Source organism: Papilio xuthus, unplaced genomic scaffold (genome assembly GCF_000836235.2).
Source record: "Papilio xuthus unplaced genomic scaffold, Pxut_1.1 DF826933.1, whole genome shotgun sequence".
Taxonomy (NCBI): domain Eukaryota; kingdom Metazoa; phylum Arthropoda; class Insecta; order Lepidoptera; family Papilionidae; genus Papilio; species Papilio xuthus.
In genome coordinates, this window is record NW_013531716.1 from 7,369,681 (window position 1) to 7,441,769 (window position 72,089).

At 32.9% G+C, this 72,089-nt stretch overlaps 3 protein-coding genes across 5 annotated transcripts; 2 read left to right on the forward strand and 1 right to left on the reverse strand.

Moving 5' to 3' along the window:
- Positions 1 to 7,199: 7,199 nt before the first annotated feature.
- js (jiangshi) lies at positions 7,200 to 28,386 on the forward strand. Of its 3 annotated transcripts, none has more exons than XM_013318112.1 (6): positions 7,200 to 7,287; positions 7,679 to 7,851; positions 16,111 to 16,203; positions 24,783 to 24,933; positions 26,651 to 26,772; positions 26,861 to 28,386. In XM_013318112.1, the coding sequence occupies exons 2-6, from the start codon at positions 7,786 to 7,788 to the stop codon at positions 27,959 to 27,961; spliced, it is 1,533 nt and encodes a 510-aa protein (XP_013173566.1). In that variant the 5' UTR covers positions 7,200 to 7,287; positions 7,679 to 7,785; the 3' UTR covers positions 27,962 to 28,386. The 3 variants fall into 3 exon arrangements, with proteins under 3 accessions (XP_013173566.1, XP_013173567.1, XP_013173568.1); XM_013318113.1 differs by having other exon boundaries at positions 7,215 to 7,239; XM_013318114.1 differs by having other exon boundaries at positions 7,282 to 7,306.
- A 365-nt stretch (positions 28,387 to 28,751) lies between these two features.
- LOC106121878 (uncharacterized) lies at positions 28,752 to 35,105 on the reverse strand. Its single transcript, XM_013317707.1, has 10 exons — positions 34,772 to 35,105; positions 34,403 to 34,537; positions 33,894 to 34,098; positions 32,985 to 33,282; positions 31,720 to 32,574; positions 31,304 to 31,622; positions 30,087 to 30,268; positions 29,733 to 29,918; positions 29,391 to 29,579; positions 28,752 to 29,113 (listed from the first exon to the last, which is right to left on the reverse strand). Exons 1-10 carry the CDS (start codon positions 34,956 to 34,958, stop codon positions 29,018 to 29,020), a joined length of 2,652 nt encoding a protein of 883 aa, XP_013173161.1. The 5' UTR covers positions 34,959 to 35,105; the 3' UTR covers positions 28,752 to 29,017.
- A 15,702-nt stretch (positions 35,106 to 50,807) lies between these two features.
- On the forward strand, positions 50,808 to 53,334 carry LOC106121879 (uncharacterized). The gene is made up of 7 exons (XM_013317708.1): positions 50,808 to 50,841; positions 50,972 to 51,872; positions 51,953 to 52,065; positions 52,141 to 52,327; positions 52,398 to 52,457; positions 53,082 to 53,271; positions 53,331 to 53,334. Exons 2-7 carry the CDS (start codon positions 51,032 to 51,034, stop codon positions 53,332 to 53,334), a joined length of 1,395 nt encoding a protein of 464 aa, XP_013173162.1. The 5' UTR covers positions 50,808 to 50,841; positions 50,972 to 51,031.
- The last annotated feature ends 18,755 nt before the right edge of the window (positions 53,335 to 72,089 follow it).

The following is a 72,089-nucleotide window of genomic DNA, read 5'->3' on the forward strand; positions in this document are numbered from 1 at the left end:
CCTTGACCGGGAACTGAACCCGGGCTTTGTTGCTACAACCATTGTTAAAACAGATGAAATAACCTTGAAGGGAGATTTTGTTAGTAAAGTTGAAGTTTGCAGTTGCAAAAATTTATAACAATCACTGGATAACCTATAGGATTTGATAAAATTCATAGATTTAAATGCTCATTAAATAGCTCACAAAATAAAGTTTAGATGTATAGATGGATGAAATCTGGCATACATATAGAAAATAGTCTGAACGAACGCATAGACTACTGATTATGTTTTTTTAAATTTCGCACGGACGAAGTCGCAGGCAACAGCTAGTAAAATAATAAAAATAAAAGAAATATTCACATAGAAAACTACACTTTACAAATTAAAAACCACATTACTAGCAGCCAACAATAACATTGACCGACATGCTTACAAACGCGGGAATTTCGACCAAGGAAGACGTCTATTGATGACAGACAAACAAACAAGCAGATACATCGGCCGCTAGTGGCCACAGCAAACAGAGCGCTGCTGAAACAAAGCCTTTGCCAATATCCTCCGACTCTGGCAGAACAATTAGAGAGTTGCACAACTCACTCCGCGACCGTCGACCGCACAATGGACACCGATTTAATTGCCTTTTGTTTATTTGGAACATATTGTTAAACTTATCTAACGGAACTCGAATGTCCATCAAAGTTTTTGTCAAAATTTTCGTCCCGGATTTCAAAACAACAACATCTTGGAATACGAGTTCAAAAGTCACATTCAGAAAGCTTAAGACGGAAGCAGTAGATATGAAGAACTATTAATTATTATATTATATTTTCGCTTCTTTTTTCTCTTTAAGGATTTATAAGCACTTGGTTTTGGTTTAATATTTATTAAAAAAACATGTTTGTATTTTATAACTTTCCTAGCTGTCGTCCGCCACAACTAATAAATCTTATTAAGCAGTTTATGTCTTCTTCCAGTCTATGTTCTAACTACATCAAATTAAAAAAAAAATCATGAATCCCTTCTGGATATATCTTCTAACAAAAATCTAAAATTTCACATTTAAAATATAATATTAGTAAGATAATTTATTCATATAGGTACAGGCATGAATAAAATAAATTACACAATCAAATAAATTAGACGTCACAAAAATGTTTTTTTTTTTACTGGCAATATTGAATGTCATAAAGGAAAAAATCGTGATGAGAATTTTAAAATAAAATGGAATAGTTAATTACTGGCTTCTATAAAACAATTAATAAAAAAAGGAATTGACGCCGTTTTTAATTAAATTGGTTACTGACATTTAGTCTCGTTTAAAAAAAAATACAGGCGTAGTTAAAAATAACTCAGCTCTTATGATGTGATCGAAGTGTAAAATTCGCCGCTAAACAATATTACTAGATGTTTCTAGATTATAAATTGCATAGCGTCAAAAAATGTCTCGTCTAGATATATGTATGGTGATAAATTCAAGTTCGCTAACAAACCATGTCACTAATCAGTAACTTAATCAAACTTAATCAAGTTTAAGATATATATGTATTTATTATGCTTTTTTAAGATAGAGTCACGTGAACGATGACTAATTTTACAAATAAATTGGAATTGCAAATTGCCGGTTTTGACGAAACGTGAACGTTTTATTTTATTGGCGAAAACTTAAGATTCAAAACTTGACAAATATCCTGGTAACACATGACTAGATTTTATATATTTTTCTGCACATTTAATGGAATTATTTTTTTGTTTATATTTTTATCTATTTAATTTCGAAGTGCGAGTGCGCAATTAAAACAACGTTTTATAATGCTCAGAAAATGTAATTTACGTTTTTTTTTTAGAATGAATGGTTCCTTGCAAGATTCCCGCGGTTTTAATCTAATTATGACTTATTGTGTTGCATTCACACGACAACTAGCGCCACGATTGTCCTATTCATGTGCGGCGCTAATTTAAAACTAAGGTCATTGTTTAGAATCTTTACACAATTTTAAAGGACATTTTTTGAAATCTTATGAGTAAAGCGGTCAGATATTAGTACCTAATTGACAAAACATAACCCAAAAAATTGAGATTAGAAAAAGAGCTAGTCTGTCGTCGAGGTAAAATGGTTTACTTGTACGTGTGTGAAAGAGATTATATTTGCGTAATTTTCGACAATTACTAGGAATGTATCGTTCTAACTTTAATCATTTTCTAGGATGTATAAATGAGAATTTAATTCTAAATGATGTAAAAAAAAACGTATGTTTTATCGATTCAATTTATCGGCGCTGTCTACCCCGCGGGCAGAGATAGCTTGAAGAGATGACACGTTACAATAGCTCTGTAATCGCTTAGAGGTGGGCAGTGTAACCTTTTTCTGTCAGATTTGACCGCACTTGTGAAATTAAGGTAGGGAGGTTAAAAATTGTAGCATACCAGAAATGTATATTCATAATGCAATGGATTTCTCGTGTAATATTTTATTTATTTACTAGCTGTCACCCGCGATTCCGTCGGCGCGGAAAAAAAAACTTAATAAGTAGCCAATGTATTCTTCAATAAAAATATACATATAGTATGTTAACTACTAAAACTATATAAAATACAGTCTGTCGTTGTTTGAAAAGGACTATTTTTTTAAATATCTCTTGTTAAAAGTATATTTAAAGGTACAAAGCGTGAGATTAATTGACTAGATTTTAAAATTAGTACTTGCCATACTTTCCATGTATGACTCATATTAGAAATATGCATAGCATTGTACCAGAGACAACAGAGACAAGACAAGGTGACAAGGAGAAAGTGTGTCGGTTCTTTATGCTTTCAGGAGAACCTGAAGTCACGATACTTACAGTCACGAATAGAGAGTTTTTAGTGTCAAGAAACGTATCTTTACATACATACATACGTACATACATACATACATATTAATCCAGTTAAAGGTAAAACTTGAAAGTAGATTTTAACGGGAGACGATTCAGTTTTAGATAGCACAAATCATAAAGCTTATTGTTAAATCTTGATCATTATTAGCTATTTCATGTCCACTCTTGAACATAAGTGCGCTGCCACTTTTTTAATTTAAGGACCGATAGATGGCGCTTTTTATGTAGATATTATATGTCGCACTTATTATCAACTAACTAGTCAGGCAAGCATATAAAATACGTAAGTGTAGAGAAAAATAAGAAAAAATAATATACTTCTTAAATTAGAGGCGTTCGTTTAAATGTCTACCTACGCGTTTTTGTAAAGAGTAAGCATTGTCTGTCATAGTGACTCAAGATTAGAGGATAATTTTGGTGTGGTTAATAATAGCCATGAATTTAAATAATTATTGACATTGTAAACGTTCTCTCATGTGACTTATGTTGTATGACAAAATCAATATTTATTTATTGTCGACACAACGCGGAGGAGTCGACTTCGTAGACACGATAGTGAATATTTAACTGAACACATTTCTTAATCAAGAAAAATACAGCTTTGTTTGTTTCTTATTTTTTATGGTGTTAAAAGAACCAGTTTGTACAACGTATTGTCAGTGTTAGTTTCCAAGATCAAAATATCTGTTTAAAACATATCATATATAACAATATGTTTTAAACGGGGAATTTGGTCTCAAAAACCTATGGTTAGGAAATTTATTCGTAAAATTCATTAATTTTATTTAAAATGTAAAACCATAGTAAAATTACATTTGCATTCTATGCCATTTAAATTGCCATTACGAATATCTTAGTGTTCGTATTTTACAAATAGTCAAAACGTGTGTATCTCAGTCCACACAGTGATATGACCATTTAATTTGTTGTAAATCAATATAGTAGGTGTTGTAGTCGACTGCGCGCTGTGGCATCTTATTATGGCAAGTACAGATAATCACTTTAACAACTCCGATCGCAACATATGAGAAAAGGGTTATTATGTATATTAAATTGAGTTTAAAATGTTAAGGTTTTTAGTTTCAACATCGTCACTTTTCAATGTATTACATAGTAAAGAAGTTTGAATTTAATATTTATTTCATCAATTTAACGAGAACATTTTTTCTATGTATTCGATATTTTGTTTATCCTTACTGCTTTTTAATATTATAAATGCGAAAGTTTGTATGTATAGATGGATGTATGGATGGATGTTTGTTAGCAAGTATCTCGAGATCGGCTGCATGGATCTCGCTGAAATTTGCCATAGATGTAGAACTTTTTCAAGGCTATCGTTGAAAAAGGCATAGGCTTATTAAGAGCTTTTTTAATTTCGGTGGACGGAGTCGCGGGCGATAGCTATACAATTACTATACAATTGTATAAGGATCTTCGTGAACCTATCTACTTTACAGCTACAAAACAATATCTTATTAAAACATGCTTCATATAATACTAATATATTTTTTATTGAAGACGACGACAGTTTCGATGACATTTGACCCTTGCAGCTCTCGCAGCGGACATTTACGACATCGCCTGTTGAAATCACACGACAATCTCACATCGCCTTGTCTACATCTCGCTGTAAGTTTATTGCTGGGCGATTTGTTCTAGTGTTGTTTAGTATTTTGATGATACGATGACAGAAAATCTGGATTATAATTTTTATAGTAGAATTGTTCAAATTAGTTTTTGGACTATTACAAATCTATTATACTAGTATAATTTTAAGTTCAATCGTAAGAATATTTGATAATGTTTAACCCGCAAACACTAAAATAATATACTCTAGATTACGTAACACACGAATTCTTCTAAAATATTGCAACAGTACGAATCAACTTGATGCAGTCCAACCAGCTAGAAGAACTTCATTAATCTTATTTCAGTTCTACGCATCGTACGTTGGAATGTACGTTAACTAAGTGAATAGTATATTAACTAGGATTGATGATGGTTCCTTATGTTTTGTAGCGCCATCTCTGGGTCAAAAGTTCAAACAGACTTCATGTGTCAATAGTCTGATCATCCAGTGCAGTTTGTACAAAATACATGTAACTGAAATTAATCATATTGTAACATTATGACCCACTTACAGTGTTTGCGACAACCCTGGGGACCAGCAAAAGGTAATAAAAAGTAAAAACTATATCTTTAGTTCTTTTATTTTTACCTATAATAAATATGTGGCCATACGTCAAATATTGAATTATCTACGTTGGAAACAAATAACAAATGTTATTGTCATGTATTCGTGAAACTTAAGAAGAGCTTGTAACTCGTCGGCCACATCGTAAAACTCAAGGGCTATGGAAAATAAATATTTCAAAAGTTATGGGCTTACGTTTTATTATTCTCTGAAACATTATATTAATTTCTCTGATACTGTATATATATATATAGTATATATGAGTTTTACGATGTATATATAAGTCCTTAAAACTCTTGCATTTACAATTTTACACGCTGTGTATATTTGTGCGAACTAAAATGCAGCCGGACATTTTACAATGATGTCGGGACGTGCGAAATGTCTGACCGATTACTAATTTTGAAGACGACGAAACGAATCGAGCAATTAAACTCACATTATATCTAATTAGAAGTAAAGATGCTTCTGAGGATCTCTTAAAATACATTATATTTTCTTGAAGCTGTAAGTTCTCTCTGCGACGCGCTGTGGAGTTTACTAGGGTGGCCATTAGTTTTTTTTTTAAATAAGAAGTGACAAACGAGTGCGGCTACATGAAATTGTCGAAATGGGGAACCGCCCCCTGACCATAGATATCCGGAATTGCTTATGCGTTGCCTACCTTGAATTGATGGAGGACAAGACGAATAGAAAGAAAATATTTTTCCTTCCTATGCGTCCTTTCTCAAACCCTAAAATAAAAGGAGGCCAACTAAGACAAGTACGGTTTATTTTTAATTAATTTTAAATTTAATTTATGGATCAATTAATTTTTGAGTAAAAAAAAAACAAGATAATATTGGGAACTTAGTAAAAATACTGTACAAATTATAAAATCATGAATGCTTCATTAGTGGATTTAGTAAGAGTTGGCAGTCAAACCTTGACACGCGGTTTCTTTGGTATACTAATTAACGATGCTTAAAGCCGATTAAAGCAAACTACGATGACAGTTAGATAGACAACACTTCATACAAGTTGTCATTGCAAATAAAACTAAATGATTAACCGTGAGTTTCTGAGACCGAAATGTCTGTTTTTGTCAAAGATACAGAGATTTTGGTATGAGAAACTCACGGTAAGATTTACAAAATATTTTAAATTGCCTAAAAAATATGGAACATACGAAACTCATCTGATATTAAGCAATTAAGATCCTAATGCATCAAATACATAATTTTTCTATAATATTTCTTCATCACTGTGAAGAAAGACGCGTATGTTTGGTATTCTCAAGGTTATGAGACAGGCCTGGTAAGGAGTTATGTTACAATGACATAATGGAGAAGGAATTAATATAGTTCCAGCTTAATAATGGTTATATATCCCATGAAGCCATATTTAGGTGTACCGGCATATCGGAATATTAGTCACATCCTATCTACTTTACAAATGTGTCACCATGGTTATTTAGATTATTGCCAATAAAGTAATCTCCCACGTATTTTATCCTAAGTAGGATAGACAGAGACAGAAATGTGCAAGCAGTCATATGTTTAATAATTGATAATTGTTTATTAATATTTTATTATCTTTGTAGTTTTATAGTTTGTTCTAGTATTGTATTTCATCTAGTCTTTCCCATGTGACTAAGCGTAAACCTGGTGTTTTATGAAGTTTTTTTCCTTATAATACTTAAAAGATGCGTCAGTGAAATCCCAAGAGAATTGATTAAATATACAGAATGCTTTGCTTTCTTTAATTTTATGTATATAGTTACTAAAAAACCTAGACATTTTTATAATAGATAAGTAATTTAAGACACTAGATCATTTAAAGATAGGCAACGCATCTGCAATCGCATATGTCTATGGTCAACGTTTGCTTCTGTATTTCGACGTATTCTGGCGGTCGCTTACTCGTTTGCCACTTCGTAATATAAAAAAAATATCTGCCTGTTCCCCTTACATAATTCATAAATCGTGATTGCGCCGTATATTTAAAAATAATAGACATAGAATTTGAATCGGTACGAAATAATTCGTGCATAAAGTGTCGGATGCATTCATAATAGGTGTGTGAGTTATCAAGGACAGTTCAGGATTCCGCGGGAGGGAGGAACTGAGGGCAACTCGGAGGAACTGAGAGGAACTATCTAAATACATCTTCAGAAGACCAGTCTTGCGCCGACCGCGGAAGGTAATCGACGTGCGTGAATACGAACGAATACATCGAATATTACGATTGATTTTACTAGTGTTGTAGAATTTTTTTCGTAATTTTATTTTTTATTCTTTTACTCGAAAAGTGAATTTTAAGTGAATGAAAACTTTATTGAATATAAAAAATGTTAAATATTATCAAATATTAGCTACTGAATTTACAATTTGCATTTATTATAATTTGTTATTTAAATTATCAATATAATTCAATCACTTTACATGTCGAGAATGAGGTCAAATATGCCAGCTTTATCTGAATCAGTTTGTTTTGTTAAATAATTTTATTTAAATTTATTGATTTCATTAATTTCAAAAATTACCATAATAGAGTTTATTGACTTAGGCCATATTTTTATGCTAATTGTTTTGTAAAAGTATTTCAAAAGACAATTAAATTGTTTTACAACTTTTTATTTTTTTTAAAGAAAAAGTAATGAAAGTGATATAAATAATATTCCCGCTTTGAAAGTGGGTGTTGACAAATTGACACTAGTGACATAGGAAGTGTGCCATACTTGTGGCAAGTGTCAACATGGGTGTCAAGCCGCTGCTGTTTATGTGCCTGATGGTGGCATGTGTTTTCTTTACGAATGCACAAGTAAGTAGCAATAATTCTTAAGTTAAGCGCTAAGGTATAAGTTGGGGGCCTTTAAGAGTAGATTGAATAGTTACTAAGCACTACATTTACTAAACGAGCCCATACAATGTGATGTCAAGTCAAGTCAAGAGCTAGTTTCTTCTGTATTACAAGGTTTCGATGACTTTAACTCTAATTAAATCTTGGACAACAAACTTAAAGTTTCTATAGTAAAGTTATAAGCATACACTAAATGAAATGGCACGACAAGTTGGATAACATAAGTATAAGACCAAAACAAAAACAAACGTCTGTTTTGACCCGTACAACCAGTTTATCTTGGCCTGTTCTTGGCGACATCTTTATTGGTTGTGATAAGGTTGTTTAAAAAAACAAAAGATATGTGTCTTTTTATTGATTCGTCTGCAATTTGTGTGGGTGACTTTATTACAATGGTAGGCAAATGTTATGGTTACTATTATGCAAGGGCTTTACGATTTTTTTATGATGATGTAGGCAAAGATTATTCATGTTCTATAAATATTATGAAAGTAACTAGCCGCTTCAAACAAAAAGAATATTATTAAATTTACTTATTATTTACTAGATATTATTAACAAAATTATGAGGATAGTTGTATTGAAGCTAATAATTATAACAAGTTGCTAATGTCAATATTATCATTCAATTATGTTGCAAGTACGGAGTCAACAGGTTAATCTTACAGGATCGATTTTTTTTTATACGTATCTCCGGAACGGCTCAACGGATTTTCATGGAATTGGGCACACGTATAGAACATAGTCTGGAAGAAGCCATATGCTACTTTTTAAGTTTTTTTTTAATTCAGCGCGGATGGACTCTAAGGCGATAGCTAATGTTAAAGACTTTCTTGTCTTTAATATCATCACCGAATATTTTTTTCAAAATAATATTTTTTTTATAGAATTCTGACTTCATTTTCGTGTCAGTAAGATGCTATATTTCGACAGTTTGATAGCTCGATGCATGTTTTTTTCATATAAAAGCTAATTCGGTGCCTTGCGTTATCTAATCATCTCTCACCTTGCGACATTTGAATATATTCTGACATAAATTACTGTCCACTCAGTCTCTCCGACTTGTATTTTATAGCTATGTTGTGTTTTGTTTTTGTAGTTCTTTTGAAATGATCACCGAGTGTATAATATGCACGATACGTGATTTTCGCGAGGAAATAAAAACGTAGTTTCACTTTACTATACTTACACATTCAAATTATTCTCTGTATTTTAATATGGAAGACTTGTATAAGAGTTGTGCGCATGAAGGAAAGAAGTGTTCATGGAAAAGATATTAAGCAAAAACTACAAGTCGGTACGAAGTTATAATATCGGAGACACCTAATAAATAAGAATCGATATCCGCGGCCGCGAAATAATACCAGTGCCATTCATCCTGATGAAGGGCCCCCGATGGGCTCAAAACTAGTCGGTGCCGCCACCGGACGTATATACGTGAGTGTTTAGCCGTGTTTATATATCAGTTTAGTATAATGTCTCACGAAAGTTTAAATAATTTAAATAAGAATCGATTCTTATAGATGATAAACATTGATGTAATTCAGTTGTACAATCGTCATTCGAAATCAAATTTTGTCGCATGAATTAAATTAGTTTCGATTTGAATTTTTATGTGAGTAAATTTTGTATTTTGATAGAACGACTAAGCTTTTGATAATCTTAGTAATATTTTAATTTATTTGAATTTTATTTCAATGTAAATATTCAGTTAAATTAAATATAGGAATAGGAAAAAATCAATGTTCAGACGAAGTAATGTGTTGTTGCTAGTTATGACCGCGTTACCACTGACTGACCCAGTGGCAATGACCTACGAAAGTCAGTCGGATCAATAGCTCCACGAACTGCCGCAAAAACATAACGATAGCGAACTTACTCAATGACAACTCTTTTACCTTTTTATTAATACACATTAACAGGTTTGGTGTTAATAGATTTTATTTACAATTTTTTGCTATCTACATACCTGGCACGAGTGGAAAGCCAAAGCCAAGAAACAAAATTTAAAATTAAATTTTAGCTGAATGTATCAAGTTATTTTAGATTTGAAATAAATGTTATTCTTTTGAGTGTCCGTAAATTTATCAAAAATATTAGAGAGCGCTTCTTACGCAACACACCAAATACGTCTTATTAGCAACTGTGAGGTCTAGGTATTGAATTGTTGGTCGTAAAATTAAGTTGACAATATTTAGTGCAATTTTTTATAATGCATGTGGCAATAAGTTTGGAAACATTCGCCCACTTATCATTATTCTGCCATCGATTCCTGGCATTTGGCCAACGTGAAGCAAATCAAGTGATGCGAAACTGTTCGCTCATAAATAAAACATGTTACGTAGTTGTTCGCACGGAAACCATTGTTATAGTTAAGTTACAAGTTTTGGAAATAATGATGTCATTTGGAACACGTGAAGGAATAAAATTACTTTTTTATAGTTGACGGTTGCAAACTTGGATTCGTTAAATTAGCGAAGTTTCCGCTGCCCATACATCAGGGACAAGTTAAAACGTTCGTTTCACCATCCTATGCATCAACTATTACTTTTTACCTATAATTGTTCGTGTTATTTATAGAAATTATTGCCACATTACGATTAAGAATTTTTTTTTGGTTTCGCGAATGCAAAGAATGAAGAAATTTCAATGTAATTCGAGATTGTTGATAAGTGAACAACGTCTTGTGAACTCGGCGTGCGTCTTATGAGGACACGCGATGTGCCTTTTGATTCGAAAACGATTTCAAACGATGCATCGATGAAATATCGATTACCTAATCGATACATCAATTGTGCGGTTTAATTATCGATTACTCAAATCTTTACCTTAAATCCAAACACGTTTAAGACGGCCTAGACCGACAAAGTTATCTGACCCGGTGAGCATAAATCAAACTAAAATATGGTAGCTCAGCAACGCCCCCCTGTCAATGTGATTGAAGTGTCACAAGGACCTTTTCGTGCTGTAACTGTCATATATTTTATTTTCTTTTATGCCATTTACTATGATCATGTAGGTTTTATATTTTTTCTGATAAATCTAACCGCGATAGCAGCGCCCCTCTCACCGTCTCAGATATCATTGTTTGACTATATTCACGGATCGAACAGTCAAATCAATCCAATAATTTGCAGCCTTGCAACAAAAATGTCAGTATGAAAGTGACGTCACACGAGATCTCCCACAGTCCTCTGTATTTGTTGCTCAATGGTTGCGATGTAGACAAAAAAAATGTATAATCTTAGTAAGAAGTGAGGATCGTTGCGTTGGTGCTGTAACAATGGCGGCTAGGTAACATCGTACAAGTGTCACGGAAAAAGTGAAGAAATATTTAGTTAACTAGTTAGTTACCTTATTTACTTAGAAGTTTTAAGGTTAATTGCAATTAATTTTATTTCCTATAATATTTTGATTCATAATTTTTTTTTTTTAAGTATTTATATTTTTTAATTCATCATCATTATTAAGTCGATAGCACAAAATAAAAATAGAAGAGGAAAGGATAAAAAGAAGTAGAAAATTAAAATTCAATAAAAACGATAAATTATTTTGATTCGATTAAAATCATCGAAAGTTATTCGAAATATAATTAGAAATATATTATCTTTGCTGCTTGCACATGAATAATCTTTATTTAGCAACCACCAAACTCTCGGCTCGGCTAAATAAAAATCTATTTTATTTATTGCAAACCCATAAATAAGAACATTAGACTAATCCGACCAGTATCCAATTTAAACTTATGAAATATATTTAAGAAATATATATTTTTAGATATGTATTAACGAAAAAAAAAACTAAACTTTGTATTAATCTATATCAATGTTATAAAGAGATTTGTAATTCTGTATGTAAGGAATATACTAAAAATCATTGATCACAGCTGCGCAATAGGTTTATGACAATTTAAGTGTAGCCAGTGTGCAACTGCCCTTAATAGTGGTAATGCGAGTGAACCTTTGAAGAAAGAGAATTGTTACCAACATAACAAAGACAGTAACGTGAAATAAATAATGCATTACGATGCAGAAATGTGATCTTTAATCGCCTTTGTTGCTTACAAATCGGCTGATATTTATGATTTATTTGGAATTTTCTACTTAATATGTTTGTTATTTAAATTGTTAGTGACATCTTTTTTTTATAGATAAAACAAGGCGGCTTTATCTAACAGGCATGCCTAAAAATAAACACAAAGTTAAAAAAGTCTTAGTCGTAAAATTTAAATTGAATTAAAGAAGGTCCTAATAATGTTTACTTAGGTCCTTTATAAATTACGACTTTAAATACGAATCCAACAAATGTTGACGGTTTTTTTTGTTCGTATTAAAAGAAAACAAGGAAAAATTTATAGTCTATAAAAATACCTGTTTGTGACCTTTAGAGAAATAGATTTTTTGTAGTTGGGGAAAGAGTTTGCTTAATCACTGGAAGCACGTGGCCCGCGACCTTCAGGTGTGGTCTGACCCCGAACTCTATCGGTGTCTTTAAGCTGTAATTAACAAATTAGATTCAGTTTTAATAGAGATATAAAACTAATGAACTCTTTAGATTATCCAGTAGTACGAGTATGGAATTGTTGTAATATTTTAGAAATACGTAAGGAAATATCGATATATCTATAAATAAGAAGATAAAATTCTAATATTTATAACTTTAATTCTACTTAATCATATGTACAAAATTAATCAGTCAATCGCTTTTTGACAAAACTGGAAATCCAACACACGATCCAAGATGGGATAACTAAATCGCTGAAGATCAAACAAAATCATTAACAATACTGTAAAATTCCATCAATAGGCAAATCACTTTTCATTAAGTGATAAATTAATGTCGTCTTGCCATATAATATAGCTACTGGATAAATAAACTTATTTACATCGCTATTTATATGATTGTAACTTGAACTTATTTATGAACGTTTATAATAATAATTTATTAATTAAAAAAACAATTTTAACGTAATTAACAATTAAGTAATAATCATTTGCTAGTGTTCAAGTAATAAATATACATATGTTAAGTGAAGAGGTTCATAATGTACAACGCCCAGTACAACCGGTTTGTTTTTGTAATTAAGTCTATACCGCTACACAAAGCTAGGCGATTGCGAAGCTAAGAAATATGTTGCATAAAAACCATAATTTCTAGAACACTATGAAAATTTTATGGAAGCAACGCTATCTATAATTAACTTTACAATTTCGTATGTTTAAAAGTTTTTTGCTTAATATAACTAAAAATAATATAAGTAAATCAACGTTTCTTCATGGACATCCATCAATTTCTTTTTGGTACTGTTTACAAACATTGTTATTACAATTCCGTACTATTATAGTCGTATTATAGTATGTTTTATTTCATTTTGTTAGTCTGATAAAAAAGATATCTCAGCGTTAGCATATCTGTATGTGTACAGAAAGCTTAAATTAAATCTCACCTCGCGACCTTTCAGGTCATGTGATGTTCGGACAAGTATTGTGTGTCGGTTGACTTTGTCACTCCACTCAATCGTTTCGCAGTTATTCGTTTTACGAGACGGCTGACACTATGACAACCGTCCAATAAGTACAGTAATAATCCTGAAACAAAATTAATACGATACTTCATAGACGTCTGTTGTGAAATTAATCTATCTTAAATATTTGACAGACGACAAAACATGTTAAGTGTGAAATAAATTGTAAAGTGCGAGTATCACTTCTTGATACTTGTCTTAAACAATTAGCATATATGTTACATGAAATCGTTTGTCGGCTGTTGAAGTCTGCCTTATATGGTATTAAGAAGGTGTCACATAACGCGTACAGCGCATCTGTGGGCGGATGTACTAACTTACTATTTTAGTATCAGTTTCCATAATGAGGTCATCGCAAATATTTTAGCAATGTTCGTTGGTTACTAAGAACAGTCAACACAGATGATTCATCTAGTAAAAGGCATAAAAGATTACATTTAACAATGGTCTGTTAATAATATTATAATTATGTAATTAAATTAATAATTTGAAAGAAGTAATTGTTAAAAAAATATACATAATAGAAATTGTTGAATAAGGATAAAATAATTACTATAATTATAAGTTAAGTATTTATTATAATCGCAGCCAAAACAAAAATTACTGACCTCGGGGAGCCACAGAGTCCGTTCCCACACAACGTTATATACCAGCCTACTAACTATATACATATATAAATATTAACCACATTTGCTTATGTAATAGGATTAACCATATAATTATATATCTCATGTTTATTGAATACATAAGTTCAATAAGTATTTGATAATTTGAGCAAACGACATCAACATCTAATACATAATGTATTATGTATTAGATACAAATAGATGCAAAGGTTAGGATGTATCAGTACATAGCCTCTCGAAGCCTATGTAGCTTAAAGATGAACACCTAAGCTTATACATATGTAATATTGAAACCTTGTAACACCAACTTTTTCAAGGTTTTCTCGTTTTAGATAAGATATAGACGTACACTTAGGTTAAAAGTTAATTATTTGATAAATGTCTTTTATCAATATAACGTACAATATTTATGCTATTATTGTCAGAACGCCTTTGTCTGAAGGCTAAAAGATTGATAAATGTTGCTATTTATAAAAAAAAATCCTAAATATAAAAAATATATTCCAAAAAATATATTGTATGGAATATGAAGAGAGTATTTTTTAAAGTTACCAAAGGAGCCATCGTATTACATTTGTCGGTACCCAGATATCGTGTAACACATTTTAGTATGTGCATTCTGACCTGTTTCCGACCATAGACAAACAATTGTTCCTCTTACGTTGTCCTATTATCTAACAATGGTGTTTGCAACATTGGCCGATCGGTTTCCGTCAGCCGTCGCGCTGTGCCGGGGTCGAAGTGTCCGCTCTAATGGGCGCTGCAACGTGTTTATCTAAGTTGTACGTAACCGCGCAAATTTCCCTCACTGAAGCAAGAGGTCGGAGGTTGAGGAAGATGTAACTATTATTAAGGAGTTAAAAGTAGACTACCTATCGCTCGCGACTTCGCCCACGCGGCATTGAAAATAAATTTAAAGAGTAGCCTATGTGTTCTTCAAGACTATGTGCTAAATTTAAGCGAGATCTATGGAGCCGTTTTGGAGATACCTTCAAACAAACATCCATCCATCCATCCAAACATTTGCTTTTATAATATTAGTAATATTAGCATTTATTGGCTTCTGAAGGTAGCTATATTGTGTGGATGATATAATACCCCCAGTATGTATAACAATAATTTAAAAATGAACATTTCGGCGGTATGAAATGATGATTTAATTGAGTTTTCTTTTGTGGCAACGTTGTTTTATGCAACATACAAGTTTTCTATATTAAGTCCTATGTACATTTTGTAACACATAGCGTAGTATATAACTTTTCTCACAACAAAAACCTATATGGCTGGACTTAGAAGCATTTACCGACATTAATTAACATACGACGTGCAGAGATAGATTCAAGAACAATTATACGTGATATCAAAACAATAAAGTCTGCACACAATCGCTGCCTGAAGTTCGCAATCACATGCAACACTCAAGCATAGACAATTCAATACTTTTTATATACTTTTAAAGTATCGACTAAGATTCCCTCCTTGCAGCACTGAATTACCAGTCTTTTAGGATAAGTTTAGTATGAAAAAACTGTAAGGAACAGTTACAGAACTATTCAATCTCTCTGAGACAAGTTCATTGGATTAAAAATATGTAGGGTAACATACCCAATTATTGTCTCATTTAAAATGTTCCTAAAATATTTATGAAAATATTCTGGAGTTATGACAAACTGCATAGAGTTTCAACATTTTCAATAATGTTTGTAATAATTAAAAAATACAACTATATTTTTTTATTATTTATAAAATAATAGATGAATATGAACTTCTCATTCTCACGTGATCCGTGCGACGACATTGTTATAATAAATAGCTTTGGTGTTTGTTGTTTTTAATTTTAGCCAGTTCGTAGCTGCGTTGAAGTGAACAATAGGCAGTTGGCAGTAAAACGTAACCTTACGACCAAATTCATTTCGCAATCCATTGAAGACTTTATACAAATATTGCGAAAACGTCCGTTCAATTTATGGCGATAAAGTTCTAAGATAAACTGATTTTACAATATCTATAGATCCATATTTTACAAATCTGTATATTGACTGAACTAACAATTTTACGTATTGTGTTTTAGGAAGAGAGACGCGTGGTGAAGCCCCCGCCCACGAGGTTCACATGTCGCGGCCGCGCGTCCGGCTACTACGCCGACATGGATACTGGATGTCAGGTCAGTAAAAAATAGTATAATACTTCTAATTTACAAAGATACTCTTGTCATTTAATTACGCATACTTTAGGTTAATTCCGTGTTGCTTATGTTAGTAATTGAATAAACGTATACATTATCTTCCGCTTCCGTTGCCGGTGCAAGTTGCGAGCTATTTGACTGTTACTATGCAGTATGCAGCCAAACATCCGGACCAATTATTGTGGAGTGAGCGGTAACAGTTGCATGTTTTTACTCTTCATTATACGTATTATTTGCGATCATGCTATCATGTTACATTGGCCCATACATAGTCGTATTACCCTACTAGTCTAATGCCAAGCACTACAACATGGTTTTAACCGCATTGTGCGGCAACTCTCATTTCTGACTGTCAGTACTTAGTTACACTTTTAATCTTTATAGCCATTAGTTTTCTGTGTTTTACACATATACATATGTTGTTATTGTCAAATGATAGTAATCAAGTGATTAATCATCCTTTATGTCATCTCTGACAAGATGTAAATTATAGTATTGTATTTTATATTCGTAAGAAATAATACAGAAGCTAAGTTTATACAGTATGTTCAAGTTTTAAACCCAGAGTACTTTTATATTCTATTTTATTTAAATAAAAAAGTTCTTTGTAGCTGAAACACTGATAATTTTGTGTGTTTTTTTTTAATTTACATTACACGAAGGAAAATGTGTGAAGCGTTTATTTTACGACAGATGTTACTTGCAATTACGTCTCTCGAAATATGACGATGTCAGATATGTCAGAGTGAGTAATATTACTTTCTTGTTTATAATCATCGTTTTGTCGTTTGCGGCTCCTAAAGGGCCACCGTTATTGTAGGGTCAAGGTTTTTTGACGCTTGATTAAAAAGAAAAAGAACGATTTCTCGATTATTAATTTTTATGTACATTTTTTTATTACCAAGCTAGCTAGCTAGTTAGCTTGGTTAATTTCTATGAGACTTAGACTATTTACGCTAAATAACCAAAAATAATAATAATATATTTATTTTCAAGAAATATTTAATATCAATCAATTTATTATAATAAATATTACAATGCTCAAAACAAATACTTCTTCATATTATTTGTAAAATTGTCAAAAGCTTGAATATTTCATAAATTATCCTCGTTGTTAAGCGCTATTCCTGCGCACGCGCAGCCTACCCGCGCACACGCACACAGACGGGAGTGGAGTACGTCAGTCATGTGACTTTGACTCCGCGAAAGGAGGTTAAGTGTCGCACATTGATGCTTTGTTTTGCTCGCATCAGTTAACTTTGCCGAGACACATAATTATATATTTATCTTATACAATGTCAGAATGTAAAAAATATAATATATCATAGTAAACGTTGAGTTGACTTACGTACAACGTAGACAACAAACAATACAGGATAAAGCTGTATTTATTATAGATAAAGAAATGCGTAAGCTTTTATAAAAATGCTAACTTTTATCCTGAATTTCGTCGGCGTGGAATTAAAAAAATATATATCTATGCCTATGCCTAATTCCATCGAGATGTATTAAGCCGTTCTGGAGATACCTTTTAACAAACGTCCAACCATCCATCCATCTAAACAATCGCATTCATAATATTAATACGGTAGTCAGCTATATTAGCTATACTTCTTTTTTTTATTTATTTATTTATTTTTCATACAAAAGATTAAACAAAGAATTTTATCTCGCCAAGCTGTAATGCTTAACCGCGAGACGCGCTCTTTATCATAAGAAAACAAAAATGTATTCAATCAACAACATTTACACATACTTAAGGTAAACATTAAACACATAAACATAACCTCACTTTATTACAGATTTGTTTATCGATGAGGACACTTTTTCTACATCGAGAAACAAGTCTGTCAGCTTTGACTTTAACAATTTTCTGCTTATATATTCTCTGTCTAGCTTATCTCTCTTCTCGCCTTTGTATTTGTAATATTCGACTTTCACTTGTGAATGACAAAAAAAATCTGCACGACGCGTGTCTATGTCTTTTACTTATACTACTTCCGACAATTTGCGTCAATTATGATAGTTGTGTTAAAATATACTCGAGTACTCTTAAATTTTTTGTGAATTATGTTCTCCACATATTTAAAATTTTTCTTGATAATATTTTAAACACAGGCTGTATCTTACAAAGTCACAAACAATTATTGCTAGCTTCATCGATGTCTTTATGAAATTAAATATATATTTTAAAGAATAGAATCATCAATTTCTTTTGCCCTTTGAACCTTAGCAGAGGTGAAATAAAAAATGTCCAACAGATGGCTCTGAGCGCGATTATTCTTGATTTATCATCAGATTTTGACGTTTTTTCGAAACATCTGTCAGAGTAATGAGGGGTCGACGTGAAAACACGTTATTTATTGCTATTAAGAGGTCACCGATTGATGAATGACATAATTTATCTTAAAGTGCATGAAAAATATAAAATATTACGAAACGGATAAAATTGATTTTTAAAATAAAGGTTATAAAATAATTTCTTATTTATTGCTATATAACTTTATTCCACTATTTATTTTAAGGAACCTAAAGTTACTAATTATTGATTCTAGGTTAAAGTACATAGATTAAAAATGGCAAAGGACCAATAAAACAGACGTGACAAAAATTTAGTTTATAAAGTTAAGGTAAATTGCATTTTTTGTAAAGTTAGCTAGAGTTTATGTTTATAATATTTTTATTTTTATCGTAAAACCATCAGAAGTAATTTTGTTAATTTTATATCAAATAATACCAACATTGGATACTCTGATGTCGGAATTAACACGCGGGTAAGGTCACGAGATGGCGCTGCTTCCGGGCACAGATTACATCTACAAATATTAAAACGCTAGCCGCTAACAAGGCGACGCTAAATTGTTGTTATTACGAGCAATTTCATAAAAGATGCTACAATGCGATAATCTTTGTTTACATCGCTAAGACGTTATTGCAGTTAAGAAAATATTACGTTAATTGACCACGTCTTGTTTAGATTGTACCTCACATAATGTTAGATAATTGAATTTTAACATTTAATTTAGGATTTATTTTTAATAATGTTGTTAGAGGTGAAAAAGCGAACAAATTGCATAAGCTCATTTTAAACATATATTTTTGAAGTAAGAAGCTTAGCAAAACTAAATTTCTTAGGTGCTAACGAATCGAATAACTCTGTTGATGTTAAGACTTCAAATTCCCACGTGTGAATACAAGTTGTATTGATCTTAATCAAGACATTACAAACGTAAGCTTTCTAAATACTTATTAATTGTGTACGCAACCTTTACAATGATGTTTAAATCTCACAAACTATACTCTGCAGTTATTTGAATGGATCACTTAACCTTGTCCTACTACAAAAATGAGTGCGTGGGTTATTTTTAATCTGTTGCTAACGATGTAATTACGTTTTATTAGGCTGTTAATATATGGTTTTTAGAAATAACATCGAAACGTATGTTTGTTTTCTTAGAAAAATTGTTTGGAAAAATTAGAATAAGTTTGGATGTAAAAGATATAAAAAACATAACATATACCCACGTCAATTTAACATATAAATGTCATCTTAATCTAAAATCTAAATTAATAATAAAAACTATGTAATCATTATATTTCAGTACAAAAAACGGCCAGTTTGTCATAAACGTGCAAGAATGTCGCTAAAGACGAAAGAACGAAGGTCGCATAAAAACGAATATAAATAAAAACAATTTACTAAAATTTAGATGTATACATACTAATATAATAACTACTAAAAGATTTAAATACATCTTATGAAATTTAGGAACTTCAAATTACATTTTCGTGATGTCCTAGCACAGAACAATTAGTGTAAATACTTCCCGGTAGATGGCGCTAGTCAGCGTGTAGAATATAGCTTTCATTGCACTAAAGTTCAAATAGCATTCGAAGGGCGCAGTTGTAAAATTCTTAAGCAAAACTATTTTATTGTATCTATTACGGATATAGTTGAAATCTTGTTACAACTGACATATCAAGGTATGGAACCCTACTGTGACAAGATTTGAATCAATAGTCTGTTTGCCACGACCGTCAGATGAGTACCTTTTGTAGGGAAAACTATCTAAAGGTACAATCTTATGGCATAAAAAGACGAGAACAAAACTATACTATACATTGTATTATACATACATATTTCCTTTCAAATTCTTAATTATGCTACTTAGGCCTATGTTTTACTATTCCCAAATCGTCTTAATTTTGTCTGTTAAAAGAAACAAAACAACAAAACACACAGACTCTTTTACGACATAAACATAATTTGCAGTAGCCACAATTGTCTCATGACAATAGCTAAGGAATAATAACCTTTTTGAGTTTATTAAACGGAATCTTCGTTTTTTAGTTAATGTAGCTGATTGTCGGTCTGGCACAGAGCAAGTGAACCACTAACTCAACCTTGAACTTTCGCTTTACGTAACCAAAGATACAATTAACCATGGAGGTGTGCCGATGCACCTTTACTTTTACTTTTTTTTATAATACAAAGATTACAGTGGCATTACTAGCACTTGCGGTTTTAATAATATTTTTTTACGTTTTCCCGTTTCATTTTTTTCTAAGTTCGTAAAAGGTAAAAGTGCCTCTAATTAAGGGCTTTTTATCGACATTATTAGAACACACAACGTAATTTAAAAGTCGTAGGTAATTTGTAAAATAAAAAAATCGTAACAAATTTTTTTATATAAATATGCAGCTGCAAAAATATGTTATTCAGTAAATATTTTAATAAATATTTTATTTAAGGACAAAAAATACTCCTTCAATGTCGACGGGAAGTTATATTTAAGGAAATATATTTGTTCACATTGTTTAGCCGATGGTCATTTACAATATCATGGTTTTTAAAATAAGTACATCGAATTTTACATTTATTTTTATTCAAGGAAGTCATTAAAAATAGTAGCGGCCAGTGTTTATTAATCGCTCTTTAAAGTCGAAGTTAGAATGATCTAAAGCTATACCTAAAAAAACAATGTCACTGTGACTACGTGATACGGATCTGCTCAAGCCTACCCTAAGTCAGGGGTGACTCGGCCTTAGTCAACAACGCTGACCCATCACCAGATACATCACGAGGTTTCTTTACCGTGAGAACGTTGGGTAAGAGTACAAGTGAAATTTTAAAATTGAAAAATATGTTAGTGTACATTAGTGGTACAAGATCGAATCCGGACCGAAGTAAGGTGCATAACCACCGCGCTATTGACGCTATCACGTGATTTATTTAGGTCATTGTATTACTTAACGGTGATTGTAGTTTGATCCTTCCGTTTGCAACTCAGTCTCAAACATAATTATTATGTAGCACTCTACCACTTTACAAATGATAGTTGTTTAAGAGTTTAACTGTAATACAATAATGTTAGGTTACAATCTGACATGTCCAACACTATACATATCAACTAATAGTTTTTTTTTTCTAACGAAGGTTTACAAATACTACAAGTAGAGAATATTGGAGCATCTGACATTTGAAATAATTGACACAAAAATAACGGTTGGAACGATGGATTCCTAACACATGGAACCATTTAATAGTTTCTGACGGATTAGTATTTGTTCCTTCTAGAATTAGAATTAGTGAAGAATTAACTTCGCTTAACCATTTCAACCATTATTAATCTATAAATATTTAAAGTAAAGCCTAAAGGAGGATTCGTTTAGGATATTACTATCAAACATTCCTATAAGCGGGTCAAGGCGGCGGTGCGTTGACAAAGTTCAGTCGCCAAACGCCTCGCTTGCTCTATCTGATATCTAAAGTAATATAAGGTGACTTTAGGAGGGCAAATATACATAAATAAATAAACACAAAAATATTTTATCTTACTTACATTCGGACTAAAAATTACCATTTAAGAATTGAGCAAAATAGTAGCAAAAATACCAGTTCTCGTATTTCGGATTTAGTGGCTTAAGTAATATTTTATTAATTGCAGGAAATCATAAAACGAGCGTAGGATGTACAATGTTTTTGTTGTCTGAATCTGGCTGTAAAGTTGAACAAGTTTTGTTTAACTTAACAATCACTTAACATTGGATCGTACAAGTCATACGAATAGATATTAATTAAAGAATCTGACAAAAAAGGGTGAAATATTTCACGCAAATATTTCACGTATTTTGTGGTTAAACTTTGTAATTGTGTGTGTTTTTGTTTATAATATAAAATAGTTTAGAAGTCGGAAATGTTTCAACACTTAAAAATTAACAATACGAACAAATTTTAGAATGTTTACGTTTCATTAATGTAAAAGTTGAAAGCATTTGTAGTACATAACTCTTTATGAGTCTTTTCAATCTCGTGAAGCAAATCAATAGAATTTTTTCTGACCTTTGCCGTCAAAGGTCAGTGATCCGGGTCGCTTCAGTTCGTGTTACTTTTTATGTAATTTGATATGTCGCAGACACGCAGCGCGCAAGGAATGAGGAAGTCAGCGCCCTCCTGGTGGGAAGGCATATTAAGATCGTATAAAAATTATGTATAAAATTCAAACTAAAGTATATTTTTAGAAGTAATATCGTTTATGTAGTTACCCAAAATTAACTTGGTATCAAACCATTAAAGGGAAATAACCTCACATTAAAAAAAACTGTCTTGTACTATGACAGTTATGAAAATACAACTTTGTGCTACTTTTCAATATTAATATCAACTCAAGAAAGGTTTATAAATGCAATATGGTTACGCGTACATGTAATATTTGAAAAGAATAATCCATTACAAAATAGGAAGCAAACATAACCTAGTCGTAAACTCCTGTATATTAGAATAGCAGCGATTAAGACTTTGTACGTAACTTTTTAATGCAATGTGTATTCGCTTGATTTGCTGCACTTTAAATAATGCTTTAAAGGTGCGAACTAACTGTATTGATCGTTAAGAATGTTGACGTTCGCAATGTGAACTTGAATTTCCTTATTAAAATCTTCATGAATAGCAAATATTATATTAACATTATATTCTTCAAATTTGCAAACAAAAACTGCTTGAAATTATCATAGATTTTAAAGTGAAAAATATTAAACACGAGAATGTCATTATCTAATATATTGATGAGTCACTGTCAATTATAGATTTAATCATAAAGTACTTTGTCTACTGCTCATGCTTTACCTTGACCTTATTTTTTAATTCGGCCACTATTTCTTTTTTGTTTTAAATTGTTTATAGTTCGTGAACGATCAAGTACATCCGTCTTTAAATACATTAAAATGTTTATGCATTAAAAAAACACAATTTGATAGAATCAAAATGCATTAGTACATTTTAAGCTTTGACCACGATTGTTAGTCGTAGTTAAACGTCAAAGTCACGGTTAAAGTAGCATAGAAAATGACTGTAGTGTGTAAGCAGCCTATAATTTATGTTATGCAATCTTAGATAGATAATTAAAAAATAAAAAATATTTCACAATACAGAGTACACGAGTAAACAGAAAAACAAACGTAAGCATTACCATTCACTATTTGCTAGAATTATAATAAGGTAATACGTCAAGTTTGACAGATCCGTTATTAAAAGGCAATTTTATTCAACAACAAATATAAGTTACAAAGACTTCTAATAATTACATTTTAATACTTTTATGTATATGAGAAAAAACACCCATAAGTACAGAATTAAAGGCTTATGTTTTTTACTTCCACAATTAAATAGAAATTAATTACTAATTCTCGAAAGCTTAACAACAAAATGTTTGTTTATAATTAGTTTAGGAATTACACGTAACTTCCTCATACCTTCAGGAAGATAATTGAATATGTTGTATGAAAAACAAGCTATTTATATTAAAACTAAAGGCATTCCAGTTTACGCGGAAGATTCCAAGTAAAATATTAATCATGTCCAACAACTTTGTCTTACAATTACATTGATTAATTAATTTTACATTTAACTATCTCTTCTTGTATATTTTATTGACTGTATTTAAATAGTGTCTATTTGACTTACACCCAATTAAAAAAATGAAAATATCTTCATATGTTCTGTATTTGTTTGATCTAATTTGATCACAGATCAATTTCATTAAAAGCTACTAATGTATTTGACAATCGTTAAATAAATGTTATCATGGTCGCAACACTTCTGTACCCCGTTGCTATCCCTTACATTTCCATTCAGAAATATGAAACAACAATATACTATAGTAAATATTTCTGCGCTGCATTTTCACGGTGGGTTCAAAAAAGCCTTGTAACAAATCAATCAATAAACCCGCCAATACATGGCAATCGCAGTCATTTTATTATAATGAGGATTGTATAAAAGTCTTGATCCTGCCGACCCCGCGTCATCAATAACGGCACAATAATCACTAATTATACTTACATTATCATATGATTATATTCTGAACATCATATTATAACAGATAAATCGATGACGTCACTTCTTTTATTCATCTTCACAGGAAAAATTGTAAACTGTGTGAAAAGTCATTGGATAACTTATCGTACACCAGTGTGGCATCACCTTTATATTACTATTAGCTCGATATAATGTGTTATGTAATCAATGATGTTACAATGCAATGTTTTGTGTGTGTCAGGTGTACCACATGTGCGACGGCATGGGCCGGCAGTTCAGCTACTCCTGCCCCAACACGACGCTGTTCCAACAGCGCATGCTGGTCTGCGATCATTGGTATATGGTCAACTGCTCCAATGCCGAACGCGACTACGACGCCAACCTGCTTATAGGTGAGATTTTTACAAGGCTGGTTTTAGCGTTTCCAGAGCCCAAGGCGATATTTTTGGGGCGCCCACTTTTTTTGGTGTCCGGGAACATTTTCCAAAGATAGGGTTACTTAGGGGTACTGTACATGCCCTTTTATATCCGACTCTAGCGCCTGCACCTCGCCCTATCCTACAGCGCTGCTGGATATTTATGTTATTTGCTGTCGGCGCATGCGCATATCATACGGCGTCTTAGTCGAAGTTTATTGAATATGCTAAATACACACTTTAACTTTTAAGCTCCATTTATTGACAAGGTCGCTGTCAACACTTGCACATTTGCATGCGATCTCTGCTACCGAAGACGCGCAAAGTGAAAGCTTTAAAGCGCTCACTGCGGATTACATGCAAAGCTCTTACGAAATCGATAACTTGAATAAATAGTGAACTTAGCAATCGACTTTATTCAATTAAACATTGTAAAGTAATGCTCTTCAAACTTTGTGTTTTTTTAGTCGGATCCCTTATAATATTTTTTTACCATTTGTCTCCGTATTGTGGTACATAATAGTAGTATCAGGCGACTAATTCTTAAGCTTTCTACTTCTTAAAAAATCACCTCGGTCATCAGGCTACTGAGTGCGTAATGTCAAAATGTTTGTATGACATAACGAGCGGTGCATGATAAACATGAAATGCCACATCACTGGGACAATGAATTGTATATAATTCGTGTGTTACTCGTCTTACTACATTCCTCACATCACAAACTTAGACACAGGGCTGTCAAACTGTTATTTTTCTCGTAAGAATAACTAGAGATTACAAAAATAAATTTTTCGCTATTACTAGATATTTTATTAGTTAATCCTACATTTGATTAAAATTTAAGAAACTTATGAGATGGGCTATGAAATTAAAATCACTATGACCAAAAAAAAAGATCAAATTAAGTAGATGAAAACCGTTTGTAAACGTAAATTTAATTGAAAAACAATTTGGATTATATATTTTAATATTAATGTTTATTTAACTGTGGACAGCCCTGTGGATGGATGGACATATAATAGCAACAATTTTTGGGCAGCGAGCCGTGCCAAAAAATAATTTACTTGTCTACAAAAAATAATCTACTATTTTGTAATTTAAAATCATTGATATATCTAAACATAAAATAAAAAGCATTGCGAGTCCGGTGCTCACACTGCACATCTGATGACTACGCAGGAATTTAACAGCCCTACATTGAAAGCGTTTTGCTCCTAATATTTCCTAGTCACGTATGTATGTTTGGAACCAATTAAGTCACCTTCACACGACCGGAATTCCTCTCTAGCAATTACTCGTTGCCTTGTCCATCAAACTCGGCAGCTGGTGTAGGTGAGATGGGCACGCTTCTTTGTTCACACATTCATATATTACAAGGTAACTCCTATGATACGATTATAATAAAATTTATTCACAGTTTTTATTGTGCCTTATTTCCTTTATAAACTTTTTTATATGATATGCGTAACGCAGTGATGATGATTATACAAAGTTAATCAAATGGAATGTCTGGCTACAACAATAGAGGACAAAGACAGATGAAAGTATGGTTGTGGATTTGAGTTGTATAATATTTTGCCGATATGAAGTAGGGCAAAGAGCAAAAACATGATAGAAAAGCCACTACCCAAGACGAGGAACAAATGAAATTGAACTAATTGGAAACTATAATAATATTTTGTGAACTTTGTAGGTCAGCGTGACAAGCCGTTTGTCTCTGATGAAGACATGAAGTCGCGCACTCCGCGGCCTGACGTGTTGTCCGTGCCGCCCAACAACAACTACTACGATGGACTGAGGGAGGCAGAGACAAAGGTAAACTTATAAGTTAATAATTCCCTTAAATCTCTCATTTTCTCTTGTTAATCCTTTATCAAAAACTAGTTCCTTAAATTTTTTTCAGTTCCCGATACATCCCGGTAACAGCATCGCAGGCGTCGCCGACTCCATTTCAGATGATAACAACGACTTGGACAGCGACAAGCACAGGTTCCGGCCGCAGACCTCCTGGTCTATCGGAAAAGTGACAGAAAATAACTTTAGCACCAAACGCAGTAGGATTAATAAACAAGACAGAGACAGCGTGACCGAGGCCTCCCAAAGAGTTCAGCCGACGTTTGCACCGACACCTAACGGTCCAACGGTCAATCAAGGTAATATCCCAATTCCTTCGAGAGAGCTCAGCCCACCGATCCCACCGGCGACTACCACACAATCCGACGCAGGCAGATTACAATCCAACAAAGATGGAACCGAAGATCCAGTATTTACTTTCATTAAACGATTTGACCCAAACGTTCCAGACTCACATAAAACTTCAATGACCAAAACCGAAATCATAGACATTAATAAAGAATTACCTCAGGGACAAGTCAGTTCGGAAGAAGACAGAACTCCGCGCAGAAACAAGAACTTCGGTAACACTTTGAATAAAGTTCGAAACGATAAAAAGAAAGGCGCCGCAGAAAATACAAGATTTGATACTGTCAACGTGAAACCCGAAACAACTATTGAGACGAACAATGAAAATACAGGAACAAGTCAAATCCCGGTCCCCGATATACACTTACTACCTCCGAGGTCCGAATATTCTAAGATACCGTCCACAACAATGGGACCACCGATATACTACGAATGGAAGTGGGCGGTGCCGGCGTTCGGTCTCGAGCCTCCCAAAGAGAGTAATGCCACCAACGCAACAGCGGCACCACAAAAACGAACAGCACCGGGCAGGAGACCGTTCAGTGACGTCACCAGGACTACGACCACGCCCGCCCCGCCGGTCCCGCTCAACACCGATTACAACATTAGCTCGTACTTCGTTCCCGACTACGTGTTCCCCCTGGACAAGCCACATCCAGGGTATGAGGATACGGAGGGCTCGTTGGATGCGAGAGCGGGTCGGCCGGGCAGGTCCAGCTACGGCGAGAACCCCGAGTGTCCTCAGTGCCACCCCGTCTACCTCATCCCGGGGAGCTGCGAGCCCTGCGTCGTGCGACGGTAACATAGTACTTACGCAAATGCGGTTTTTGAATTTGTAAATATGATATATGTTACATCACTACCTTTAATGATTCTTTTACATAACTTTTAATTGTTTTATGTTTATAAGAGATTTTTATAACATAGCCTAATATGTTTTCTCAGTACAAAGACGTCTAACCGTTTAATATTGTTGTTGACAAAATAAATTCATTGAATTATAATATCAAATGACTTGAGTAGTTAAAAGTAATTAAAAAAAATCCCTGCAAAGCAAGTGTTACTTTAGTTTAAATATGTAAGATTATTTTATAAGATTGTATTTACAAATAAATAAGGGTTATGTTAATTAAGGATATAGTACATAAGACCTTATATAGTTATATTTATGTTTTTGTATAGTTTTGTACGTGTGCATGTGTTACAGTGTAATAATAAATATTTTAAGAAACGACTCTTCGTTTTTCTTTAACTTAGACAAGTGTATATTAAAAAACCATTATGTTCACATATTTATTTTACAGAAGCACAAAAATGTACATCACTTATATTTAGGTACAAATGTTAAATATTTACAATTTCTCAATAAATTATATGAATGTTATATTTCAGTAGCGCTAAATGTGATATTTAATATTAGATTATAATAATCTAATATATTTATGATTCTTTGTTTTTGTTTTGACACATTGTGAAGTGAATTTCACAGTAAATATATAATTTATTGTAAATAAGCAACAATAAATATCATAGTCCGAGGTTAGATAAACTTATTTTTACACTATTTTCAAACAGACATAATTATCAAATATAACTATATTATATTATAGATGTAGATTGAATAAAGAAATTAATTATCAGGCACAATGCTCTTTATGTTTGCAAATATGTTTGCGATCTCCAACAGTAGTGCAGCTTTCTCGTGGCTACTTCGTGGCAGCGGTGACATTGGCGACATTGGTGGCATTGGTGACATTGGTAGCATTGGTGACAATGGTGGCATTGGTGACATTGGTGACATCGGTGACATTGGTGAGATCGGTGGCATAGGTGGCATCGGTGAGATCGGTGACAGACATCATTCGGAGTGGATCTCGTCTGCCACCTGCTGCCACTTGGCCACCAGACTGGACACAGATTTGTGCTTCATACCCATAGATGTCGATATTTTCACCTGAAATTGATAAAATATTATTGAGAATAGACTAGACATTAGATAAGCGAGAAACCTCTATAAGCAAATTGCGGTACTTTGGGCTTTTATAATCTAGCTTATACTTTAATTTAATTTTTTTCATTACTATATTACCAAAAACTTTCAACTAGCTAAAAAAACAATTAAGTTAACAAATTTTGATATTTGAAAAAAAAAAGTACACTAAAAGTTGCACATTGTTGCAGTAAAATTAGTTAATTGGTCAAAAATGTAGTGGCGCCCCCAGCGTATATACCTTGGACTTCTTCCTGTGTGCCCTGGCGTCCCTCTCCTTGTCCCTCTCCCGCGCCCTGTCCCTTGCCTCGGAGGAGCGGTCGGGAGGTGAGGGGGCGGGGGCGGGGGCGGGGGGCTCGGCCTGCTTCTCCAGCTCGGCGATGTCGTTGTAGAAACACATCAGCTCCTCGCAGATCTCCGCCTTCGCCTCCTACCATACAAACGATTGCTAATTTATTGACTACATTTAGCAACGATAGTTTTATTGAGTTAAATAATAGATTTGATGAATAACAACTAGATGTTTGCTATTTGTGTTTTGGTGAAGTTAGTTGTGGCAATGATATAGTGTATTGTGTAGTACCGGTACCGGTGGTTGCGGGGGCGTGTCGTCGCAGCCGGGGGGCGGGGGCTCGTGCCAGCGCGGCGGGGGCGGGGTGGGGGGCGTGGCGCGCGCCGGGGAAGGCGGTGAGGGCGGGGCGGGCGGCGACAGAGGCGCGGCTTGCGGCGCGGGGAGCGGCTGCGGCGGTTGCGACGGACCCGCCTCCTCCTGAGAAACGATACACATGTCATAAAGGGAAATATAAAGCACAAAATTGTCAAAAAGAGTGGAATATATTTTTGCATCTTAGTATCGATATGAAAGTTAGTAAATAAAACGAATTTAGTGTATTTATTTCCTTGTTCGTTGTTGAGATGTTGTAGTTAGGTTAGATACCTTAGTATCGAGGGTGGCGGTGTGCGGGGGCGTGGTGGAGATGTCCATGTCGGTGTTGTCGAGGGCGGGATACTCCCACTGCTGCAGACCGTCCGCCTCGCGCCGGTACCGGTAGCGCCCCTCACTCCTGCGACACGACACACGTACAAACACACGCAGTGGAGAGAGATACACTATGCCCACTCATTTTACATTATTATGCTGCATTAAACTGCTTTCTAATCAGCTAAATTATTTAGAAATTCATAATACATAAATTGAATTGATTTGATTAAAGTGAATGTATTGAACGCAGCCAACAAAATGTAAAAATAAGCGGGCGCACTTAGTGTACTTATAAATATAAATATATTGAACACACGAAGGAGACTCGAAATTGAGTCAAATTCGTATAATCATGAATTAAATGGAGTGCATACTAAACCCATATACATTTTATATTTTATGTCTACTTTAGACATCACCATTGCCGAGGTTAAAACTTTTCTTTTAAGAAAAATTTAACTTGTAAAACAATGTTGCCAAAATATATCAACATATAAAAATGTCTGTTGATAACGGCAACACTTATAAAGCGTCAACAACAGTGACAGAGTGCCGCAGCTCGGTACTGCGCAGGGAGCGAGCGCCGAATCTGGAAAAGACCAAAGTGTAACATCTTGAAAATGAAAAGTTAACTAATAACATATTTGCCTCACCCAAGTCCTCGGCGCGACGTCTTCTGGTTAGCTTGCTCTTGTTCCGCTGTCATCTGTCATCTTCCGTCATCTTCTTTGTCCCTCTTACCCTAGCCTTACATAGACACGGACAGGATGACACAGAAGGAAACTCAAACTATATATTTTCATTAATATTTATTATCACAGAGCATTTTCTTTAGTTTATCACAGTTTTAATATCACGTCGATCAATCGAAACACTTTAAATTTTTATTATAAACTTACATTATACGACAATAATGTTTATAATTGTGCTATACGATTAATTATTGATAAATTTTAAACATTCGACTACAAAATTATCATTTATTCGTAAAAACTTTTAGCTGATATTTAAAAAATATTGGTAAAGTGTTGATCTTACTAAAAACCTGTATATATAATATATAAATCACAATACTATTATAATAAATATGAATTGACCAATTTCAGAAGAATTATAATGCACGTTATCAGTTGCGTCTCGAAATAAAAAAGAAACACCCTACTTATGTCAGATTATATTAAAAACCGAGAAGCCACCCCTCACAATGTTGCCGAAGCAAAGTTTCTTATTGTAAATTACGCTTGTCAGACAAGCAATATATAAATAAGGCGTAGAGCTGTCACATTGTGAGAAAGGGCAGTTGGGGGAAAGCGGCGGTAAGTTGGGGGCGAGGTGTGGAAGTGTGGTGGCGGCGTACCTCTGGAAGGTGCAGGTCCAGCCCGGCGGCGCCGCCTCCGCCTCGTGGTGCGCCAGCGCCGCGCCCGCGCCCCCCGCCCAGCGCCGCACGTACCCCGCGCACACCCCGCCGCACTCCCACCCCGACACCAGCGTCTGTACACACATACACATACACACACATACACATTAATTGCTTATTTTCTACCTCGTATTATAAAATAATGAACATAATTAATTTGGTAAGTCTGACCTGCAACTGTATGAGCATCTCCTGCACTGGTGTCACCACACACGGCTGCAGCTCGTTCAGGTACCTCAGCTTGGCTCCGATCAGATCTGTCAGGTCCTGCAGATCCTCCTCCTGTTTGCCCTCGTTCAATGTCTCCCCCTTAGTGAAAGTTAACCCGTTGCCGTAGTTTATAGTATTTTTTGGACTGTCACACTTGTCCTCCTCTTTGAACCCTAAACCGGTTCTCTGGTCGGAGAAACCTTCGATGTATTGTGAATATTTTGTTGTGTATGCGGGAGGTTCACTCTTCTCAATTTTCCTTTCTGGCAACACTGAATTTGAAATTCTCAGTTTCTTCCTGCCGACATTCTCTATTGGTTCATTAACATCCATCAGATACATGTTTTCCTTTTTCTCCGGAGCAGGCTTTTGTTCGGGACTTGGTGGTTTACTATTACTTGTGTCTTCAAAATTGGCAACACTAGGAAATAAAGGTATCGGTTCATCTGTATGATTTTTGGTGCTCGGGAATAGTGTTTTTAATTCTTCTAAGGGTGGTGTTCTATGACCATCGCTTCTTGGAGAGTTATTGACACTGCTTTTACTGGATTTTGCTTCTTTGGGTTTTGTTTTAAGAAATTCTGTCTTCTCTATTTCTTCTAGCATATCATCAATGTCAATGTTTTTCTTATCCACGGAGCTCGGGGAGGCAGTTGAGGACAAATTAGTTTCATCTTTTATTATTTGTTGTAGTTCTGATGGCAACTCCCCGCCTAACTTTTCTAGTAATTTAGCTTTGTCTTTTAATTTCTTAAGCAATGAAATCTCATCTTGACTGTCTTCATTGTCAATTGACACTGGGGATTTTTTCTCAGGCTGAATAAAGAATATTATTTTTAATCTATTTATAACATATTAGTAAGATAATTTAACTGTGCAATTTAAAATGGGCCTCAGATTGAAAACTTAACCATCATTGTGCGTGGTAACATTTCAATTTTACCGGAAAACATTATTCAAAATATTTAATCAAGTACTAAAACAATAAACTAAAAGTATAGAATAAAAATCAAGATCAAACCATGTGAAGTTATCTAACTTGGAGTAAGATAATTACAAATGGCGATATAAAAAAAATTAACATCCAGTAAAGCTAAAATGTTATTCTTTGCGCAAATATCAGTAGCGCTATTTCATCATTGGCCTCGTATTATTTGCAAGAATTATAAAGATATAGACTGGACTGACAGAACCTATTTATAGAAAAAAATGCAAATAAAATTTACCTCCTTTTCAATTGCAACAATTTCCACTTTTCTCTCTGGTGGTTTTGGTTCAGGCGTGATCTCCAAATTAGGTGGCAATTCAGGTCCGATGGGCACGGTGTAGTTCAAATTAGGTGGCATACTCGGTCCATACTCTACTTGAGGTTTGATCTTTTGCTTTTTGTGAACATTTTTCTGTACTTTGACAGCAGGTTTTTGCTGTATGATTGGCACTATCGGTTGCACCTTTATAGGACTTTCTGCTTCATCGTTAGACTCTGAGTCAGAATTATGATATGATGTTATTAATTCTATTTTTCTGGAAAATAACAAATATCTTTTATAAATTTACAGTAAGGGTTTGTTTTAATTACAAATCATCTTACTCATATTAAAAATGAAAATATTTGGATGGATGAATGTATGTTTGAATGTATATCCAGAACAGCTGAACGGATCTCAATGAAATATGATATAAACAATAGGACACAGTCGGGAAAAACAAATCTAATTGAGTTTTTTTTATTCCACACAGACGGAGCCGCGGGCTATTAATAAAACATCTTTGAACAATAGGGAAATAAAACCTCTACAGTCTTATTTGTCAAATGAAACATACATTAATGGAAATATTTCCACTTTATGCATGTCTTATCTGTGCTTGTGGTGTTGTTATGTTTTATACATGCTATGTTATTTTTAAACTTACTAATATTATAAAATCAAATGTTTGGATGGATGGATGAGTGTTTGTTAGTAGATATCTCTAGAACAGTTTTATGGATCATGCTGAAATTTGGTATATATGTAGAAAAATTGAATTGTTTAGAAAAGCTCAAAGGCTTCCAATTGAGTTTTTTTTTTTTTACTTCTTGTGTAATGTGTGGAGTCTTGGACAATAGCTAGTATTTAATAAAGAATACAACATACTCTTCTTCATCATCGCTTGTGGGTCGCTTTTTGCCAGTCTTAGGTTTTTTATTATCTATTACAGGAAGACTGGGATTTTCAATTATGGAAGACTTATTTAGACTATTTATCGCAGCTTTGGCTATCATTTTGTTCTGTGTATTCTGTTTCTCTGCTAGCACCTGCTGATACAACTGCCATTCTTCAGCGGACACTTCAGCTGAGCCTGTAATCACAAATTGAATACTGTTTTTTTTTTTCACCTTAAAAAGATAAACATTTTTTTTGATAAACTCAACTATTATTTTCACTGACAAAACTTAAATTTTCAATGCATTTGTTTCAAATATTGACATTTTACAAGGATGTATGAGTGACTAAAGACAATGGGAATTTGATATAAATATGAATGTGAAGGGATACATCAGTAGAGGTAGGATTGGGAAGAGATGGATGGATTGTGTGAAAGCTAACATGATCTCAATTTAACACATTTCCTATATTTGTATTGATAACACATATTTAGTTACCTGCACAGTGCAGCTGTTGCTGTGCTATCTTCAAAGCAAGTAAGTATTCCGGAGGTGCTTCCCAAGTTACAGCATTTGTTTGCTGGTTCCAATAATATGTAAATCCACTGCTCTCGTCATAGCATGCTGACCACGCTGTAAATCAAACAAGCTATTTAAATATTCACTCTCACAAACTTTTATAAATCTAAAAGAGTTTACAAGCAACATGATAATTTGCAACTCACTAGTCTTGGCATTTTGTCTCGGAATTACCATAACAATATAGAAAATTAATGAATGGAAAGTATCCCCCTTTCAATTCATTTCTTTTGACTTTGATATTTAGCTAAGATTGACAAGGATATTTCATAAAGTTTAGATACTCACGGCAATGCTGTATTGGAGCAGGATGGATACCAGCGAAGTTGGGAGTAGGATCCTGGCCTACTGGAGGCACGCTTGTGTTAATTTTCTTACTAGGTACACCGTATGAAGCATGAACCATCTCATCGTCCGAGTCATCGGAGTCGCCGTAATTAGCCAGTAAACCAGAGAGCGGATTTGCCTTACTCATGTTGATTAGATTATAATTCTAAAATTGGCTAATACGCTTTTCCAAAGTTTTAATGATACGATTTCATAAACATAATAAAATAATATTTAGTTATTAAGGGGAAAATTACATTAACATTAATGCCAAGCACTATGACGGATGCGTGACGCTTTGATAATGACAGATAAATTTGACTTTGACGTTTGACTTCAAAGGATGGTGCATAGAGTAAGTAACTGAAAAAACGTTTACTGATAGTAAGTTATGTAAAAAAAATAATTTCACAACAACAGTGGCTGTAATTTTCAAAACATAAATCATCAATATCGAAAAATGGTGATTTATAATATTTTCTCAGAAAAACGAAGAATATATGGTCCAGTGTAAAGTTACGGTGACAGATATACACGTGACGCCCACTGCTGGGCGGCCTGGCTGGCCTCCCCGAAAAAACACCACTATGATTATTATTTACATGTGGTTGATCATAAAGAATTTGTGGCCTAATAAATTATGGTTTTAATACAATTTACTAAGCGTTTATTACTATGAGCCGTGCACCTCTTTTACTTTGTAGGTACAAGGTACAACCGAAACAAGAAAGTAATTCCAGCTTATAATATCTAGTTGACAAGTAATCAACATACATACGCGTGATGGGAGACTTGAAAGCTTCCAAGACATTATAGTTAGACCTTTACGTTGATTGAAACAGTTAGCAATTCTAAGGCAGTCTATACACAATGTGTCGTTTATAAAAATAACTTTAGCGCGGAAATTATTAATATTATTTTTAGAGTGAAAAGTCTATGTATGACGAACGAACTTAGTTTTTGTTATTTTTTTATTCTTTTATTACATTGTACTTTTTAGAATATTTTTTTAATTTATTCAGGAAGGGAAGGTTATATTATATTAGTTATATATTTAAAGTATGTATGTACATAGGCAGCAATAAGATTGAAAAAGTACCATGTGTAGTTTGGATCGTGTCTTAAACTTTATTATTGACCCCTTTCTACACATTCAGAGGGAGCTGATTCCGGCGTTTAATACGGCCCGGGACGAGGGTCTGATTACCTGCAACGGGGGAGGCGGCGGGGACTCAAGACGTGAAGGTTTTTGCGACTCTCAAGGAAAGCTTTTCATCGTTAATCTTTATTCGGAAACGTCACGTGTTACTGCTGAACACACTTAAAGTATTATATTTCAAAATCGTCTCGATTTTTTATGGTTTGTAAATTGTGCGTTCGATATGGTGCCAACTGGTACTAACTAATCATCGATACGTAAATGAAGTTTTTACTTGAAATGTTTTTATATAAATAAGCACGTTCCCCATAATATTATTTATCAAATATGAAGCCAAATAAACACTATTAGCGTACAAAGTTCACAAGTGCAGGTAAATAAACAGGTATGTTAGGTAGGCAACTTGTGGCCACAACGTGCAAGTTCCGATGACCTAGTTCGATGATACGACGTCGCCTGGCTTAACGGCCGAGCTTTCGACGCAATAAAAGCTTAATGCTTTGATCTAAAAGCTCCAAGAATGAAGAAATAAAAGTATTACTGGAGTTGTCATATATGTACGCTTTTAACTTATATTTACACTTTTATTCACTTTACGTCTATATAATATTGCTGTGTATTTGATAAATGTCCGTTTTGTAAATACGTTACACTTAGCTCAGTAACACTTAAGTGTATAACGTTAAAAAGATATACCGCAAGTGTATTAAGTTGAATAGACTTACCGCTCAGTCAGTCCACTTACAATATAGAGAAGAGATTCCACATCTGTGTTTACTAAATATTAAAGTTTCTCAGATATTTTCTTATTGTTCCTTAACTCTCCATTGTTTTGCTGCTAGTCGTGACTTGCCTGATTCAGTTTCATTGTCTACAACCCACACAATCTTTCCCATATAATTTACTCCGCTTCTCCATCAAAGCTTTGTTCTAATTGTGTTGCTAAGAAAGCCTTTATTAATCTTAGTGTTTTACTTATAATTTTGTAAATAGTACAATGTGTGATTTTATGAATAAAATTATGTTGGTGATTTGGGGATGATGCACAAAATTTACAATTATTTATTCAGGTTATAACATTGTTTTATGAATTAAATTGTCTATGTATTTTCCCCGAGCGCCTGCCTACGTAATAATATATAAGATCGCATGATAACGGAAAATAAAATTCATTCGATAGGGTTGTCCCTCGACGCGGTAGTTCACTGACCTGATTTAACTAAATGAAAAGCTCGCTTTTCATATATAATGAATTGTTTTTGTTGAATATTTGCATGATTAAGTTATTGATTTTAAAAGGATTAGGAGAATTGAAACATTAAAAATAATGTGGTTGATTAAATTTTTCTTCTTTTTCTTTTACATTAAGTCGAATATAATATAGAAGGGCGACTGCGGCGCCTCCTAAGATACTCTATCTCTAGAAGATTTCCCCCGATACCAAAAAAGGGGTCGCCGCAAAAATGTTGCCCCAGGCACCGGAAATGCTAAAACCAGCCCTGTGTGAAGCCATTACAAAACGAATGTATCAATAGCGCGGTCGTAAATCCTGACATGGTGTGCTCCTCGGTGATTAATGTTCTATACATGTCTCTGCATACATGTAAAATTAAATTAATTGTTATATATGTTAAAATGGCAGACTGTTCCAGAGAGCATAGAGCGAGGATTTATATAAAATGAAATATTGTCTCTGGTGCTAAACATGTGCATAAACTATTTATTATCTAAAGCAAATCTCCTGCTGTCCACTTCGCTCTACTACTGTTTACATGGTACTTATTTTATTTCAAGTCTAGTAGAAACATATCAACATCTGTTTAAAATTTTGTATTATTTAGATTACTAAAAAAAGTTTTTTTTAAACGATCACTTAAAAAATTTGGTTGATTTGTATTTGGTATCTTTAAGTAAGTTTTTTTTTATTAAATTAAACATTTCTTTTATTAACGCAAGCGTTGAAAAACAAAACTTTACCGCGAATATACTTACAATTCTTATCAAACAAACTTTTATAACAAGATGTATATTTGAATAAAGTGAAGTCATGTTTTGTATATCTTTCGAACTTGTGACAGAACATGATTCTTCTGAGTATTTGTGTGAAAACATTTTCCTTAGAAATGTTAACTTTTAATTAAATCTCATATTCAACATAAACCGATTGTCCCGAATTCCAAGATACTTTGGAGGTTAAATCTATTTCAATAGCTAATTGTATCAGTAACTTTATGGAGAACTCGTTAATAAAGATCATTTCATTGTTGATAAGACTTTGTTATAACTTGACTAAGTTTAGTAAAGTTTGTGCTATTTCATGTACTTTTTTATAAACTTGAACCATTATCAAGAGAAGTAAAGTGTTATTTACTAACTTAATGCTTAAAAGTGACGATGACTTGTCTTTTCTTATTAAAACAAAGTAAAAGATCGGATCTAATCTAAAAATGCAATATGTTGCAGACAGGGAAAAGTAATCGTATTTTTCACGTAAAACGTTAAACGTTATTAAGTCTCACTTAGTGTATGTTTTGTATGGAAATAAACATTAAAGGACTGTAAAAATTTACGATCCTTACCGTGGGTTTCGGAGACCACAATACTCAACCTCAATCTGTTTTGTCAGAGAAAATGACAGGGACGATGATGTTTTATAGACAGATTTTCATCTCAGAAACCCACGGATATTACGACGGTAACACAATTTTTATACTGACATCGTATTATTTAAAAAATTCCATTTTAAAATACGTGCGGGCGTCGGTCGACCCTCGTCCCATTCCGCTCTGTTTGTCGCGGGTCCGGCCTGGAGTCGAGACATATTCTCTGTCACAAACTACGAGTACAATCTCTTCTCATTCCACGATTTATTAAAATCTCCGTTCGCTTAAAATGTAACTACGCCTAAAATAATATTTGTAAATGTAGGTAATACATTAATGTTATAATTTGTGAGAAAATTTGACACAATTAACTATATATATAAATTGAATTAATTCTAAAATGAAAATAGCTAATTGTTAATTTCAAAATTCCTTTTGTTATTTATCGACAGTTAATTAACGAGACACGACTTGATTAATTAACAGACTCAAAGAATATAATATAATGTATAACAATACATTTTCCGAACGATATAATTAATAAATTCCCGGCCTCTGTTTTCGACAAAAGCAGATTAAAACCATTCATCAACCACAAGTGTCAAAGGGAAAACCAAAACGCGATTATAATTTTTACATAATCACATAAAGTAACATGATTTTTATTTGAATATTTATTCAGGATTTTATTGTTTTTTCAAATTTTTGAGAAAACACAGTTCGGAACAGACGGTCACTGGGGGAAACAGACTACTTAAACTTTGAATCTACAACTTAATGTTATGTTGTTTTGGGAACTGAACTCTCTACATTGCAGATGTACGGAGCAGGAGACGCACAGAAAGGCAATTTTTCTTCGTCTCATGCATTTCCTCCTCTATCAAATCCACTTCACCTTCCCATCCTTTCCTTATAAGATATGGATGGAAAAGAAAAGAGGAGTAAAATTAGGCCTCCGTCACCCACATTTGTCAAACGAAACGTGGATTTACTTCAACTGGACTTGTCTTCTGTGTGATCGTGGTATTGCACTGGTCGATACGCGTAATTTTCTTTCTAAATATATCTTTTATATATTATTGCGTAATAACAACCATTATATGAACAACATTATACAACGTACAGTCACTTCGCTGCGACGTCTTAAAATTTTACGCGCAGAATATAAAAGCTGTAAAATTGACGGGTATTTATATGTTGTATTTGTACAGATGAAGGCTTTATTACATTTTTATTTCCTTGTACATAAATACAAACAGCTTCGTAACTCTACAGTTATTGCTTTATGTTATTCATATTTCAGTTTGAATTTTATTGATTTGGAAATATCTTGAGTTTATTATATCACATATTATAAAACTTTATTTTTTCATTACTATAAAAGCATGTATATTAACTTTGAAATCGTTCATTACGTCAACATAACACTGTACCTTAACAAAGTAAAAGCTTTTTACCTAATACAACTGTCCTCTATCCATCACGGCTGTGCAACATTCTTGTTTATTACAAAAGTATTGGTTACTACGAATAAAACAATTAAAGGTAAACATATTATAGATTAAAAATAGAATGTATGTAACGTACTTAGTAATATTTTTTCTTTAAAACTTTTTTGAAAACAAATGATGAATTCGATTTAAATTATTTAAATATTTATTAAAATTAATAATAGATTGCTTAAATATATAACAGACTATAGTTGGAGAAAGTACAGATACATATGTTACTGTACCTATTCAAAGTGTAGGATGAAGTTTAAATTTAAGCAATTTAAGTTGAAGTGAAGGAATTCACGGTAACTTAACAGTTTGCACCAGTTGTTGTTCGACAGGCAATTTGGTTTTCTTGAGAGTTTGTTAATTATTATCACAGATGAGCGAGTTAAATTGTCTGTCTGTTTACTTCCTGTCGATTTCGTTATGTGTACGAGTACAATGTTTGTTTGTCAGTTTTATTATTTGTCGGTTCTATGATTTACGAAACTGATATATTGTTGTTGGACTCCAACAATATCTATAAATGCTACTTTATTATAATAAATACACAGAATTCAGCTGTTTTACATTGTTACTAAAGGCTGGTTTCTCAGATCAAAATATCTGTATACAATATATAGTCATTCTTGTTCATTTTTGACAAAACAGAGATATCAATGTATTGTAAACGGGGATTTTAGTCTCAGAAATTCACGTCCAATAAACTTAATACGTACAACTCTAGCGCGTACTATCTTTTGATCACGTAACTTGAGGTGGAATTACCAAATGTTTGTTTTACAATTATAAAATATTTCTTATGAATTCATATGTTCCTCCATTGTTGTTATCCACATAACAATGATATGGATTTTAATAATTTAAATATCAGTGTCCTCGACAGACCGAGTTCTATTGTATTTACGTAGGAACACATGTTTTTGTTCTCAGCTAACAATTAAAATAGTTATAATCATGTAGTGTACTCAATATAAAATGCAAAACAATGTAATTTATAAATGTTACATCCTTTGAAAACATTTTTAATAAAAAAACCAGTTATATGTACAGAAAAATTAATGTTTACGTACTAATTTAATATTTCTAAGTTTAATTACTTATAATACCATTTCATTCGTTTAGTAAACAAGCAATACGAAAGTTAAAACTAATAACATTGTACTGCAAATAATCAAATATTACTGTCGAAGGTTGCGACTGGTTTTTATAAACTTATCAAATGACTACATCTAGCTGTTGTTAGCCTTTAAATAATGTTTGCTTCAAACAACGCACTCAATTTGTCTAGACGTCTAGTTCAATGTACTATTTAACTAGTATTTACCAGCAAATAACATTAAAAGTAACTAATTATACTTACATAGATATTTTTTATAGAAAATTAACTGAAAAAAGTTACAAATAGAACAATTCCTTCTTAAGAATCTTTCTTGTGTAGGTATAAGCATAAGATTCACATACAGAGAAAAGCAATATCACTTTATTCAACACTTTACCCTTTCAAGAAATTCACATACTGAAATATTTATGCATCGTTCGTCGCAGTCTCGTAAGACTCAATGATGTAACGTCTGCGAGAGTCATTATATTTGCATTTCAAATGACAGACCTCCTGCTTACGGTTAGTTTAGCTCATAAGCTCTGTCTCCTTAGACGCTGTATATAGTTTTTTGTTTTATCAAAGATACAATTTCTTAGTTATCAAAGACAAATGCACATCACTCGAGCAGCAGATAAGAACAATTTCAAATGTTATCGACAGATGTCGCATTAGATAGCATTCGTAGGAAAGGAATATCTCCCAAGCCAATAAAACTATCCGACATGCAATAGAATAAGAATTGCTTTATTAAGCCGCGCTGTGCAGGCGGATTTTATCCCATATGTTAGGATTGGTAATCGTATAAAAAGACTATGAATTCTAATATTAATGCTTAAACATTGTTATTTTCTGTAAATAATTATTGAAACAAAAAAAAAATGGATTTAAATGATATATGTATTATATGTAACTTACTTACTTACTTGTGCCAATCGATGGGGGAGGCCTACGCCCAGCAGAATTTATGCTGATTATGATGATGACGATGATGTTGATGATGTAGCTTACACGTTTTATATTTTACTTTAATATTATACTGACACGAAATAAAAAGACCAACAAAGGATAGACTCATAAGATACACGTTCATAGAATTTTATACAATTAAAATGTCTCATTACGTCTCCACTGTATATTTATAGACTTAGAAAACATTTCAATATTCTTCTATTTGTTTTTGTAAAACCTTTCGAGACTATCTCCACTCAATCTTAATTTACTCGTTTACTTTGGCTTGTAAAATAACAAAACAAGATCCTAGATAAAGAAGTAGACAAATGATTGTAGTCTAAACTCAGCTGCCGACATTTAGAGCTCAGCCCCCTTAGAGCTCGCCTCTGAAAGGATAACAAATTGCGAACCTAAACCGCTTCGTCCGGCGCTTTGTAGCGAGCTATTAATCTTAACAATGCATTGGTTTGTTTTCTACTGTGAATAATGTATATGAGTACTGCCACTTCAAACCTCCCAAAACCAATACATTTTATATTAAACATACTTAAGGGCATACACAAACTATAATAAATCATTAATAAATCCTTTTTTTAATTTAAAAAAGACAAACACAAGTTTTACTATGATAAATATATTACTAATGTTATAAATGCGAATGTTTGTTAGAAGGTATCTCCAGAAAGGCTGCATGGATCTCGCTAAAATTCGAAATAGATGTAGATCATAGTCTGGAATAACACATAGGCTACCAAATCAGTTATTATTGTTATGTTATTAAATTCCGCGCGGACGGAGTCGCGGGCAAAAACTAGCAAGTATTTGTTTCCTAAAAAGAGTTGGTATAAAGTGTATGATAAAGTTGATATTTGCAGAAGAGTAACGGCGCCTTCTAACGTGAAAAAGTTGCGCTGTCCTCTGCAGGCTTTTAGGACACGCACCTTGAAAAATGAGGGTGTTACAATATAGACGAAAACTTTCCAAGTTCATTTCACTTCAAACTTTGCCCAATTTAATGTGATATCATATGTTGGGATATGTTTTTTTAAGTTGTTTTATCACTAGGAACACTTGCTGTTATTTTGTTTTATAAAATAACGTGTAGTAAATATATTTATGATGAAATAACCTTTAATGTATTCCCGATGGTATAAAAATCCCGCTATGTTTGGATACGTATTGGATACACAAACATGAATCGATATCCAATATTGTCGATGCCAACGATATTAATGTTTTGTTTTCGGGAAATTGTATAAAACATTGCACTCGCAAATATTTGCAAAGAGAATTGCAATTTACGCTTCCTATGTGGACATGTATTATTTAAAATCCCTTTAGGATTCAGAACTCTCAGAATTTCTTAACATATTTGTCTTGTTAACTGTTCTGAATGGGCTCAGTCGTAAATTTTTCAGTACATATGTAAGACTAGCCGAGTAAGACAATGCCGTGACAAACTGCACATAAACTTTTTCACCCAAATTGCTATACATAAATTTTAAAGAAATAAAATTCGCCAGAAAAGGAGCTTAGCGTAGATTTAGTGAGTAAAATCTACACTAAGTAAAATTACTTTAGCCTTACGCTGTTATAATATAAATTGTTTGATTGTTTATAATTCAGATTGTCTCGAGCGTGCGAGGACGTAATTCGTCGAACGTTTTCTCCCATCCAAGGGGGGGGGGGGGGCCTTGCTCCTCGTCCTCCGCATTCGTAGCGCCCCCTACCGGCCGCTTTGCAATGATTTACGTATTTTATTATCTGCCTCGTATCTACTGTAACGCCTGATACAACTTAATTTAAATAAAACGAGATTCGTTTTACAAAATAATCGATTATTCATTACCAATTGGGAACACGCAATAAATTGTATATTATAAAAATTTAATACTACATTTTAATACGTATATGTTAATTTAAGAAAAACTAATAATACAATGAAAAAAATAAATTTTTGAAAATATACTAAGGTCGTTTGTTTTATCGGTCATTGCGACAGCTGCAATCCAACAAGCGATTCCTGTAAGTGGGCTAATGTGTTTCTGATGATTGCTCTTTAGGGTTATTTACATGTCTTCTCAAATCGAATCGAAACAGCCGCTTTTGTCGCTGCTTTATATTTAAATGAAATATTTTACGACAATTGATAGGCTTCTGAATTGATTGGCTTTTAAATAATAGTTGTTGGAAAGTTACTTAGATTCATATCTTTGAATATTTTATTTAGTTGTATTTTGGTACTTTGTTGTTAAAATATAAATGTAACTTTTTAATATTTTTTTCATTGTTCATTCATTTCATTTCATTTAAATAGATTATAAAGGATGTAATTTTAAATTGAAAGTCACATGACTAACATTACGGTAAACTATGTGCCAGCTTACGCAAAAATAAACGCCAAAAATGTCCAGTTTAAGGAACTGATACGTAATCGTATTCACATAGAATTCTTACTGCAAATTTATATATCTATTGCTTTCATGTTTATAATTGTCACGTTCGTTGGAAAAACGTGTGTCAGAGGAATCGTTGCCCCCGAGCGCGAGGTACTCTTAAACAAAGACCATTACGGAAATGTATACAATGGACCCGTTATGAAACCTTAATGGATTGTAAATAAAACTTTTCAAGGAAGACACATATAAGTTAAGGTAAAACACTAATCATTGGTTTCCGAGAACAAATCCCCGTATGAAACATATCGTCATCCCTCTCATTATCTTTGACAAAACAGGGATAGTAAAATTATGTTTTATTCAAAGATTTTCTCAGAAATTGGCTACTTTGTTATTGTATTTTAAATTTTATACTTGAAGAAATACAGAACTATTAACTTAGAAAACAAAGGTATTTAAAGTTAAGTAAACTTAAGTGTAAGTTGTATTTCTAACACTGCTTAACATTTTTTCTTTAATATTTATGAAATTTTGCTTATGCTTAAAATTAAATTTTCATAACTTCATGGCTTAAAAAAAATAATGAATATTTATATATTATTATAAAATATATTTTAATTATACTTTAAAGTCTATTTATATTTTCTAATTAAATTATTGAGTGTCTGAATTCTATGGATTAAATAAATAAATGAATTTGTAGTAGTTTTCGCGGAACGGCTCATGAAAAGGTTTTCAGCAAACGCTTGACCCAGTATCTGTGATCTGAGAACGAGGTTAGCGTAATTGGCTAAATCTGAGGATGTTCTCGATGTGATATCACCAACATAAATATATACTTATGTTCTGTTTGGGGTTATATGTATAAATTTAAGTGAACTAAGTTAGGGTTTGTTTCTCAAAAGGTTTATTTATGTTATTTTCTTATTTCAAATAACATAGTTAACTAAGTTTTAGACCTCTAAAATTATTAGCTTATAACTAAACTTATTTGTTTAAGATTAACGAAGTACATGAGTAGAATTTTATTTGACAGCAGTGAATTCTAAACTCGTAATTTACGTTTTCTCAAACAGAATACAAAACGAGACGCTTTTAGGTTATAAAACAAAAAGTAATCCGATTACTGTTGGCAAAGCTTGTTAGTGCTCAAATCTATACAGACTTTGCGGTTACAACTCAAAAAAACTACGTAAAAAAAGAAATAGTTTATTTAAACAATTTATCATAGAATAAGAATAAATAAACGGGTTTATTGAAAAAGATGTACCATTTTTCTCATCGATCTAGGACTGAGACTCTAAATATAATTTTTTATTCCGTCGTAGCTTTAGAAAATCCCATTAAAATTAATGTAACTATTTCTGTACGTAATTATTAAGGTATTTAATAGTAGCTTAGACTATTTTGTAGTATTTAATAAATGCGTTGATAACGTGTATATATAGATACGTTCATTGCCGTCCGTAGCAAGCGCTACGTGTCAGTAAGAAAGCGCGCCGCGACCGTAGCGGATGTCTACGCAAGTTGGAGCTTCGTAAATATTTTTACAAAGTGCCGATTTCAACGAAACTAAAATACTACGAATTTGAACTTAATCTAAATGAGTTCGTTGTCTTCAAAGGGTTTTTAAAATCGTATAAATAAACACTTTTTTACAAAACAGTTGTTCATAAATCGAAATAACTTTAATTAGTAGGACGATTATGTGACGCTATTGATTAATTATTTACGGAGTGAATAATTTTTGGTAAGTATAAATACATATGTTATGCTTTAATTTCAAAGGAATAAAATACAACTTCAAAAATACTTAATTTTTAAATAAAACTGATAAGTATTTTTTTTAAGTTTAGTTAAAAATAATTCTTAAGAATAAGATACACCTAAGCAAAGTTCATACGTAAACAATAGCTCCGTTTGTCCTGGATTCGAACCTCAGAGTTGTTTGTATTCTAAAATAAATGTTCAATAGAAGTACTATGCTTATAAATAGTTACTAAAAAAGTAAGTTTGTACAGTCGCTTAGACACATATATTCCTTTCCTTATATATGAATACATTTATTGCAAAATATACTATGTTCAAATTGACACTATCTCTTATCGTATCTTTAGGACTATATCCACCAATGGTAGAGTCCGCAACAGCTTTAACCCATATCAGGAATGGCTGCCTCCACTGATGTAATTAATACTCTAACCACACAACAGACACGCATCAAGTCAAAGTCATTCTGCGTTTAACTGATAAGTGCGTGTGCCGGAGATCAGTTTTTTAATTCTTTCCACTTCCCACTCTTCTCCAAAAAGAAAAGATAATCAGCGAAACTGCAACCTTTTAACGTGATACAGATGTCTTTGGTAAGAGGTCACTTCGCTCTTTTAGCGAAATCAATGACTGCAATTATTATCATGATTGAGTCCCTTTTGAAAAGATTAGTAAATTAATAAATTCTACAAAATGTAATTTCGTTTAATAAACCGCTCTCTCTGCCTAATTCGGCCATCAGGGAACGAATTTACAGCGCAGTATGATGGGGCAGAATATTTACTACATATGTATATACCTTATTCAGTTTCTGGTAAAGGAAAATCAAATGTGCCTGAAATTAGTACTGGAGTATTAAGTTATATTTTTATTGTTATTACATTTGCATTTAATTTTTTTAAATATGTCTGTTATTTGATTTAATATTGTAGTATAACTAAATTGCACGTGTTTTTGAAATGATTATTATTCTAGATCTATAAAGATACATTCACAAATGTAACTTTTTGGCGAAGATAATTAATAAAATAGGTAATAAAGTGGATTAAAAAGTTTTTATATCGTAATCTGTAAATGTTGTGTGGATTTTAATATTTTATCTGACTGGTTAACATTTTTTGCCTTAACTAGTTTTGAACTTTACAAAGTTTACTAATAACAGAGCAACTATATAAGTTAGAGACATAACATCTTTTTGTGTTTAACTGAGAATACATAACTGATATATAAACACGGCTAAACACTCACGTATATTCGTCCGGTGGCGGCACCGACTAGTTTTGACTACCTACTACGGTAGTAGTAGTAGTAGGTAGTATAATGTCTCACGAAAGTTTGAATAATGAGAATACATATTTTAAAAAAACTTAAGTTAAATTATAGCACAGATTGTTTCGCTTTGAATTTATTTTGAATATGAAAATCCTCAAGATTATTTTACATATTCATTTAATATTCATGTTTATAAATACACTTTTAGTACAATATTTTATGTCCACGGTGTGGCGGGTGCTTCCATCGTAACAATTTCCTAGGAGACTTTGCGCTGCCTTTTACACAGATTGGACTATTAAGATATGGTCTTGATTATTGCATAGTAAAGCCTGAGTTATATTTGTTTTGGCCTAACGGATGTGTTTGTATTTATTTGGGTTTAATATTTTATCTGAGTTCTTTGAGAAAAAATGATAACCTAAAAATTAAGTTCATAAAGTTCTTGATTTGTTATCCATTTTTAAATAACTATTGGGCCTAAATTTCCTTATTTTATCTTATTATTGTTATACTATTATAAGTTTATTAAAATAAAAACTGTAAACATATCGTGTTCCTAATTTATTTATAGCAGATTAGATAACAAATTAATTAAGCCATGTAATTGTTATGATTCAGACTCAATTTTAAATAATTTTAAATGTAAATATTTATATTAAGTATTTAAGACACATTTTAAAGCTTTTTTTATACAACGATGTAGTATCAGGGGAGTACAAAAATATTTACAGCTTCTCTGACCGAAGAGTATAATTCTAAATAAATTAAATTGGATTAAAATGTATAAAAGTCAACAGATCTTTATTTTTAAATCTACAAGAAGCTTCTAAATATAGCATTTGTTCACATCCATTAGTAATATGATATTAAAATATAAATGCAACATTTTTCAACGAACCGTCCCACGCTCTACCTGGAATTTGTCACGTATACTTTTGTCGTTGTTTGTTTTGTTTAAACATATTAAACAAAACACGAGCAAAAACAGAACAGAAACCTTTTGGTATGAAAACTGTTGGTTAATCAAATCATTAGATATTTATATCAACTGTGACTAGATGGCGTTAGTAGTCCCTTTTGATTCCCAAAGCGACCACTCGCGTATAATTTCATGTGATAGTTAATTCTGCTCGGGTCTAACTTCATGTAGTAGTACAGCCCGCGGTCAACATGTCTGCCCTCAATCAATTTCAATTTCAAAGGCGTTAATAATTAAATCAGACGTTCAAAATGAACGGCGATATCCTCCCTGACGGCTTCGACGGTTGATGGACAATTGAATTGAATCATTTTAATCTATATAATAATTTTAATTTGGAAAAAATTGTAATTAATTGAGGCTGGCCAAGTTTCTATAGTTTCTCTGGTGTTGCTCGTCGACTTTGATTTTTAAGAGACAGGATCTGTCAAGCGCATGTATTTCGTTCCCAACTCGCTTGCTTGTGTGCTCATTTTGTATAGGTGTGTAAATTTCTGTGTCAATTTTCAGTTTTTAGGCATATTTATAGTCAAAGTTCGTTGCCGATCACTAACATAAAACGTACCGATGCTCGTTTGTAGTAACATAAAAGAGTTTAGTTCCGTTTGTGGCGAAAACCTATCAAAAGAACCGCACCGTTGTTCCGAATTGTGAAGGAAAACAAAACACTCTGGTTGTTTTTGTAGTGAGCGACGTCGTTATGTATTAACGATCTTCTCGATAATGGATTTTGTCAAAGAAAATGCTCGACATAACCTTTCGTTTATACCAACAGACATATGGAATATACACAGGATATCTAGGAGAGTTTATACAAGTTTGAACTTAAGTGCTATCTATATTAAGTTCATTTTTGCATGTAAAGAGAAAATTCTTTTTCACCGTCTGTATTTTAAGCTCGTTTTTTATATTGAGGACAAGGCGATGTTAAGCCTTCCCAGTTGATTCCGGTGGCCGGTTTTGGTAAAATTGTTATTTTCTTATAGAGGTTAAGGTCGTGCCGGTAAGAGAATGAAGCGAAATAACATTTGAAACGATGTAACACTGGTTTACAATAATAATGGAATATTAAGGAAGATATTATGCAAGTCGTGAAGATCTCATAAACTTTATTGTTTAAACATACCGTAACTAATAATTAAAACGTTCATTTTCTCGAAAGCTAATATAATTTTTATTATTTATATAGCAGCTCATTTTATAGTTCTGACCCAGTTAACAAAGCGGCAATCAAACGCTTTCAGCATCGGAAAGATATACATACACATATAAAGGGATACATATACTCATTTATTGCAATTGCATATAGAATGCACTTCTATATACTATATAACATTTCATAGTAACCTGAAACTTCTAATAGAATGTAGCCATGACTAAAAAGTTAATGACATAATTGAAAAATAAAAAAAAACAAAACATTGGATCTTAAAAGCTAACATATGGCGAATTTAGTCAAAGAAAACTGAAAGATTAAATTGGACTAAGCCGAAAAATATTATTTGCTAATAAATTATATAGCTTTGATTTCGGTTCGCTTTCGCGACTGTGTGCTACTGCCTTATGATATTATCCTTAAAAATTGTAAATTTAATTATGTTTTACTCCTCATCATTTATAACGTGACATGGAGCTATGTATTGTTACACAATCAAACGTAGATTTTTACCACGAGCTTTCACTTTGTAGGGATTTTATCAAAGGAGTAATTTAGAAAACGCAAAGCGTGTTTTTGGCAGTAGGTCGGCGATACAACTTTGTTGATAGTCGCGTGATCGCTCTGACCTTCGAATTAAACTATCGAAATGCTGCGTATACTCGCACTACCAATTTAAAAAAGATAATAGGTACGATTCAGTAGTTGGAACTTACTACAATGTCGAGAAGTAATTTGCAAGAAATATCATGGAAACAAATTCTAATTCAAACAACATTTGGGATTACATAATTTGAAAAGTACCGAAAAATAATTAAATATTTACGTAGTAGATATCTTAAATCAAAATTCAAGTAATACAATGTTAAGCCTGACATAATTATCTTGTACACAAAACGTAACAGATTCGAGAGCAATATAATTTGCGACTGGGGCAGGGGTGCGGGTAGCGGGGAACAGGGGGAGGCGGATTATGTTCTGAATGTTATTTCGTGATTGCACGGAGCCGCCAAAAACATTCCGTCAGACGCCGCGCCGCGCCGCGCCGCGTCATCACTTTCACGACGACAAAACAAAAAATGTTTAGATTAATTGCGGATAATGTGTATGGGCAATCAACAAGTCATTTTATGTTTATGTACGAATTTATTAATGTGAAGTTATTAAAATAATTTTTTATATTATAATATTTGTGTTAGTAATCCAATTTGATACTAAGGTGTATTTACGTATTGGACATTTTACTTACCATGTTTTGTTTGTTACAGATGATTCAAGTTATACGGAAAGTTGACCTGTAATTAATTATATGAGGTAATGAAAACGTGATGATGCTGCACCGGACATCGTCATCTCGGCGGCGGAGAGCGTCAAGAAGCGCAGCCACATCCCCGCAGACGCGCTCGCCGCGACCCTCCGCGCAGCCCTCCCGACGAGCCTCACTGGCTACCACTGAAACTGATGATGAAACAGAACCAATCCCACAAAGAAGCCCCAGAGCCAGCCTAGCGCCTGACGCCGCCTTAGACATGTACCATCGAAGCCCGAGAAACTCTCTCGTACCGGAGACAAGATCTGCCAGAAATTCTATCGTCCCGGACACGGCATCACAAATCAGAAACACTCTAGCACCTACTAGAAACAACTTAGGAGTTGAATTAGCGTACGGGTCCAGATTAAGTCTCAATCCGCAAGACTTTAACAGAAGTCCAAGGAACAGTATAACTCCAGATGTAACCGCGCGGAGCCCTCGACGTAGTTTAGTACCAGACGGCACCTCATGGAACCAACCAAGGAATTCCCTCGTTCCCGACGTGGGAAGAAGTCCAAGACATTCGGTTGCATGTATACAGATAGATCCAGCTCGTAGCCAGAAAGAATTGGGTCCAAGTCCACGAACAAGCCCCAGAGGTAGTATTGGACAAGATACAGCTTTTAAAAGTAATGAGTGTACTGACTTTGTTAGAACTCCTCGCGGTTCTTTGATACCGGAATGTCAGAGAAGCCCTCGTGGAAGCATCGCGCCCTCTGAGAGGAGTGCCAGAGGAAGTTTAGTGGCGGGAGAATTGGACGCCGCTAAAGTCAGCCCCAGAGGTAGTCTCACATTAACATTTCAAGAACCATTGGTATCAAAGGAAAGAAGAGCGAGCGAAGAGAGTCAATGTGCAGGTAACTTATTTTAGAATATACTAAGTTTAGAAACTCGGCATGTTATTCTTGAATATCAGACATATATTATTATTTTTTAGCAACAAGAGGCCGCAGTGTATCGCCGTACAGAGCGTCTCTGAGCGGCCGACACAGTGGAACCGGTGCTCTCTCTGACACTGGATCTAGAAGAGCTTCAAGTTCAGTCAGCCAAGTAAGTTTTAATGTTCTAGATTTTAATCATTCATGTACTGTGAATCTTATGCTTAATGTATGAATGTTATTTTAGGTATCAGGCGATGAACAGAGGCGGCTTTGTGGTGAACAAGCAAAATATAGCGAGAGAAGTGGCATGGGTTTGGGTGTTGGCCTCACAACTTACGGTTCAGTTGCGTACCAACTAAAAGATGCAAACATGGAAGCCTCCAGTACTGTCGATTTCGTTTGCAGAGCTGCTAAAATTATGAACAGAACCAGTGAGTTTTCTGAATTTCCATATATTTCTAAATAGTAGTTCTTGTTTTAGTAAAGGTGTTTTTGTTGCAGTTCTGATGACAGTATTTCTGGCCATCCTTTCTGCGTTGCCAGTTATAATGCTAATAATGGGTAAGAGGATTCATAAAATGTATTAAATAATTTAATTTTTAAGATTTTGTTTGTGAAATTTTGCATATTCAAAACTTCGACATTCTCCTACAGACACAACTAATTCCCATTAGTGGTGCCATAACAGATGACATCTGTACTAAACGATATACATACATATATTCAAAAGATAGCGCTTTAACTTAATATATTAGTATGCAGTAATTTTGTTTGTTAAATGCATGTTTGTTATTATATCTTTTACGGAATCAGTTACATCAGTTTACAATAAGGAACAGTACCGTATTCTATTATTATCCAATAATAACTTTTGTAAAATCATCTCTTATCTTAATGGAAGTGAAATTGTTTTTCATTTGTATATAAATAAGTTGGGCAGCTAGCTGTAATGATTTGGACCTGCGCCAATACAAGCATTATTAAAAAAGGTACAAAATGTTAACCTTTCCTTTCATGCTGTTACATTTGCATATCAAGATTTTTTGTTTGATTAGTATTATACTTTTTGAAGTATAACGAAAATGCAGTAGAGGTAAAGCTTAATTTAGGCGAACTACTATTATACATATCATACAGTCGATTATTCGCCTTTTCTTGGTTTTGTATTGCCTGAGTTTCTACCAGGTGTGCAGTACATTCGCGACTGCCCCGCGGAGCCGCGCATCCCGGTGTACATGATAGTGGGGGGCGCGGCTGGCGGCGCCGGCATCTGCTGGCTGCTGTGGGCGCAACTCGTCAGCAGGACCTCTAATTCCCCAGCAAGCGTGCCTGAAAGAGTCCTGGCTTACACCCTCACTGTCTTTCTGATGGGATGGTAAGTGACAAAATGCTGATATTTTTAACTCAAATATAATTGAGCTTTTTTCGTTTGAGGTAAGGTTTAATTTTACTAGTCACGTCTTTTTACGCTTTCTCTTAATAAGAAAGTAACTTTGATTCAATCGTATTAAGCTCAATTTCAGCTTTTCCTTAAGAGCCAGCAAGGTATCTGTAGTTTCTTTTCTTATTTACATTAAGGGCCCACTCTCCCAGAGTTTACCCAGTTATCATATAGAAAGGAGTAGATACGCTAGAACGTTCACTTCTATATTCTTATTCATGTATAAGTATGTAGAATGTCAGTATTGCCTATGATATGAGTAATGACCTCTGTACATATGTATACAAGGTTCGCGTTCGGAAACTACTGGACGCTGGGCATTCTGTGGCCGGACTACGCGCCCACACTGTTCGAGCCCAATCAGTGGTGCCATCGCACACTCTATGTGTTCGCTATCACGCAACTCGCCGTCGTCTGGGGAATCATTTTGTTGATTTTCTTGTTGTTGTTGGCACTTGTCATATGCCAGGTAAGTTTTACTCATGTTTCTGACTTGAAAATTTAACCAGAATTTTTTTTTACTAAGATTTAACAAAAATAATCTTGCATCACAATATCAGCATAATTCGAGTAGATTTGGTTAATTCAATTTTTTCTTGGCCACAAATTAATTAAGTTTAAGGCAAGACTAGCCCAGACATTTAATGTATGCACGAAACAGTACAAGTGATATATTATCGACTCGTGACTGTGGCAGTAAGTTGGCAGCTAATTACTTATGTGTACATACGTAGGTGTTCGGTTGCGGCTGGCTGGGTCCGGCGCGGTACAAGTAGCAGAGGCGCAGCGTGGTGCTCGAGCTGTGGCACAGGAACATCAACAACACGATGGACGTGGCGGGCGCGCTGTTGCCCTTCACACACCTCGTGCGCTCCGACCTCACCGTGCACGTGCAGGAGGTCCTCACACAGCCCTCGCACCCACCCTCTGCTGCAGAACTGCACAAACCTAACATACCAGAGATAAAAGAACCCGGTGATAGAAGTGACGAGGAAGTGAAAAGTCCAATTAAAGTGAGTGACAAAGGGAGTGTGGAGGGCAAGAACGGCAGGCGCGGCAGCCCGGCCTGATGGTTGTTGGTCGTTCTGCCGCCGCACGGGAAGAAGCACGTGCATTTCGAAGCGACGGACAAAATATACTACTTTTGATTTCTGCGTGTCTCGAAGTGCAGCTGTTATTGATTTTTTTGTTTTTATGCTTGCGAACGAGTGCCGTGCTCAATTTTCGTGTTCTCTTTATTTATTAATAAATTATTTTAATATGTGCGTATTAAATGCTAAAACTAGTAGATAATGTAGATATAGAGGTAAATATATATCGACCATGAACAATGTTGAAGAATCCATTTTAATAAAAATTATACCAAACAACGAATATTTTTTAGTTTGACTTTAAGTCGTATGAGTAGTTTAGAAACAGTATAAAATATTGAAATTATATATATTAAAAATGTCTAACATATCTAGAATATAGGTAACTATATATTCATCTGAATTTAGATTTAAAAGTAATAACTCAATATATTTATAAAAATATTGTGTCACTAATTCAAAATTAAGTTGTATTCTGTTAAAAAAGTTTTAAAATTGAGTTGTAATGTAATCGTGAGTTGAATGCTGTAGGTATAAAACATATCTTATAGGTAATACGGATTAGCACTGATGTGGAATAAGTCTACGTAAAACTGCATGGAAATGGCTTTAATAGGAATTTTGTGGAGCACAAGATATTTTTGTAGAGGAGAAAAGTTCTTGCCGACTATGCTTGTATTTTCGTGTGCTTATAGATTCATGAGGAAGGTTTTTAGAAAGACTAAGAAGGATTTTTAGTCTTAGAGTTAGTCATTAGTGTAAATACATAGTTTATATTGTAATGAGATAGGCTAAAAACATATATTTATCAAAATCTAAATATTTAATATATTGCGTAGTTTGATTGCTCCATTTATAATAATATATGCTTTATGCTATTTAATTATTATTTTCTAGTCCATCAATTGAAAGAAATTGACAAGTTCGCTAAAAAATTTTTGGTTTTTATATAAGTCTTGTTTTGGTAATTTTAGGGCACAGTATTGCTTTTTGTCAGAAACGTCATAAAAAATTCTGTCTCCTTCAAACTTCATGACATCATAAGTAATTTATATATCTAACTGATTAATATTTGAAGGGTTTTCTCTTACGTCCTTACATATGGCGACGTCCCAAAATAGACCAATTTTGCACAGAAGCTTTTCTACGTATATTTTTAAAAATGAAACTTTTAACTCTATATATATATATTTGTAACTGTACCAAAGCCGGGAGGGAGTTTATTCTTTCACAACAAGGTGCTGCTTTAATTATTTTTAAGACATTTACCGCAATGCGAATAGAATTGAATAATTTAATAATATAAAATAAGTAAACCATTCGATAAGTAGAACGTAACTTAAGAGTGCATTAAGTGGCCCTTAGTGCTACTTAAGTACAATTGTATGATAACCAACTGGATATGGGATCATAGATAATCTTGTAGTATGACGAAGCAAAGCTACGTAGAAGTATCTACCAATTTTTTTTCTTGTAACGAAACTTTATAAAAAAAATATTACGACCATAAATAGAATTTACGCTATTCTATTTTTAAATTTATATTTTTAAATTTAAATGTTTAATTAGTAATTTGTATAGAAACATATCGGAGTTTATATTACCCATAAGGTTAAGGTCAAACATCGGCGATTTCACTGTGTTTTTTTAACTTCCTCTTCTTTTCTTTTCTATACGCTAGTGGCGTTAATGTTATGTAAATCGCTCTTTCGATTTCTCGCCATCTTTCCTAAAGATGTTACAAGCATTGTGTTATCGACGTACGGAATTTAATACGGAATAATTTTAAACAAAGAAATTGTAAAATGTAAAAGCACTATCTTTTATGTAACTTGAAAAAAATATCTTTAGTAGTTCAGAATTAACTATAATGTCTATAGCTGAATGATTGTATTAATTATTATTATTATTTACATTAATAATTTTAGTCATTAATGTCAATAAAGTCAAAAAACATTAAAGTCAAAAAACATTAATAATTTTAGTCATATATATTTTAGTCAAATATTTAGATAAAATATTTCTTTTACATTTTTTACCTAAAATTGATTTATTTTTAAAAATTACTATAATTTATTGAGAAATTATAATTCAAATGCACAATAACTTACTATTATGTGTTGGTATAATTAATAAGTAACTGTATTTTAAAATTATATAATTAATGTATAAAAAATTTAAAACGAATGATTAATAAAGTAATATTCAATATATGAATTTTAAACGTTTTAAAATTATTTTAGACTAATACTTACAATTTTTTTTGGCAGAAATTAATGAAAAAACCTTTTTGAATATTCCTTTAATGTAAAGTCATCTGTAACAACATAATATAAAGACTATCTATTCTTAGAATTAAAACTTATAAAGTAAATCTATGAATAATTAATAATATAATAAAATAAATGTGTTTTGTAAATTATAGCATTTTATTTTTATACCTAATTCACTCACAAGTATGTATATATGACAATTGCTTTGGAAAACATTATTTAACAAAAATTGAATACTAAAACTGCGTTTGTACAAACTCATAGACGTAAACCCACTTCTGCTTCAATATGCTTATAAATTGAATTCCTGAAAAGTCAAAGGAATTTTATATTCACGAATTCGTACAATACTTTTCTTTTCCACTAAACTTGGAGTTTGCAATGTGAAATTTGCTTTACAAATATTTTAAACAACAATAGGTTACCAATAGGTTAAAAAGTTTAAAGATAAACATACTTTGTTAACTTACATAGATAAATGTACATACTTAGATAAATTGAATAAATAGTCATAATAAATTTGAATTAATTAAAGCAAATTAAACAAATTGTATGCAGCATAATGTTGGATGGATATTGTTATTCTCAAATTGAACTCATTAAAACCTGCTCAAACTAAGCCATACATTTGCTATTAAAATTTCATGAAGGTAAGCGGTCTTGTAAGAAATGTAAACAAGCAATTAGTAGAAAGTGTTGTCGTGCTGGAGCAGCGCAACTTGTACCTAAGCATGATTGATGCGCCTTCACTTACAACTAAGTAATCACCACGGAGCATGCAACGTCCTATACTTAATTGATCACTTACATTCCCTTCGCCTTTTCAGAAAAACATAACACTAACAAGGTATTTTAAGTAATGTTTTGGTTTAACTCTGGTTTCTGAGACCAAAATATCTTCGAACATATCGTCATCTCTATCATTATCTTTGACAAAATTAATATAACAATATTTTTAAACGGGTATTTTGGTCTCAGAAGCCCATGGTTTTAACATTTGAGTTCCAAACACGAAATGTTTTTCAAAGTTTACTTTTCATTATCAGATTAGAAGGGTTTATTTTAAAAAGGTGACCGATCCTACGTAAAAAGCATCACATTACGACTGGCTTATATTTAAGTACATAGCTTTAAGGTTTCCAAACACATCTTGTTTTTAATCGAAATACGTTATAACGAAACAGTTTTGTTTCTAGACGGAAGAAAAATAAAAATTCAAAACAGCCAGTGAAAGCAAAAAGTGACAGTTGAGTGAGTTGTATTTATTAAATTATTTTAAAAAATCTACTATCATACATTTACTTTATTATTTTCTCTCATGCAAGTAGTAATGTTTTATTATTACATATATCATTCTTGACGACAAAATTACTAATACCTGGAATATATTTTCAATTCCAGTTCATCATAAAAATTAATCAAATTCCATTTCATCGATGAAATCGTATGAAAGATATTACTTTTGTATAAATTTTTATTTCAGCTATGGATATCGAGAAGACTGAAGTTAAAACAATTTCTATAGAAAGAAACCTCATGAATGATTGAAAGTAATTGCTATGTTAAGGTTTTAAATAAGTTCTCTTTGACGTGACTTCTAGTTTAATATTCGAAGTCGGTCGATTTTGTTATTGAGTTTCATATTGCGTCACTGTTCACCAGACTGCTGCATGCTGAGAACTAGCTACTGTCGTTATAAAATATATGCCTAAAGATTTTAACGATTACTGGAATTCAAAATATGACACAATAGATTTACCTGCTAAATTAATTTGTGATTTAAAATTCTTTACTTTTTGTTTGTAATTTTTGTCGGATTTTCTTTAACAGTCAAGTTTAACAGTTTCATACTAAGCTACTACGCAATTATTCTTAGCACTAAAACTATACTTAATAGTGTAGGTTATAATAAAGTGCTTCGACTTAAGTTGAGTTCACACTAGCTTTGTTATGCTTTGCATACATCTACTAGCCTCATCCACTTGCAACTACTTGTGAAGTTTGAAGCTCTCTCCTAACTACTTACAACGCCACATGCGGGGGTCTTTAGCGGAGTAAACAAAGTTTTAAAGCATGTTGCACACAGCCGAAAGCGAAGCTTAACGCATATAGCACACTGATAGTTGAAAACGATTTAAAAATGGAACGCTGAATATATTCCATATTAGATACGGTTTAAAACAAACCAAATCAATCCTACATTCATTTAACTCATATCGCTTTTGTTTCGTTTTGCTATCGGTTGATAAAGGTTTAATCGAAATGTCAGGGATAAAAGTAGTTAAAGAGTTGGAAATAAAACTAAAAAGTAGTCGAGAAATTTAGAAATTTCGAACCCCGGGATTACAAGACTTCAATTTATATAATTCAAGATGGCAGGTTCATCGACATTTTTATTGAAGCCAATTTATTTTAACGCTCATAACGTTTAAGTATAAAGCAAGAATATGTAGTGTATTACTCACTCAAGAACTAGAAATGTTCCTAAAAAATGGAATATTTATTAAAATAGTAAGTTTTCAACATTATAAGTTTTTACATTTGTAATACATCTAATTAAGACGTAATATACAAACAATAGTCTATTAAGTAGAAAACAACGATGAATTTAATTTATTTCTTAATCTAGTAAGACGTTGTAAGAGACGATAAAAGCGTAATTGTATTGTAACCAGCGGACCGGAAACAGCGCTACGTGCGGACGTGCACTGACTTTTACTTCCGCTGGGAAAACAACACCCTAACTTAATTCTTACTTCATTTCTTTATCGCTAAATTGTTACATTAGCGTTGTAATTAAAGATATTTACTACGAAAAAATATTTATTATATGTGAAGAAGAAGTTGACTAAGATTTGGTTACTCTTAATTAAGGTTCGAGCCCCGAGAGTGAGGAAGTACATGAGGTGACGTTTAAGACAGAATATCACTATGATTTTGATATCTTTGATCTGGAATTGGACATACAATTGCAGTATTAAGACATAAAAGCTAAGCCTTTTCATTTTCAGAGTGCAGCGCAGTTTATAAATAAATATTCAATGTAATATATGTTTAGAAATTTCCACGCGATTGAGAATTGAATAGAAAGCTATCATGTATGCACGTGCGATGCGGCGCGCTCTCGGATAACACGAACAAATAATACGTATACAGTACAAGGATAACATTGAAAAATCATTTGTGATGTATCACAAAATTAGTGCACATGTATATTCATCTGGATTTCTTCAGATTATTAAAGTTTTAATTTAATTCTTTATGCATCTATTGATTAAACACCTTGTATTTTTTCAGCGAGTGGTGACACCTATTTAGAGTAAAAATTTTCTTTATTTCTCCATTCAATTATATTGATGTACGAGATAGGATAGAGCGAAGCTAAATACACCATTTGAGTGTTAGGGCTGCCACCTCTTCGTATGTGAATATTATTATTTAGATTGTCTAGATGCAAATTCGAGTTACGGGTTTGGCATAAATATTTTCAGGTCATGGTGGATGGTGTAAAATAATTGTTTTTGTTTCGTCGTTGGCTATGGATGGAGGGTGGTTGTATTTTTTTATTTTCATCGAGGCTAAGTTGTTGAAAGTTGGCATCCCTAGTGGCAGTCAGTTTGAGTGAGTCCACATCTCGCGCCGTCGCTCGCCTCTCGCTTTATTAAGTTACTTCAGATGAAGTCGCATTTCGCTATCAAATTACTTCTTTTTATTATCACGAGGAGATTCAGACTCGCTGTGGATCAGGATATATCACGATTGTACGTTTTATTTCCAACTAAAAATAAATTTATATGATGTTGTGTTTTAATTAAATGAAATTATAAGAAGTTCGAAAATGCCTCTTATACAATTGCAGATATTGCAAAAATAACAAATAGAATGAAAATGTATTTTATCCGATATAAAAAAGTATAAAATATACGCTACGTAGTTTCAGCGCATGTATGTAAAGGCGAAACCAATCAAAATGCAATTTCAATGTCGCTTTCTAGCTTTCTGGTCAAATGGTTTTCAACAGAAGCACCATTTACCCACTTGGATATTATAACTTTTTAGTTGAATCAAATAAAATAAAAAAATATACGTCTTTAAATGTTTTAAAGTATTCCAATAAGGTTTGCTTGTTAGCTGGCCTCACGAATCTGAACTCTCGATCGAGTGGGCTCGTCACAAGCTTTGCCTTTACGCCAATTACGTTTCAATGAAAAAAAAACGATATTATAAAAGTTATAAATTATATTACTTTGGATAAAAATTTTGATTTTAGCTAAACATTTTACTTTAGTAAAAAAATGTTAAGTGCTAGTCTCATGCACGGAATATTCACCTTCTTGTTCTTATTTCAGTTAGATTTGTTTATAGTCACACTCCTCTGAAAGAAGACTTTACTGATGAGATAACATGTATCTTCTACATATTAAAAAACTAAATTAAGGAGTAAAATATTACGCGCCATTAACGCTCCACTTTACTTGACATTATGATGGATGGATGAAGCTCGCCGGTTTCTTCTGCCTTATACCCCTTTATTTATACAAGGATTTTAATTACTCATCAGAAAATACATACTAAGACAACTTAAGTGATGATACAGACTCTTGAAAATGTTGTTCACTTTTACATTTCATGATATATTTATACATCATATTTTATGAAAGAAAAAAACAAATCAAATATTTTGTTTAATGTCTGATGCTATTCGTTAACATGAAGGATGCTAAAAAGATATATGTAAATTGTAAGTACGATTTCTTCAGTCAAATTACACAAGATGCTGCCCCAGCATGTCTTTTGTTTTGATGCACCATGAAAATGGTAAAATCTTAAGATAAAAATCTTATATGCTTATCAACATAATCGCATTGGTTTAAAATATTATTTCCTATTATTTTTAATCTACTTGAAAAAAAAAACATAAATATATAAGATAAAAGTGTCTAAGGTAAAGGTTGTAGTATATTTATGTATTTTACTTTCTGCGGTATCTTTTGAGAAAACACAGTTAGCTGGAGAGACATCGAGAGCCTTCAGATAATTAGGTTTGCGGCGGCGACGGCGGCGACGGCGGCGGCACTCCTATTGATCTTCTGACCGCAATTCATTTTTAAAAGAACGTCGATACATAAATAGTTCATATACTTTCATCGTATCACAAATTTCTTTATTTATAAAAATTGATACATATGTATAACTAGACCGACAGACAAATGGGTAGCTTAATAAACTGTTTTCATGTAACCCTAAACGTTTTAACTGAATTTGAATGCAAGGTGTCCTTTGGTTATTTCCCGGAAAGCTAAATAAATGAGGCTAGGGATGAATTTTTTGCAATTTTGTAACCTTTTACATCACCATCAATGCCTGTAAAACCTTCAGCTTATTCTTCATGAAAACTATGCACGTATTGTATGTATGTACGTTAGAGTATAGTGTAGAATTTGTAAATTATCCTTTAAGTCATATTCATGGGCAAGTTACGTTTTCTTTTATTCATAAGTTCACGTCTGGAACAGCATCAGCCAGGCTTGAGACTCAGACATAAATCATAAACTGATATGTTCATCCGGCACTTGAGAAACTTAATTTATTATAACTTTTGAGTTATATGTTTTTATTTTTTTTTAAATACAATTTTAAATAACTAATATTTAAAATCAATCATCCATAGTAAATTGTTGGCGAAATAATTAAATAAAAATAAAGCAAGCGCGCACAATTCGATATCACAGTGTCTCTAGATAACTAGAAATCTTTGAAATGAACAATTAACGCATACAATTGTCAATCAAAACATTACAATAATATACTGTTAGGAAGAAAATCTGACACTGTGCCGGTGTACTGGCGCAACACTAGCCTTACTAAAATGTCGATGATTATGTCCCCTCACTAATCATTCTGACACTTGACTTTGTAATGAAAGCGCGCCATTCGCGCCAAAAGATTCTAATTAATAATGTCTAAAAAGTTTATGAAACGAATTAATAAAAAGATCCATTACGTGTATTCTAAGCTACTTGAAATTAATAAAACAGTAAAAGTTATAAGCGATTACTGAGCCCGTACAACTGACTCGTTATTCAGCTCAAGCCGAGTATATTCTACAAGTTGGTATACTACGTAGCTGTAGAACTTATTGTACCTCGCAGAGCGCAACGAGATTACATCTGATTAGTTTGAGAAACATTTTAAGACTGTTATTCAGTTATCTGTATTTGTGAAACAAGTTTAAGTAAATGATAAATTAAAGTAAATTTAAATTGTTTTACATTAATTAACTGATCGCATCGCATACTGTACTAAAACTATTTATCTGATACTGCATTATATATCAGTAGTAGATTGGTGGTTTGATTCTCTGCCAAATTGTAGCAATAAACATAATTACTGATTTGTATAGAAAAAACATTCAAATCAAATTGAAATTGAGGACACACAAAATAAAGTACATCGAATTCATCATGTACTTGTAAATTACTTTGGTTCTAGTCTTAACACGCTTTATTTCAGCCTTTATGTTGACATTTCACGTAATCATAAGATCGATAGTCCCACATGATATTCAAGGGTCGTCTGCCTTCTAACATACTAAAGAAAAAACCTTATTTCTTTGTTTACTTTTTCTTGTACAGTTATGTTAGTTAGCGGTTTGTACTCGTATATATAATGTTCGGTCGATGTGAACTGACCTCTATATGCCGATAAATCTTTTCTGTGTTCAAAGCAAATATTTACATTCAGTCGTTGCCGGACTACCGAGTCATGTATAACTATGGACAACACCGACACATCGATTTTATATATTTCGTTTTATACGATTTTACGCTTACGTAAAACAACATTTGTATGAAAAATTCAAAAAGAAATGTCACACGACATATATGAATGATGAACTGTGCAGCATTAAACAGTACAACGCCATCTATGTTCCGTTAGTTAAAACTATTTCTCTAGAAAAAGGTTAAACAGAAATCTAATATGTTAGAACTAGACAAGAACTGAACTAGTTGTAAACGCAATTGTTAATTCTCTCACAAATAGAATTCTTCTGAGCAGGAAATTTAGCTTCTTTTTTTAATTTATTTGTTGGCGTACTCGGCCGTGAAGACGATACGTGAGTCTATTCTTTCTCGATTTATACGAACGCAATACAGAAAAATAATTAAGGAACTTTAATAAACTTTTTATAACTATTTACTTTGAAATATGAACATAGTTTTATGAAGTATTTCATTATTTATGGTCATTAAGCTAAAAGTTCTTTCAGATCGAAGATTTATAATACGTTACACGCCTTGGATTTACTTGAGATTATTAAGCATTTTAATTGTTAAATTTTTTCCAAATAAATTCACACATAAATATCCTACGTATATATACACTATTAAATTCGATGTTAAATCTTATCTGTTTATGATTTTACAAGACATGATAATTAAGAAATAAATTATCTTTTAAATTTAAGAAAAAAATAAGATAAATTTTGAATAGAAATAATATTCATAAATGAAGACAGGGTTTATAGAATGAGAGGAGTAATGGACAAATTAACTGTCAAGTGCTAATTGTGACCCTCGTCACATTTATGACAAATTCTTATCAACATTATGATTTCTTTTTAAATAATATCTTTTTAAAATATACAGTACCTGATACATTGTATAAATGTTGTCCGTACATAAACTTAACAAATATTACTTTTAGGTCATACAAAAAATATAGAAGTCTATAGTATTTTACAATTAAACTGATAACCAAAAGACATTTTTCCTCGTCCTTTTATCTCCTTAAAAAAATCTAGTAGCACATCAAGTATTACTGATATGGACATGTTGATTGAATGTCACTATTCCCCCTTTCTCTTTCTTAACATAGATGTCACGAAGCTTTGTAATAAAACTAAACAAAAATCTACCACAATTTGATATAAATGTTGGTTGTTACAATAAAAGTTTATTTTAATGAAAAATCGTCGCGAGTGAAACGCGCCTGGACGAGACGCGACGGAAATTGCGAAACTTGATAATCCTCTTCCCTCCATCACACCCCCCGGTCCCCCCCCCCGCCTCTCCCCCGGGAGCAGTACACTCGTGTCCCGTGTAGCCTGTCTCACTTGTAATAGTATTACATTATTAAATACCTAATCAAAACACAACAAACTCGTACACAATGAAACTGTCGCTACTTAACCTTTTGATGGTCAAATATTAACGGTTATTATAAAATGTTACTGCCACCAGAGAAAACCTTTCTATTTTTATTTGTAAATACTTTTTGTATGTTGTCAATAATTAATAAAATAACTGTAATGGAAAATGATTTCATTCATCAAGGTCTTAACGAGTTCGTGAAAAATTCTGAGAAGAAATGGTAAGCAATTACATGACATCAAAGGAAAGGGTACCGAACCAAATTGGATTTTTTCCTTAGCACACACATTGAAATTAACATTAAGGTAACTACGCTGGTTTCGTTCTGATAATTACACATTTCTTTACATAAATGAAGCCTGCATTTGTAGAGTAGTTGTAATTATTGTGGTTTATTAGCCATTTTCTTTGTGCAATTGACGTTTAGTTAATTACGTAATAAAACCTACTGTTCGTTAGTTTTACCTTTTTTAATAAGATTATTGTATGTTAAAAGTTTCTGCATGAACTACATGTAAATAAATGAACAAGTTGTTTGTGACCTCGGCCGTCGTCGTGCTTGATGTATTCTCTTTCTGCTGCGTCGCTCCGGCGCACACTGCGCGACTTTCTCATACATTCTTAATGCACTAACTTTGAGTTTTCACTGCCGAAACACCCGTATAGAACATACTCTTGTCTCTTAGACGGAAAAATAAAGCACTATATTTAAAAATTTGCAACACGTCTGTTTTAAATGCATAAACAGAATACAATATTTTTTGTCTACGGTTTTATTTTGGAATGTTTCAACGTTTAATTCTAATAAGTCTGTGATTACATCGTAATAAGGGTAAAATGACTGAGATAAGTTTGTTATAATTTCTCATTTCCATTGAATTTGATTATTATTTTTTTGGTACTAGATACTACTACTAAAAAGAATATTGGTTAGGTTATTTCTGCCATCTTGACTCAGACAACTAAATGATATAATTTATTAGACGTTCCAAATTTAAAAGCAACTATTTTGCGATGTGTGTATATACTATCAGGGTAACACAGAATTGTAGGTTCTTTACGCTCAGCTTAAACACATTGTTGAACGGCGTATGCAAATCAGCCCGCAGCGGTAACAGCAGGAAGTTCGCTGCAACGTGCAGATTAGATTAGATCTATAGTATTATGTGTTACTGCACACTACCCTGTGACCTTTAATGTACACTTTGATTCTACTGCGGTCAATCATTATAATCTTATTATTATTATAAATGCGAAAGTTTAGAAATTATATTAATTCAAGTGAATTGGCCTAAAGCGCAATCTGACGTCTGCTAATGAAAGTCCAAAGTTATTACGCGATATTTAAACAACGGTATAAAAAGTCAATAATGTTTTATGCAGACTGTAACTTAAGTCATAAATCAACAATCATATTGTAGATCTAACACCTGTCGATTTAAACCAATTTATGTTCATCATTTGAAAATATATAGATAACTTAAGATGTATTGGTCGCTGCGCTGAGCTCCTATCGAAGGTTTTAATCTATTATTTATAATGATAAATATGTTTTAAAATACATCTGAAGATTTAAAAAAAAGCAACAGAAAAATTACCTATTGATTTAACAAAAATAGTAAAAAACGTTTAAATTTCTGTTTTATACTCATAATAATATATTTAAAGGTTAAGTTCCTTTTTCCGTTAAATAATTCAAATGAAAGCAAAGCTTGTTTAATGCCACTCTCAGTAATGCGTTTACATTGCATTAATGAGCTCTGATCAAACTGTTAATGAAGTTGCTTCTCTTCTAGCAAACATTTTTACACTTTTAAGAACGAAAAAATGTTTCACTATCTCACTCAGAAACGTATAGTTCTTACTTATAAATTCCCTTAATGTGGACTATAAATCTACATTAAGGAGCTCCCTTAAAGACTCTGTTAGTAGGATAAATGAATAATGAAAATTAAAAATCAGTTTATTTACCAGCTTTGTGCTTGAATAATTATATTATGTCGGGAAGAGTCAGCGACATTGTATTACACAGTACACAGTACACCTTCATTCAACTTGAAGAGTTTCCCAAAAAGCTCTTTAATTTTGCAATTCAGCTGAGAACATTATCCGCACGTACTTGAGATCTTGTCAGAGCTTCCTTTCAAGGACAGGGCGTGGGATTTGAACGACATTGTAGTCTGAGTGTAAAGAAAATTGCTAAAAACTTTTTGGTAAAATTTAACAATGATTTTAAAAGGCAGGTCGATAAACGAAATGTTTTGTGTTACATCTATTAGTAACGAAATAGTTGTTTTGAATTGATACATCGCTGATAATAGTTTCTTGTCTTCAAACATTATTTAAATTTTTAAAATTTAAATTTAAATTTCGATTTTTTGGGTTAATGAACGCTTTTAGTTTAAAAAAAATACACGTGTCACTCATTCAATAATTTTAAGTAACACGTCACAAGGAACAAGTTACACACAAAAGTTTGTATTTCTTTTTAACTTAACAGTAACTCAAATCGAGTCAAAGTTGAAAAAGAATTTAATAATAAAGTACAATCACCATTTTTTTCACGTCGAGTCTCATCCCACTCCCCCCCCCCCCCCCCNNNGCCGCCGCCACAAAACCGAGAATGTATTTTTAATAACTTGTGGCCTATTTGCCAGAGTTCGCTACAACTTTAAGTAGAAAAGTTGGTAAAGTTCGCTCCCAAATATAACGCTTCCGTTGTAATCCTCTTGCTATTTCATTCGCTTTTAATAAACTAGCTATTTAGGAAACATCTGTGTTAAAGAGAAATGTTTTCTAAGCTTTTTATTACGAAAATTAAATGTAAAATCTATTTATTTAATATCTAGATAAGAATGTATAGTAATTATTAATTATTTAGATCGCCACGCGAGCAATCAGGCAGCTGATTTTGTTAAAACAAACAAGCGACATTGCTGGCTGCTGACAAAAGGTAGCTGAGACGATGCCCACCTATAACAAAGGAGGTACGTTACATAAGAGGATATTTCCCCTTGCTGTACGTCGCCTCATCCCTTCTTATCATCTTCTTATTAGAACAATTTTGAATTTGGTATGTGGCACATACACACAACGGAAGAAATATCCACTATGTGGTCATGGTATTACACCCGGTAAGCTATTCCATAATGAACTTCAAAAGTAGAGAACTGTCAAGTCATGCGATTGTCGCGCGTAAATTTTATTCATTTTTGAAGTTCGCTATGGAATCGCCTCGAAGCGAATAATTCTGCGGTCTCTATCGCTGCTGTAAAATACTTTCGAAATCCTAGATTCTCTTTAGTTTACTATTTTTCAATATTTCTTGTTATCGTTTATCAGAAAACGTAACGATAACAAGACAATCGATAAACTGCGAACATCCATCATACTAAATGCACTGATTTATTGATATCTATGGTCGGCAGGTGTTATTGCGTTTATGTTATTTAATTAGATAATTAGTTATACAATGTAAGGTTTACAATATCATACAAACAACCACGTGATAGCCAGAAATTTATCACAAATGACACCTATATATTTACTAACGTACTTGACCTTCTCCGTGTTATTTTATTCATCTGAGCATCGTTCGAATAACACTTGAATTTATAATATATTTCAGTAAGTTTCATGAAGTAGTTGTTTTAATAATTTTAACTTCGGCGATTCAACTAATGTTGCTCTTTATTATTCACATTCCCCTAAAAGGTTACGCAATACATTTATAATTGTAGACATTTGAGGTTGTGGCAAACTTCTCAATATTATTAGATTAAGAGTAGATGTTTGCGGTCGTCTGACATTTTGTTATCAGATGTAGTAACGTTGAGATGGGTTTTTGAAATGGACGTGATCCTAATCTGTGATAAAACGTGTCGGAATTGAATCTTAAATGTTAAAAGTGCCAATAGCGTAGTCGTTATGAGGACGAACAATATATCATAAAGGTCAAAGGTTGATATTTGTCGAGATTATAGTAATTTAACAAAAAGAAAAATACAAACCAATAAAAACTTAAAAATTACACATATCTGTCAATATCTTTTTGGTTTGGATCAATATAACATTAACACTCGTCACTAAATCCCACGTTAAAATAGGAAGTCTTAACAATTACCTACTTCTGTTGAAAATTCTCCGAGGACATAAGAAATGAACATCTCAAATTAAGTAAAACGATTCCTTTTAAAGAAGTTTCTACAAAGCAATTTAAAGTTCACTTTATTGAATAAGTCTCATTTTCATATAATTATTCCAATTTATTTCCCGTCTTGGACATTTACAAATATCTGTAAACGTAAGATGTCTGTTTCTAAAGAGCTTTACTGTTCTCTTTAAAATTAATCAGGACGACGTAATTTTTTTTTCACCTAATATCTACAAGTTGACATTAACATTTCAACTTTAATCTTGCCTTGAATAAAAAAAGAGATTCTTGTGAAATAAAACTACTAGATGTGATGAAATTGCAAACGGAGGATGTATTGTACAGCTAACAAAAGATGTTTAAGCCGAGGAATCCACCGACCCCCCGCCCGCCTCGCGTTTCCCCCCGCCGACGTCGCAACAACGCGAACAATGTAGAGTTAAGTGTTGCCCTCATTGTGTTTCCTACAATTTTGTAACAAAAAAATACCTTCTTAAGTAGGTGTTGGAGAGAAAGGAAACAATTGTTGGGAATTGATGAATTATACAAAATGTTCTTTGGTTAAACTAGGAATATATATTTTATAATTTGCAGCCGAGACTCCGTCGGCGCGGTATAAAAACATCTTAATAAGTAGCCTAATTGTTTTTCCACATTATGTTATACATCTATGCATTTCATCAAGATCCGTTAAGCCGTTCCCGAGATACCTTGTAATAAACACCCATCCATCCATCCATCCATGTAAGCTTTTGCATTTATAATATTAGCAAGATATTATGTAATGGATATTTAATCTTCCAAGTTTCGTATTCAAAAATATCCAAAAGCATTAAATACATTTTTCTACTTATATAGGTAGCTTATTAAATGAAACAGGTCGCTAAAGGTTACCTTTCATCAAGGTAATAACTATTATGTAAAGCAGTATGATTGTAAATCCCCATTCCCGGCCGTGCCCGTGCCCGTGCCATGACGCCGCGCCGCCTCGGAACGCGTAAAATTACCAAGGAAATTGAACCAAGTACAGGCTTATTTTTATTTTACAACGCAATTTGCAAGCGTCAAAGCAGCGCCCCCCCAGCGCTATCTACTTGAAATACTTCTTCAAAAGGTAAAGAAGGGAAACACGTATAAATGACCTGCAAAATATAGATTAGTTGCCACTCACTCGTCGTGTAAACGGATGGAGGGATCCGTTTACATCTACAAGTCACAACGGAACCCACTTATATACAATGTCTTATATATAACAACATAACATCTACGGGAGAATAATATTACCCTCCAGACTCAGTCAGATAAGAAAATGTAAAATCACTAACTATATAAGTTCCGAAATGTTTAAAAAGCAAATAAGTTTGAGTATTCCCCGGGGCCTGGGTTTTGAATTCAATATCAATTTAGCACAAATATACAGAAATCAGAATTTCAAAGTAAATTTAAACGTAATTGAGTCAAATGGGCAAAGTTTTCTCAAATTTCTACGTTTTCAATTTCGGTGTCTCTTAAATATTAAAATCGTCCTCGAACATTCGCTGAAATGAAACGTTTTCTGAACATTACACCACGAACAAGGTCGAATTAAATGTAACTAAATAATCTTGTTCATATTATTTATTTTCTACTTTCATTGACAACAAAATTATTCAATCAATTTTTACATTGACTACTAGTTGTTGCCCACGACTTTGTTCGCACGTAACTAAAAAAAAGTTACTAGTAATAACTATTCGATATTCCTGACACCAATTTATCTTTATAAAAATATATCCAGATCGTTTCAGCCATTTTGATTACTTGTTAACATATATCTTTTTCGAAACAATAATATCAAATGTATTCCAAACATTGATATATATAATAGTTTGATGTAGAACTATATACTATAGGGTATCAGGTGTTCGCAGCGGAGGTATGTAGTGGTTGCTAGGCAACGCAGCGTACGGCGATATTGACACAGAGTGAGGCAGGCCACAGTGCGCAGACCACAGATCTACACACAGGTGATACTGGCGCACGATACTTACATCACTCACAGTGATTGGTAAAGCTTATAAATCTTACGTACTACCTAATTTTTCCTCTAACAATGCTTGCAGTTTGTACATTTAGAAAAATAACGAGATAATGATGGCTGAATTTTTGAAATCTATAAGTAATTATATTCCAAGAAAATATACAAATAAACATGAGTATTTTCTTTTCTTGTAGTACTAACAACTTACTTGTAGTTAAGTACTAACTTTAAGATATATTGTCAAATATTTTTATTGAAATATTTAATTATTTTTACTATAATATTGTCATAGTAATAATATTATGTTAATAAAGATGTTATTGAAATCCAATAACACGGTTCACGTGTCGCTTCCGCGCCCCTTACGATGCGGACTCGAGTTCGGATATTTCTATATTAAATTCAACCTGATCTGCTCACATGTACATACAGACTGATTCTAAATGGACAAATCAAAATCTCTCTTCAGGATGACCTCATTATCCTTCCTTAGAGCCCAATAGTATGTTCCGCGATTTTAAGATAGATATTTCCAACCGCAGTGTATCGAAGTGTAAAAAACGTATTGTTTGTCGATTTTAAGCGACTAAAATTTAAATATTTATCAAAAATGGCAGAGAAATATTTCCTCGTTTTATGGTAATACATTTTGTCAAAGTCAAAGTCTGACATGTTTGCCGGACGTTGGTGCTGATGGAAATCCTTGTTTGCCTCATGTCATATAATGTTAAAATATTGAATTTAATATTTGTAGTAGCGGTCGCCAACGACTTTGTCAACGCAAAATTAAAAAAAAATGCCGTTAATATTTCCGCGTGCATCAGCTAGTCTCGTTAAGATCAGCCCAGTTGTTTCGGAAATTATCCCAAACAAATGCAGCCTTGCGGACAGACAGACAAAATTAGCCATGCAAATACACTTGTACGGGATATGATTTTATTTTGATATTACATACATACACTCTGCTCAATTTTGTAGCAATTTTTTTAAAATTCTTTAAGCATTTTACGCAACGAATGGAATAGCACAGTAAAATACAAAACTTTCGATATTTATCTAGAT

Bases quoted from the DNA above. Each gene is read 5' to 3' on its own strand.
- js (XM_013318112.1), top strand. From the start codon at position 7,786: ATGGGTGTCAAGCCGCTGCTGTTTATGTGCCTGATGGTGGCATGTGTT. The intron at 16,204-24,782 runs GTCAGTAAAAAA...TGTGTGTGTCAG, and splicing joins ACATGGATACTGGATGTCAG to GTGTACCACATGTGCGACGG. The intron at 26,773-26,860 runs GTAAACTTATAA...AATTTTTTTCAG, and splicing joins TGAGGGAGGCAGAGACAAAG to TTCCCGATACATCCCGGTAA.
- LOC106121878 (XM_013317707.1), bottom strand. From the start codon at position 34,958: ATGAGTAAGGCAAATCCGCTCTCTGGTTTACTGGCTAATTACGGCGAC. The intron at 34,099-34,402 runs GTAACTAAATAT...TTGTGATTACAG, and splicing joins GCAACAGCTGCACTGTGCAG to GCTCAGCTGAAGTGTCCGCT. The intron at 32,575-32,984 runs GTAAATTTTATT...TTCTTTATTCAG, and splicing joins TTGTTGCAATTGAAAAGGAG to CCTGAGAAAAAATCCCCAGT.
- LOC106121879 (XM_013317708.1), top strand. From the start codon at position 51,032: ATGATGCTGCACCGGACATCGTCATCTCGGCGGCGGAGAGCGTCAAGA. The intron at 52,066-52,140 runs GTAAGTTTTAAT...ATGTTATTTTAG, and splicing joins CTTCAAGTTCAGTCAGCCAA to GTATCAGGCGATGAACAGAG. The intron at 52,458-53,081 runs GTAAGAGGATTC...AGTTTCTACCAG, and splicing joins AGTTATAATGCTAATAATGG to GTGTGCAGTACATTCGCGAC.